Source organism: Sphaerodactylus townsendi, linkage group LG06 (genome assembly GCF_021028975.2).
Source record: "Sphaerodactylus townsendi isolate TG3544 linkage group LG06, MPM_Stown_v2.3, whole genome shotgun sequence".
Classification (NCBI taxonomy): domain Eukaryota; kingdom Metazoa; phylum Chordata; class Lepidosauria; order Squamata; family Sphaerodactylidae; genus Sphaerodactylus; species Sphaerodactylus townsendi.
In genome coordinates, this window is record NC_059430.1 from 37,161,630 (window position 1) to 37,233,718 (window position 72,089).

A 72,089-nucleotide genomic window follows, 5' to 3' on the forward strand; every position below is an offset into this window, starting at 1 on the left:
CAAAAGCAAACAGGGGGAAATGGGTTGAAAAATAACAAGTTACTCATATTATTAGTGTGCTGTGCAGAAACCACCACAAATTCCTCAGAAGAGTGTTTTGCCATGACATGTTGACATCTGTGTTACATGGTAACATTTTGAGTACCAGAAAAATGAAGTTGAGGTGCAAAAGGGGAGAAGTGAAACTGAACAATTCATAAAACCACAGCACAAGTTGCAAACCCTGCCTCCCACCCAGATCTCTCTTAAGGAAGTGAGAAGAAAAACATATGGCTCTCCAAATCTGGGCTCTCCTGCTCAGTCTTGCAATCTCCACTGCCCTCAGTGTTCACAGCTCAGATTGGATTGATCAGGATTGTTGAACGGGTATTTGGGCTTCGGAATGCACATCTGGATGAATTCTGGGCGTGACCTGAATTTTAACAGACCCTCTTCAGAGAGATAGACAGAGCTGAGCTTCATTTTATGCCCCTTTTATGTACCTATCCCAAGGAGATCCGCTTAAGACCTCACACAGACTATGCAGTAAATTCTTCAAAAACAGCTGTAGCCATGGTCATCGCAACACTGCTTATAATGTGTGTTCCAGCAGGATAACTGTATTTGTTGCAACAAACATAAAAAGAAGGCTGCTGTAGCATCTTTAAGACAAACACATTTACTGATGTGACAACTGTTTCCTGAAATGATCCTGCAAGCACATGCAATTCACATTTAGTCCTCAGAATATCATCATTATCATTACAGTAATTAACTGTGTGTTAAACGTGAGATACAGTTGTCAGCCTATTGCCTCCCATTTCCAATTTATACATGCAGTAGTTACTAAAGGGAGACATGCACACAAGCCTTAGAAGAAGCCATATGCCAGTAATGTGGCAAACTATTTATATTCCAGGAGAACATCCCTTACCAATAATCACACTGGCAGTCCTTTGTGGATTTGATTAGTGTTCAGGACTTCTTACTGAATCTGTTGCAGGATGTATAGGTTTGTGAAAAATTGAGCGGCTGGGAAAAGGGCGATTACTAAAATGGGAGATGTAACGCATTCCCCTCTGCCGTTCTTAAGGGCCAACAGTTGAATATTCAACTTCTAGATAGAACATGTGCATGTTGTCAGGATGCTGTTGAGACCCTCGAGCATATTATGTTTTCTTGCCCAAAGTATGCGTTACCTAGACTCTCCCTACTTGTCCTGGCTCTAGGGAATAAAAAAAGTTGTTCGAAGCATACAAAGACTATTCACCTGCTGAATAATAATGACGCCAAGATAAATGGAAAAACCGCTGAATTTTTATTAGAAGTGCTCAAGTCAAAGACTTAATGGAAGCTTGATCACCTCTTCCTTACCAACCTTATGTGCTTTGTCCAGTTTTATGTCTTGTTTTAACACCCGCTCTGTCCTGTATTTTGTTTTATTTTTATTGATATGCCTAATAAAGGTCAGCTGACGTAAAATAGGAGATTCTTAATTTATGCCTATCTGCTAATCAGTTCCTCTAACAGGGAAATCCATCCTCTAGTGCCAGGTAGGTAGATATCTGTGGTTGTTGTTTAGTACAGGAGAATGTCTCTGCACATGAGCAAAGTCTTGGCATTCAGAGAATACACTTTTCTTGGCTCAGATTTATTTAATTGCCTACAATGATATTTTTCCTGCCATGAGAGGTGGTTGAATTTAAAATTGTCAACTTACTATACCTCCCTGGTAGCCAGAGTTTAAATGTGACTGTCATGCCTCTGTAGTCCTTTAGATCTAATTTCAGATTTGGAAAGAAGTGAGCTAGAAACTTAACACTGGTTGGTTGTGGTGGGTTTTCTGGGCTGTGTCGCCATGGTCTGGTAGATCTTGTTCCTAACGTTTTGTCTGCATCTGTGGCTGGCATCTTCAGAGGTGTATCACTGAGAAAAGTCTGTTACACATTGTGTCTAGTGAGAAGGGAAAGTTTAGTGGTGCATATTGTCCATGTCACAGGGTAGGGAACCAATCAGTAAGTGTTTGGGTGGAACTTCTTATGCAAAGGTGTGGTTGATAGTGTAGTATTGCAGGTGGAGTTATCAGTCCATTTTTAAAGTACTGGTAGCCAAGCTTTGTTAATTCTCAGAGTCTCTTCTTTTTTGTTAAAGCTGTCTTGGTGTTTGTGAATTTCAATGGCCTTCCTGTGAAGTCTGACATAGTAATCTTCCGAATTGTCCACTGTTCTCAAATAAAATGTTACGTCCAGTTTTGTTTAACACATGTTCTGCAACTGCAGATTTTTCAGGAGAACAGACTTTTCTCCATGATACACCTCTGAAGATGCCAGCCACAGATGCAGGTGAAACGTTAGAAACAAGATCTACCAGACCACGGCCACACAGCCCGGAAAACCCACCACAGCCAGTTGAATCCGGCCATGAAAGCCTTCGACAATACGGTTCTATTAAACCTTGAGCTTACTGGACAGTGCTGCCTTAACTATGCATGAGACGAGATGTACTACTAATTGGTTTCATGAGACTAGAACTGCTGTTCTCCTGTTGATTCTGTGCTGCCATTAGCCCTGTAGCTTGAAAAGTAAAGCAGCAAATGGCAAGGATGGTAAATGCCATGGAGCTCTTTCTAGCAGGGTCACATTCCTGTTCTCTCAATGAAACAAAGTTAAACTAAAATTTGTGACTTGCTGCAGGAGGGCATAAATATAGGTCCTTCAAAAGAAGACACATCACACCCGCATGCACGCTACATACAAGTTGTTTGTAGGCCAGAGAAGTATTTTGGCCCGTGTGCTTTATAAAAGACCCATGAACAATCACTTAGCCATTTAAAGTCCTTTTAAAAATTAAAAAGCACACCACTCTCACGCTTGCCTCTTTAAAACCCAGCATGAACATTGCAAAAGATGGTGAGATGGAGGTCGTGACTCTACTAGCTGGTGATGTTACAGGCACTGTCCAGAAGGTATCTGTAAAATATGCAGCTACTGCAATTTCAGTAGCAATGGAAACATTAGCTGGGAAGGAAAAGGGTGTTTGTTTCCTCTCCCTGGCCCATTTTGTGCAACATAAATAAAACATTTTGAGGCTTAAATATAAAATGTTTTGTGTCGGAATTCCACACAGTTTTTTCCTCAAAATGTTTGGAAGATGTTTTATTTTATTTTTCCTCAAAATGTTTTATTTTAAAAATGCTAAGTAGTGTTTCTTTTTCCCTCAAACATTTTCAAAACAGGAAACAGGAAACATTTTATTTTTCTGACTGACTTATCAGCTTCCACTTTCATGTTCTCCACAGCTTGCGCTCGCCATTTTGTGCTGTCTCAGAGATTCTCCATGCCACCCACCATTTGCAGAAGGTTCCCACAAGGATTTCCTCTGCTTGTAGCTTTTCACTGAAAAAAGAAGGAAAAACTTTATGTCTGCAGGACTGCCAGTCCAAACTAACTTAATTCATGTACTTTTCACACGAACATTGTGGGCGGATAAGCTGAAAACAAAGGAAACCTCTGTGGGACCCTTCTGCAAATGGTGGGTGGCATGGAGAATCTCTGCAGCAACACAAAATGGCTGGCGCGAGCTGCAGCAAAAAAGAAAGAAGGCCCCTTCAGCACATGAAGAATATTGCACTTTCAATCCACTTTCAATTCACTTTGCAACTAGATTTTACTGTGCGAAATAGATTTTATTGTGCGAAATAGAAAAATCCACTTGCAAACAGTTGTGAAAGTGTTCAATGTATTGTCGAAGGCTTTCACGGCCAGAATCACTGGGTGCTGTGTGGTTTCTGGGCTGTATGGCCGTGCTCTAGCAGCATTCTCTCCTGACGTTTCATCTGCATCTGTGGCTGGCATCTTCAGAGGATCTGATAGTAGCAATGGAAAGCAAGTGGAGTATATATACTGTGAGGTCAAAAGGTGAGGCCATCTGAATAGAGTAGCATGGCATATGAGTCACAAAGAAGTCTGTAGCATATTCAGATGCATTTCGCCTGCATCTGTGGGTGAAGATGCCAGCCACAGATGCAGGCAAAACGTCAGGAGAGAATGCTGCTAGAACATGGCCATACAGCCTGGAAACCACACAGCACCCCAGTTGTGAAAGTGGATTGAAAGTGCATTATTTTGCATGAGCAGAAGGGGCCTAAGAACTCCTAATGGTGGGGGCGGGGGCTGTTAAAGTACCATTTTGGCCTGAAACACTTAATTTTCCTGCACTGTGCAGGAGAACAAAGCCAAAGCGGTTCTTTTTAAAATATCTGCAAGATGATTGTTTGTGTTGTGAGCTATGGGCCTCTCTCTTTTTAAAAAAATGCATTTCAGTAAAATTATCAACTTCGTTTCCATATCAGATTCTCTGCTGCAAATATACATGTTGGAAGGAAGCAACCTGTAAAAATTGCTTTCATTCCCTCCCTGCAATAGGGCAGTTTCAGAAAATCCCATGTATGGCTGCATGAGTGATCACATGGAAACCTGTGGAACATGTCAGCTATAAAAGGACTAAATGAACAAAGGGTTTTGCTGAATGAAGCACTACGGGCACTTTCTCCGCAAGGACTTTATTTATTTTTTCCACAGTGCCATCAATTGTGCTATGGAGGGAGGGAGCTCAGGTGCAAGAGAAGTCTTTGTCCCCCTAGGAAGAGGAAAGAAAGTTTCTTGTTTCTTGAATAACCTTTGGCTGGCACTATTGCCAGTAGAAGTGTGCTGAATGCCTCATGCTCCTAACTGCAAAACCACTGCCCCTTATAATCCATACGAATTTAATTCCACAATGAATTAGTATGCCTTTCATGGTGTTTTCTGTTTTCCACTAACTCATTTATGGTGAAGACAGATCACGATGGGTAGCTGTGTTAATTTGTCTAGAGTAGTAGAAAAGATTGAGATGCCAGTAGCACCTTAAAGACTAACAAAGACTAGCCTCCCTCTGAAATCCCTTTGTAAGTAACAGTTCTCCTACAAAGGGATTTCAAAGGGGGATGAGAAAGAGAGACTGCTGAATTACAATTAATAATGAAGCTCAAGAGAGTGCATTCTCCAGGACTGTACAGAGACCCAGGATTCCTGTCTCATTACCTTTGCTGACTTCTTCATTCCTACTATCCCTTTGCATATCCCACCTAATCCAATCATGCCTGCTATTATCATTTACCAGCTATTGAAATTTACAAGCTGTTGCCACTGGGTGTCTGAATTCATTCTTCTTTACTTAAGGACCAATGGACTCACATTCTAGCTGCTGCCATCACTTCTCGGTACTCTCCAGAAATATCTTTCTCATGTGGATGATGCCAGTAAATTTTAATTTAATTTTTTTAATTATTTTTTTTTCTCCTGCCACAATTCCAAATGAGCTTGGAGACGTATTAGTCACAGATAAGAAAATTATTTTTAGAAGAAGAAGAGTTTGGATTTATATCCCCCCCTTCTCTCCTGCAGGAGACTCAAAGGGGCTTACAATCTCCTTGCCCTTCCCCCCTCACAACAAACACCCTGTGAGGTGCGTGGGGCCGAGAGAGCTCCGAGAAGCTGTGACTAGCCCAAGGTCACCCAGCTGGCGTGTGTGGGAGTGTACAGGCTAATCCCCAGATAAGCCTCCACAGTTCAGGCTGCAGAGCTGGGAATCAAACACGGTTCCTCCAGATTAGATACACGAGCTCTTAACCTCCTACGCCACTGCGTAGTGATTGATTCAACTGTTCATCAACTAGTTCTTGGCTGTTTGAAGGCTGCTCCACTGTATTCCTTCCTAATAGTGGAAATACAGCACAATTGACTTTTCCTACAGCCATGATCATCATTTTTCCTGTCAGGCCACCAGAAGGCAGAGTATTTCCCTTTATAACTCTGCAATGAGAAGAGCTAGACGCTAACTTATCTTTCAAAAAGTAAAAGTTAACACTTCAGTGATTGTGATAATGCATATTTAGAAATTAGATCACAATAGCATGATGGCAATTATAAAAGATCCATGAAGAATCACTTAGCCTTTAAAGTCTTTTTAAAAATTAAAAAGCACACCACTCTCACGCTTGCCTCTTTAAAACCCAGCATGAATATTGCAAAGGGATGGTGAGATGGAGACCGTGACTACTAGCTGGTGATATTACAGGCACTGTCCAGAAGGTATCTGTAAAAAACAAAAACCAACCTCCAAAAGCATTGCAGAGAAAATTGCAGGAAAAATTGTGACTCATTATGTTGATGTAGCCATAAGTAGTAAAAGCAGTTCTAGATAAATGCTGTGGTTAAAAAACCCCTATCGTCCAGTGTTTATCTCAGTCAGGGGTGTCAAACATGTAGCCTGAGGCATTGGTTGGCCTGATCAGGAAGCAGGGCTGCGGGATGGGGGGCTGCCTCAGCTGTCTCATGGCACTCCATCCCTCTGCAGACTCGCCAATCCAGGCACCCCCTCCCAATACTGTTCTGGGGCCAACCGAAGTGACCACCCCTTGCCAGGCCTGGCCTGACCAAGTCACATTTATATCATATCCAGCCCTTATAACAAATGATCTAAATAGTCCTTAGTGAAAGGCTGATAATCTGCTTGAATTAGCAGCATTTTGCGCGCAATTCAGTGCTAACTGTGCAGACCAGCTGATCGACTCATATCTAATCATTGCATTAAAATAGCAGTAAGTTGGATGTCAAACCCATTCCACAGAATTTGCAGACTTCCTATTTGGAAGGCAGAGCTGAGAAAATGTGTAAGCTAAGACCCTATTTGTTTGCTTGTTTGTTTGTTTATTCCATTCACACCCCGCCCTACACCGAAGTCCCAAAGCAGCTTACATAATAGGGTTTAAAGCCCCATTAAAACATTACAATCCTAAAAATATAAAACATTAAAAGCCACCATAAAAGCATCCTTAAAAACAATTTTAAAGCATCCACTAAAAATCCCCACCCCTCCCTCCCCCTACTCTTCAGCTGGCATCAATACAGGAGACCCTGGGGGTCACACATTTAAGGCCTGGGTAAAGAGGAAGGTTTTAACCAGGCGCGGAAATCCATACATCATCAGCGCCTGGCGAATTTCTGCAGGGAGGCTGTTCCACAGAAAAAGCCCTCCTGCATGCCCCCCCCTCCCGCCACACCTCGGCAGTAGAAGGGATCACCAGGAGGGCATTCCCACTTGACCTCAGTGAATGGACCGGCTCATATGGGCAAAGGCGCTCCTTTAAGTAGGTGGGACCCAAGCCATTTAGAGCTTTAAATATCATTGTCAATACCTTAAATTGCCCAATACCTTAAATTGCCCAATTTAAGGGAGTCAGCACAGTTCTTTCAAGTCCAGCCTCATATGCAACTGGCCAGATTGACTGCATTTTGCACCAGCTCCAGCTTTCGGACTGTCTTCAAGGGAAACCCAAGCGTACTGCAGTAATCCAGACAGGAGGTTGCCAAGGCATGCAGCACTGTGGGCAGGTCCCTTCTGTTCAGATAAAGGGAACCTTGCAAACCAGCCGGAGTTGCTGATAGGCACTCCTGGCCATTGCTGCCACCTATAATTCCAGGGGCAGGGCAGAATCCAAGAACACTCCAGATCTTGCACCTGGCAGTGGTGTATCAACACAAAATGAAAACTAATTTCTTGCCCTGAGCTCGATTGGGGGGGATTCCCTTTGCCTGGCTCCTTGCCATGCTGGCTGGGCTCCCCTGGGCCACATGACTTTCCGGCTTAGGCCAGGGGCCCTGTGAGGAGTCCGCCCACTCCCGCAGTACTGCCATGTCGAGCTGCAACATTCCTGGCCTCTCCTTCCTCTTGCCCGGGCCCTCTGTTCTCACCAGTGCTGTCTCGGGCCTTGCCACAACTGCCGCGCTGGTCTCTGGGGTGGGCTGGGTCGCTCCTCTTGGAAGCACTTGATGCTGACTCCTCTCTTCATCCAGCGGAGGTTCCCCTGGCCTCGGGTAAGTCCTGTGCGGCCTTGCAGGGGCCCCAGGTGAGGGCTGGAGTGGCTGCTCCCAGCCCCGGACACCAGGGAAGGAAGAGGTGTGTGGGGGCGATTTTCTACTCTCTCATGACCAAATGGTCGCCGCCCAGGGACATTTGTCCAAACATGTCCCCATGGGTGGTATGCCCCTGGCACTTGGTCCTTCAGGGGCAACACCACTCTATCTAGCATCAGGTGCCCTCTGATCTCCTGGACTTGGGGACTTGCGATCCATAGCACCTCCTTGACTCTTGATGTATACGCCACAACCCATCAGCAATCTGATGTGGGAATAAGGTACTGTCTGTGCACAGGTCCTAAAAAGTTAGTAGTTGCAAAGACAGCATCCCTGTGCAGATGACTAATACTTGGATGGAGGAGAAGGATCAGCACCCCCCCCCACCCCACACACCTGACCTGCTGCCCAACATCCGTGCACTGATCTGATCATCTTCACTGAGCCTACATGGTCTACAAGCTATGTATGCCTAGTATCTGTATGCTGCACACACTGCAACAATGCAGGAGAGAGCTGATGCATGTACCGTTTGCACACTTGTAGGTTCTAGGCAGAAGAGTCAATCAATGTATGGAAAGTTGGAATGGGTGGGGTCACAGCCACAATTGCAATGTCAATACAGTTGTCTGCCCAAACCAATTTCCCACTGCTTACCTTGGTAGGTATGTCATGGCTAGTAATCTCATAGAGTTCTTCATGTTATAGTGACTCAAGTGCAATGTCAATACAGTCTGTATTGACATGCACTTGAGTCACTACAACATGAAGAACTCTATGAGATTACTAGCCATGACACACCTACCAAGGTAAGCAGTGGGGAATTGGTTTGGGCCAACGGGAGGTATAGACTCTTTGCTCCCTCCCATCAATGTATCCTACATCTCATACTTAGCTGCAGTACCACTTCCTTCTGTACACCAAAGGGACAGAGATTGGCTGAAAATAGAGTGAGTCTTTTGGAAACCAGCACGCTTGAGAGATAAAGCTGACAATCAGCCTTGAGGGGGGGAAAACCATCATGTCCCCTTAATAGTGGCTTAATGGGATGTTATTTACCTCCACACCACGGAAAACCTCAGCTGCCACATTTTTACTTTCTCTTTGCCTTGAAAGTACTTAGGGCCTGACACTCTGGCTGAATTCCCACTGAAAATTTAATCTAGAAACAACCAAGTTTCAAAAGAATCGACACCTTTTCATCCAGGTTCCAACATCCTCACTGCAGCAAGTTTTTAGTGAAGACATCTAGGCCTGCCCCTTGTGGAGGGGTGTGTGTGTGTGTGCGCCTGCTGTCAGAGGTGCAATTGTTAAGCTAGCAACACCAAAATTTCAGAGTGTCTTTAGGAGACCCTCCTAATGATACTACCCAGGTTTGATGAAGTTTGGTTCATGGGGGCCAAAGTTATGGACCCTCAAATGTGTAGTCCCTACTATTAGCTCCCATTGGAGTGTTTTTTCAAAAAGGTGCATATACCAGCAGGTCCAGGAAAATCCCGTGATAAGGGCCGGGGGGGGGGGGGGGGGGGAGGGCCAGAAACGGGACTGATCTGTGTTCCGCAGTTCAGCTGTGAGGAGATCTCGAGGGAACCTGGATATTTTGGGTGACTATGAGGATTAATCGCCAATGAGGATATCACCTCTCTTGGAATGTGAACAGATACCACAGGGGCTCTGTTGTCAATGTATTTTTTTAAAAAAAACATTCTTATTCCAGAGAATGGTGCAAACAATAAAGCAGCTTCCTTCCTCTCCGAGAAGTGGTGATGTACATATTCACCAGAAGAGGAAATGAAAGACAAATGAAATTCAGAAGTGGAGACAGAGACAGAATAACCCATGATTTGTACACAACGTCACATTTTCACTCAGGAAAAGGGAGATTTGGAGACTGGGGAATTTGCAGGCTCCTAAGGTCTGTGAAGAGGTCCAGCAGGCAGTGAACAAAGACTAAGATACTTTCCAATGTCTCTAAAATCTCGGATTTCAGCTACGAAAAGTATGACAATAGCAAGGTCAGTGGACTTTTTGTTGTTGTTTTTTGCTCATGTGTTTTCCCTTAGCTGTTTGGTGAACTGCATATTTTTATGCACGCACTTATCCAAGAAGATGGTGACCCCCTAAGCAACCTAATTACAGGCCAGTCAGTTTGACATCTGTTCCTGGTAAATTAGTAGAATCTATCATTAAAGATAAAATTATAAAACATGTAGAAAAGCAAGACCTGCTGAGAAAGAGTCAGCATGGCTTTTGCAGAGGCAAATCCTGTCTTACAAACTTACTAGAGTTCTTTGAGGGTGTAAACAGGCATGTGGACAGGGGTGAACCGGTGGACATTGTCTACTTGGATTTCCAAAAGGCTTTTGACAAAGTTCCTCACCAGAGACTGTTGAGAAAACTCAGCAATGAAGGAATAAGAGGGGAAGTCCTCCTATGGATTAAAAACTGGTTGAGAAACAGGAAGCAAAGAGTGGGTGTAAATGGGAAATTCTCACAATGGAGAGATGTAGGGAGTGGTGTCCCCCAAGGATCCGTTTTGGGACCAGTGCTCTTTAACCTATTCATAAATGACCTGGAAGTAGGGGTGGGTAGCGTGGTGGCCAAGTTTGCAGATGATACCAAATTATGTAGAGTGGTGAGAACCACAAAGGATTGCGAAGAGCTCCAAGCGGACCTTGATAAATTAGGTGAGTGGGCTCCGAACTGGCACATGCAGTTCAATGTAGCAAAATGTAAAGTGATGCACATAGGGGAAAAAAATCCAAACTTCACATACACGCTACAGGGGTCAGTGCTATCAGTCACAGACCAGGAAAGGGATTTAGGCGTCTTAGTTGATAGTTCCATGGGAATGTCAACTCAATGCATGGCAGCTGTGAAAAAGGCAAACTCTATGCTGGGAATCATTAGAAAAGGAATTGATAATAAAACTGCAAAGATTGTCATGCCCTTATATAAAGTAGTGGTGCGACCGCTTGGAGTACTGTGTCCAGTTCTGGTCGCCGCATCTCAAAAAGGATATTGAGGAGATAGAAAAAGTGCAGAGAAGGGCAACGAGGATGATTGAGGGACTGGAGCACCTTCCCTATGAGGAGAGGCTGCAGCGTTTGGGACTCTTTAGTTTGGAGAGGAGGCGGCTGAGGGGGGATATGATTGAAGTCTACAAAATTATGCATGGGGTAGAAAATGTTGACAGAGAGAAATTTTTCTCTCTTTCTCACAATACTAGAACCAGGGGGCATTCATTGAAAATGCTGGGGGGAAGAATTAGGACTAATAAAAGGAAACACTTCTTCACGCAACGTGTGATTGGTGTTTGGAATATGCTGCCACAGGAGGTGGTGATGGCCACTAACCTGGATAGCTTTAAAAGGGGCTTGGACAGATTTATGGAGGAGAAGTCCATTTATGGCTACCAATCTTGATCCTCTTTGATCTGAGATTGCAAATGCCTTAGCAGACCAGGTGATCGGGAGCAACAGCCGCAGAAGGCCATTGCATTCACATCCTGCATGTGAGCTCCCAAAGGCACCTGGTGGGCCACTGTGAGTAGCAGAGAGCTGGACTAGATGGACTTTGGTCTGATCCAGCTGGCTTGTTCTTATGTTCTTATGTTCTTATGTTCAAATACGTAGGCACAAGAAAAAGCAAGCTTTATGCTGCTTTTCTGGACTTGAAGGGTGCCTTTGACTCGGTAGATAGGGAACTTTTATGGCATAAATTAAAAACCCTAAACATGGAACAGAGACTTTTAGCTCTAATTAAAGCGTTCCACACGAATACAACTTGCCAAATAAGAACTTCAAGGGATGGCACGTTAACAGAATCAATTATGGTTAACAAAGGGGTTAAATAAAGTTGCCCACTGGCACCCAGTCTATTTTGCCTATTTCTCCATGACTTCCCTGCAACCTTAACTAAAATTGATGGCCATCCATACGTTTAGGGTTAAGCTACATATATCTACCCTGCTTTATGCAGACGACGCTGTTCTCTTGTCATATTCCCAAGTAGGCTTAAAACGGCTACTAAACTGCAGTGCAGAATACTGTCATGTAAATAAGCTGACGCTTAACTACGACAAGTCCAAAGTCATGATCTTTGCAAAATCTAGGTGTAAATGTAGCTGGAAAGTGAACAACCATGTCCTAGAGCAAGTAAGTCAGTTTAGATATCTAGGGCTCCTATTCAGTTACAACCTATCTTGGGTCCCTCACAGCAAACAAGCAGAGAACAAAGCTAAGGTGAATGCTGCAGCGATTCTCCGATTTTCTACTCTAAAGGACACCAATTTGTCCCCGCTGCACTGAAAATCTTCAATGCAGAGAGAATCCCTCAGCTATTATATGGAGCCCCAATATGGATCCCCCAAATTAAATCACCTTTTGAGTCAGTACAGGGATACTTTTTGCGAAGAATTTTAGGGTCACCAAGGTGTATCCCATATGACACCCTACGCAGAGAAACTGGACAAAATAGTATGGAACTGATGGCATGGACAAGAGTATTTAAGTACTGGACCCAAATTCATTTTGAGCCCAGACCCAATAGTTTTATACATCAACTCTTATCAGAATCTACATCTGTGAAATGGTTGGCTGACATAGATAAGAAACTTAACAACATGGGCTTAACAGCTGACCAGTTCCAAACTATGTCTGCCATCAGAATTCATAATGAAATTAAATCTGTTTTAGTTGAACGAGAGAAACTGAGAATGTTGCAGGAGGGGGGGGGAAGCTGCTCCCCACAGGCCTTGGGAATTGTCCGATCAGATTACTGTGCCAACTATCTGTACATTCTGTGCAATCCCAAACAACGCAGAGTGTACACTTTGACTCGTTTTAATGCTCTACCTAATGCTATGACTCTTGGCAGGTATAATAACACTCCATATGAGAACAGGTTATGTCAATGTAACATGGCCGTTGCTGAGACGGTTCAACATGTACTATTGGAATGTCCAATATACGAGTTGTTACGCTCCATGTACATCTGTCCATTGGTAGAGAGCTCAAACGCTGTCAGGTTACCATCTGTGATGAACTTTCTACTCAACGGGTCCTGTGATCTTGTATGTGAGAATGTTGCAAGTTTTTTGAGGCACTATTTGGTCAGGCGCAATCATTGCCTACATAGTAGTAATGGTTAAATTAATTTATATGTGCGGTTTACAAGGTGTGGTTGTGAATGTTCAACATTGTTTTAATGTATTTAATGTTTTAATGTATTTTAATGTTTTAATGTCTCAGTTAGTAGATAAATGCCCCTTTTCTACTAACTCTGTAATTTATAATGCCAATAAAGGCTTTGGAATTGGAAATAAGTGCGGGGGCACTTATTTCCTGCAGGGCTGCTTGTGTGAGTCCAGAGAAAGACCACTACCACAGTGCCTCCTGTGGAAACCTCTACCACAGAGCTGGGCATAACAGAAAGCTCCATTGAATATTTTTTCCCACCACTACCACAGTGCCTCCTGTGGAAACCTCTACCACAGAGCTGGGAATAACAGAAAGCTCCATTGAATATTTTTTCCCACACAGAACTTGCTGAAAAGCCTGGCAGATTCTGGGGAATTTCTGAGTGTGTAAGCAGTGACCACACATTTTTTAAGATAGAGGTGCCAGACTTTCAAGGTGGCTCCAAGAGGCCTTGAGTAATAGCATCCAAGCTTGGTGAGCTTTGCTTTTGTGGGTGGGTGGGAGCGCTGAGAAGTTCTGAGAGAACTCAACCAGCAGGCTTCATGTGCAGGAGCAGGGAAACAAAATAAGCCTTTTGGGGGCCCATAAAATTGGACCCTCAGAAGCAAAGGTCTCTAAGCCTGGATGCTATTACCAGGAGGGCTTCCTGGAGCCACCTTGAAAGTCTGGTGCCTCTATCTTCAAAAATGTGCAGCCTGCCTCAGAAATTCCTCATTAGCTACAATGGAGCAAAGTCACTGCAAAACAAAGAATCTTGGGCAAATTTCTTGGTGTGCCTGGAAGGGATGTATTTTTAAAGCTAGTGACACCAAAATTTCAGGGTATCATCTGTTAACTATTCTTATGATGCCACCCAAGTTTTGTGAAGTTAGGTTCAGGAGGACCAAAGTTATGGTCCCTCAAATGGGTAGCCCCCATCTCAGGTTAGCTCCCATTGAAAACAATGGGGATGGGGGCATTCCATTTGGGTGTCCATAACTTTGCTTCCCCTGAACCAAACATCGCCAAACTCGGGTGGTATCATCAGGGCAGTCTCTGGATGATGCCCTGAAATCATGGTGCCGCTAGCTTTAAAAATGCGCTCCCTGCAGGCCAAAAAAACACCAAAAAGACCCCCCCAAAGCCCAAATACCTTGCATTCACATTTGTTCATATTTGGGCAGGACATAATCAAACAATTTTTGTCCAAATGTGCCCAAATTTGCCCAGATTCCAGCAGAATCTGCTATTTGTTTCATCTGAATCTCCAACCCTCAAAAGTGATGCTGTTTCAGGGTGGGGGAGAATCTGCCCCCAACAGCATCACTTTCAATTTTGTTTTAACCGGAGACCCCAGATTCTCCCTTTAAGGTAGATTTAAAAGAAGAATCTGAGCTCCCTAGTGTAAACACCATTGAAAGTGATGCTGCTTGGGGGTGGATTCCACTGGAGGTGTTTTGTGAGAGATGATGCTGACATTTGTTTGGTAAATGTTTTGCTGGGGGTGATTTGTGAGAGATTTACATGCTTAATACCCACTTGCACTGGCTTGGAGTTGTTTCTCAGGCTAACAACCGACCTCATAGGCTTGTTGTGATTAGGAAATTAGGAAAAGAGTTGGTGGGGAGAGAGCCATGTATGTTTTGCTGGGAGTGAGAGGTGTTTTGTGAGCTGGTACAAAAAATCATTGTTTGGTCATGGTGAGGGAGGGCGGCCGCCGATACGCTGGGCCGGGGAGGGGAGGGGGGCGCCAAACTCAGGTTTTGTCCCCGGGCACCAGTTTGCCTAGGTACGCCCCTGCTACAAGGATATATATTTGGGAGTCTTTACCACCCATAACGAATGATAGAATTATTTTCTTTGAACTCAGTGTGAAAAAGAAATTCCCAAATGAACAGATCTGGTGAGAGGGAGTCCCTGTTTTGGCTCCATAGAATCACCCTATTTTTTCTTCTCACTTCTCCATCAGAGCAGAGGTGGAAATTTGGCCCTTCCTGTACTCTGCTAGAAACTATTTTAATAAGAAGCAAAAAATGTTAGTGGTTTTCAAACTGTGGTCTTTTCTGAATGGACAGCTTATCAGATTTTCCCAGTGGACAAACCTTGTGTCTTGGAAATGTTTTCTGTGAAATCATGCCACATATCTCCATTCCCCCCATTGTTTTCCCCCTTACCTCTTCAACTGCATTTATTCCACATGCTACTGCTAAAAATGTATTATTCCTAATGGTGGTAGAATGTTACCCATAATGCAGAAAAACAAACCTTCTCCTTTTTTTTCTTTTGTGCAGATGCTGTAGTGCTACTGCACAATTACATTGAAGTGGCAATGTAAAAAAATGTCTCAACCTCCATCTCTGTCATGGAGAACAACCCACACAAAATGGAAGCCAAAAGTACCTACTAGAACAGGCACCATTACCAGAAGGAACAGAAACATGTATCTGTGTCAGTATCAGTAGCTGAATGTTAGCACTACGGTGGTGGATTCTGCACAGCACAAATATAATGTCTTTAGGACATTATACATAGCGTTTTGGGGAAGAATTTTGCACAGGTCTCTTCCCCAAAATGAGCTCAGCACATTTTCTTTACCTCAACCAGGTCTTTTAAAAATCGCTAAACTAGCTATCTTTCCTCCCCCACAACACTGGTTGAGGATGATTCCTGCCTGCTGAACAAACACAATCTGGCAGGAAATGCTTTATTTCTCCCACCCAAACCTCTTATTATTATTTCTGCCACTTGCACCTGCCATTTTGTGTGTTGCAGCAGATTTTCTGTGGAGATTCCCCACTGAGGCTTCCTCTGCTTGCAGCTCATCCATTTGCTATTTTGCTGTCAAAAGTAGATGAATAAAGTTTGTTTAGTCTAGCAATCCCATGCACATGTTGTTTTTCCTTTTTTGTTTGTTTTGAGGGAGCAGTCTAAGAAACTGCAGCAGCACTAGAGAAGCTGCAATATGTGCACACTTGTGTTGCTGTAGCTTCACAGCAGCCCCCTCAAAACAAAAAAAAGAAAAAAACGACTTGTACGTGAGATTGCTAGGCTAACCAAACTTTATTCATCTACTTTTTACAGTGAAATAGCAAACAGATGAATTGCAAGCAGAGGAAACCTCTGTGGGGAATCTCCACAGAGAATCTCCTGCAGCACACAAAATGGTGGACACCATTGTGAAACTGACAAGAGCTTCATGAAGCAGGCAGGAAAAAAGGTCCATTTTGGCTGACAATACTTGTGTTCTCCCGTGCTGTGGAAACACAAAAACCCAAAACAGATCTTTTTATAATGTCCTAAAGATGTTATATTTATGCTATGTGGAATCCACCAAAGTCTAGGTAAAACTGACAAAGCTGATCCAATCACTTCTTATCTCTGCCTCAAGATCACAATGCTAATTTCATATGACAATGATTTTCTTAAAAAAATCCTTTCAAAAATGGAGGTTGAGGGGAGAAGAAAATAGCTGAAGGGGAGGCTAGGTGACTACGCGGACTGCGGATAAGGGCTAGCTGCTTGCTGGGGGTGGAGAAATAAAGACCTTTTCAACTTGATCTCTCACTCAGTAAAAGCTGGTTCTGAAATGAATAGGAAAAAATCACAATAAAATACTCAGGAAAACAATTGAGGAAAAATTTGGCAGCAAGATTTGCTGTAAACAGTTTGTGCAGATGTAAACAATTTGTGCTCTGAGGATGCTGGTGAGTGTTGGAACTTCAGCAGGTGCTTCTTAATGGGGAATTAAATTTCCTGTCAGACACCTTGTCCCCTCTCTCAGGCTCATTCCGCACATGCAGAATAATGCACTTTCAAACTGCTTTCAGTGCTCTTTAAAGCTGTGCGGAATAGCAAAATCCACTTGCAAACAGTTGTGAAAGTGGTTTGAAAACGCATTATTTTGCGTGTGCGGAAGGGGCCTCAGTCTTCTTTAGAAATGTTTAAGCACAATAGTGCTCTCATTGCACATATGGTGATGGTGAGGTCAAACAGGTCTCAAGAATACCCCCATGAACTGGCTGTGCACATATCCATGGATCTTCTACAACAAATGGTGGCTCCTGGATTTCCATAGCAGGAAGAAGTCGATGTGATAAGGGCTCTATCAGCTAGAATGTTTAAAAGCCACTACCTTGGAAGGTGAGACAGTTTTAGATTCACATTTTTCATGCTGAATACTTTGTTCCCATATTCATTAGGTGAACAACTGCCATTTCTCAATACAAAGAAAGCTCTTCTGGCTCATATATCCAGAGGAAAAGCAAAACGTGGACGAACATGACGTTCTGCAGTGCTCTCCTGACTTTAAGCCTTATCTTGCATATTAATGAAACGAAGCGTGAGTTTTGCATTAAATATCTTCCCTTTCCTCTCTTTTCCTACTTCTTCCTTCCATTCATTTACTCTTTAGCAATCTATCTAGTGTCCATTTCTTTGTTCTGTTAGGTATACAGTTATTGATAAGATGTGTAAACTAGCTCCTAGAATTCTGTCTAGTGTTGGTCTAAGAAATGGAAACTGGAGAGAGAACATGCATATGAAGAGGTGGGTTATACCAATAAAGGATGGCTTTGTTATCAACAGCTCCCACTAAGTTCTGTAGTATTTATTTATTACAATATTTCTAACTCACCATCAGCAGAGGGCTCACTGGATAAAAGTGGGGGCAACCTAAGACACAGCTGTGAGGGGAACAAGATCCCGCTTCCGTGTCAGACACTGAACTCACCAAGGTAGGTTTAACCTTCACAGTAATTGAGTTCTGAGTACCTGAATACCTATCATTCATTCATTGAATGTCTCTAAAGGGAAGTAGAAAATATTGTGTTTAGGGACAACATTTGTGGAGAAGCTGTGGCTCAGGGAGAGAGCATCAACTTTTCATGCAGAAAATCCCAGGTTCAGTCCTTAACATTCCAGTTTAAATATACAGGTAATGTGAAAAATCTCTGCTTGAGACCCTGGGGAATTCTGCCAGTCTGGGTAGACATTACTATCCTTAATAAACCTAGGGCCTGACTAAGTATAAGCCATTCATATCTGTTCTTATTGTGTTCCAACATAACAATGGGTGTAAATCCCAATTACCAACCATAACCATGGATGACTAGACTTCCATCAGCAGGAACTTCATAGGAAGTGCAGTGGAGAAGCCACAGGGATGCCTTGCTCTATCTATGCTTGCAATGCACAGATCTACGCACACAAATGCACACACACAATCTGTCATTGTTACTGTGCAAGTACAAAATAGAAAGGTCTTGAAAGTTATGAAAAAAATAGATGTCCCAGGTACACCTGACTGGTTTCATGAATTGCAATAATAGGTTTGATGGGTGAGCTTGTTTATGGTTAACTGAGCAAACTAGTCAGATGCTTAGTCATGGGGTAGGGAGGAGAGGAAAGGAATGGTGGATGGATAAGTAGTTGATTGAGTGGCAAAGAAAAACAATGTCTGAGATTAACATTGCCATCCTAAACAGTTACACCATTTTAACATAATTGAAGTCAGTGGGTTTAGAATGAGGAATGGCCAAATACGTTATGCTTCTAGAAAGGAAATGATGCAAGGAGGAAGGTTGGGGCTTTTCCTCCCCTGAGCCACAGTCCAGATCTAAATCAGTGCTTTAAAATTGACTTCCTACAGGAAACTTGCAGCTGCCATATGGCTGCATGTCCCTGTGGGAATAACTGTTAAATTTAATGTGTAGTATGGACTTGAGATGGTGGTATAATTTTATTCCCTAAATTCACAAACAAGGGATTTGGGATTGTCGAAGGCTTTCACGGCCGGATTCAACTGGTTCTGGTGGGTTTTGTGGGCTGTGTGGCTGTGGTCTGGTGGATCTTGTAGATCCACAAAACCACGGCCACACAGCCCGGAAAACCCACCAGAATCAAGGGATTTGGGAGTTTATACATTAGCTGTTTGATGGAGCGGGCAGCTCCTTAGTCATCTGCAGCACAGGAGGCCACGGCAAGCTGGATGGGGTTGTCCTTCCATAACTCCACAAATTCACTTGCACATAGATCGTAGTCATCAACAATTCACCCACCATGTTATAAGGTATCTACACCTACCATTTGCCAGCCCCAGTCATGCCTAATGATGACTTTTAAGTCCTGGCCCAATATCCAGCTTTGTCCTTGGGCCCTCATTCGCATTCCCTGGTCAGCACAATCAGGCCTGTGTGTGCCCAATGGCACCCCTTCTCCAGCCAGAAATGCTGAGTCTATAATCAGCTCCCACCCCACATTATGCATATCAGGAGAAACATATCCCACTGGCCACCATTGCCCCAGATTCCTGCCAGCCTCCCAGGCTGACCTGTGTCACCCCTTTGGAACGACCTGCTCCACTGCCAATCACACTCCATCGGGGTCTGGCTTGTCACATTAGCCAATAATTCTCTACTACCCCCTTTGTTCCTATAAGACATCAGTTGGAATCTAATTTTTGAGGGAAATTGTTTTTGCCTTTCAGAGACTCAGCTCATGGAATCTCTCCAGTGCCTCAATGACTACGAATCATTTGTATCCTGCACCTGGTCTGAGCACAAAGATCTACAAAAGTTTATCAAGATGAGCCTTTTCTATAAGACTGAACACAGAGGGTGAGTGGCCCAAGTGTTGTAAAATAAGGTGGAGAAATGAGGCTGTTGTGTTCAGGGGGAGTTTTCAGAGAGAGTGCTACTTCTCATGATTATCCTCAAAGCTTCTGCTGACACCAAACTAACTACAGTGGTACCTCTAAAATCGGTGCCTTCGACAATCGTCAATTTCCACCCTCTAAAATCGTCGACCGCCTCGATTTTCCTCGGCTGCCGAGGGTATGGAAATGGTGTTGCGTGTGTGCGCAAACGGTGTTGCGCATGCACAAACGGCTTACCTCTAAATATGCCGTTTTCGCAAATCGCCGATAATCTTCAGACGGATTATCGGCGATTTATGAGGTTCCACTGTACATGAATAATATTCCTGTCCCTACATAAGGAAAGTGGATGAGATTTAGATCTAAGATTAAGTCTCTGTACTACATATCTGTTACAAACCAACGCACATCCATGTTATACCATTTTAACTGGCTTCTATCAAGGAATGTCATGGCTTCTATCAAGGAATGTCATGGCTTCTATCAAGGAATTCAAAGGACTGTAGTTTGATAAGAGCTGAGAAATCCTGTGTTCAAGATTCCTGACTTTCCTCACAGAACTATAATCCTTGAGTTCCCTGTGTACCAGGCATGAACTTCTGGCACAGGGATTCCATCAGCATTCCCCCCCATAATCTCATTGGGAAAAGAGTTCATATTAGTACAAGCTAGAAAAATCAGCAATAAGGAGGAAAGTGAAAGACAAACTTCACTAATGTATCTCGGTGCAGTCATGCTCAGAAAGAAAAAGGGGAAGAGTTTTCAAGAAAAAAAGAAGTACAGTGACAATTTACCCTTGTTGGTCTCTTCCAGGAATTGAAGCGCTGTGTCTTTTGTTTTCCTGCCTGTTTTTTTCCAAAGGGCAAGGTGTCATTTGTGAGAAGTAACCAAAAAAAAAAAAAGCAGTGGTGAGGAGGAACAGGAAGAAGTGGTAGCAGTAGGATTAGAAGGAGAATGATACATGATGTTGCCCTCCAACACTTGGCCAGGTTAAAAACAGGAATATTCTATTCTCACCTCAGGGCTGTAACTCTGTACAGGATGGCACTTCAAGTCAATCAACTGCTGGGGATTTACACTCACTCAAAGATCTTGGGGGGGGGGATCTCAGATGGATGCTCCCAGCCCTTCTCTTGGCCAGGAAAAGACCTGGACAGATCACCCCCAAAGAAGAAGAAGAATAGTTTGGATTTATATCTCCCCCCTTTCTCTCCTGTAAGGAGACTCAAAGGGGCTTACAATCTCATTTCCCTTCCCCCCTCACAACAAACTCCCTGTGAGGTGGGTGGGACTGAGCAGTGGTGTATCTGCCTAGGGACAAGGGGTACCCCTTGTCCCCGGGCGCCACTCTTCTGGTCACGTGGGGGGCGCAAAATCGGTCCCCCACGTGACCAGGAAGTCCTGCTGAGGGAGTCTGGGGGGAGGTGGGCACCCTAAACCTTGCCCATGTCCATAGTGACATGGGCGGGGTCAAGGGCAGTGGGGGCGGAGGCAGGGGCAGAGCCAAGGTGGGCGGGGCAGGGGCAGAGTCTGGGGGCGTCCTGGAGACAATTTGTCTCCGGGCGCCATTTACCCCTGGTACGCCTCTGGGACTGAGAGAGCTCCGAAAAGCTGTGACAAGCTCAAGGTCACCCAGCTGGCATGTGTGGGAGTGTACAGGCTAATCTGAATTCCCCAGATAAGCCTCCACAGCTCAGGCGGCAGAGCTGGGAATCAAACCCAGTTCCTCCAGATTAGATACCCGAGCTCTTAACCTCCTACGCCACTGCTGCTCCTCTGCTTGCCGCTTAGGTGGAGGAGCGGGGTGAATAAATGAGGCTTGAGTGCTTTGTAAGGTTCATATCCACAACATAGGAGCTTAATGTGCTGTAACTGAAAGCAGTGAGTGAAAAGGAAATCTTTGGGAAAAGCACTAGTTACCCAATGGAGATGCTCTGAGATTAGTAACGACAATTAGCTCTTCTGGTGTTTACAGGGGCTTCGAAAATATGACCAACTGTAGCATCCCAAATATAGACATTCAAAGTAGAATTTGGAACTGCTACAGAAGCCAGACCTTTTTTTATGCTTCAGAGAAGCAGTACTACACTTTCAAACCCAATCGGAAGCTGGAAGTCCAACTGAATGTCAGCCTCTTTGACAATGGTATGTATTCAAGTTTTCCAGGAACATCACAGAGTGAATTCACAGACAATTGACTTTCCCACCACAAGATTTGTTTTTGTACATACCTTATGTACACTCACCTTGCAGATATATATGTGCTGGTACTAATGGTGGGCCAGTATCAGTTTAGCAAGTTACTGGCATGGAACTGAATGCATCAGCCATGCACAAGGCTGAGGCTCATGTAGGTTTCTCTGATAAGATGTTCAGTGCAGCGTAGAGTTCTATAAATTCCTCTAACCCTATTCTTTCCCACACTCAATCTAACTTTCATGAGCTTCATCAGGATAGACCAAAAACTGAATTCTGACCCATTTGATAGCTGATTACCCTGAGCACAGGTGTGTGATACAGCTCTAAATCTAGGAATCTAGGTTTTCACTGTGGTAAAGTGTGTGAACATATATATAATTTGAAAAGGAGAATAAATGTCTGTGCACTGAAAGCAATTGGGAGAAACAAATCACAAGGAGTATATGAGATATCAATAGAGCTTAGGGATATGCGCGCACACACAATATTTTTCAGATTGGAGTACATTAGACCCCAAAACTTTTTGGGATTTCTGACAAATCTTAAATTCTCACACTGGTATAGGATTTTTTTTTAGTTTTTCTCAGTAATCCCCCCCCCCCCAAAAAAAATTCCAGCTCCATTATATTCTATGGAGAATCTTTCCAAGGTTCTGGAGGAGGGCTGTTTTTAAAAGTAGAGGCACCAAATTTGCAGCATAGTTGATGGAGACTTCTTAGAAGAACACCTGAGTTTGGTGAAGATTGCATCAGGGGACCAATTGTACTGGAACTATTCATCTTCCTTTTGACAGCCAATAAAATTGGACCCCTGATCCAGTTTTTACCAAACTCAAGGACTCTTTTAAGGAGATTCCCCAAATTTGATACCTCTATCTTAAAAACAGCCCCCCTCAGAGCATCAGAAAGATTTCCCATAGCATTTAAAGGAGATAAAAGGAGATAAAATTTAAATCTCTGTGAAATCTGGTACAAACCAAAGTGAGGGGTTTTTTTTAAACAGGGAATTCCTTCTCTGTGCTACAGTTGGGAATTCCAAAATGATCGAGATTCTTGGCTACAGTTAAAAGGCACATTTTTCTGTTTAGATTTTACAAATGCATACCTCTAGTAGAGCTTTTTAAGCCACAGAAATGGAGTCCATCAAAATCTTAACAATTATATGCCAACAATAACGTGAAATTAAGCAATAACCAACAGACTGGATATGCTCAATTTGAATTCCAATTCCAAAAAAGGAGATGCCAAAGAAAACAGTAACTATTTGACCATCAGATTAATTTCTTATGCAAGTAAAGTGATGCTCAACATTTTACAACAAACACTGCTATCACATATGGAATGAGAAATGCCAGATATTCAAGCTGGATTCAGAAAGGGAAGAGGTACTAGAGATTGTATTGCAAATTTACATTGGTTAGTGGATCACTTGAGGTAATTTCAGAAGAAAATCAGTTTCTGTTTTTCTTGAGCTGCCCACAACCAAACGTTGACTTTAAGTTGTTTTGGCAATAATCTCCAGCCACGGTTTTCAGAAAACTATAGGGGGTCAAAGGTGCCCTCGCACACAGAATTCAAGGATTTGAGCATCCATCAAACATCTACTCTTTAATATATATATATGAATAAAAGATTGATCTGTGTACCTCTTTTTCACCCTCTCAGTCCAGCCTCCTCCACCAAAGGAATTAGACATCAGCCTCACAAAAGAAGATGACTTTCTGTTGACATGGAAATCGGGTGGTGGAACAAATGAAAGCCATTGGCTAGATGATACCCTGGAATATGAAGTTGCATACAAAAGAGACTGGGAATCCTGGGAGGTATTTGTGACCATTTAGTTTAATGGCAGCATTCCAGTTGCCATTTTTGCCATATGGATAACAACTGTTTTGTATTGTATTCAACAAAAGACCTGACAAAGCATTTGTACTGACTTCAGAATACAACCGGAAGTTTTGTTTGGATTCCAAAAGAACAGTCGTATTGGTTGTGTAGGGGAAATGACAGTGACTCCTATAGCACCTATGAAATCAAGAAATTATTGCGGTATAGACACAATCTGTTGCATCATAATTGAATACTTTTTAATGCCACCCTCCAGTCTATACAGGAAATGACAGCTAAGAAATGTCATATTTGATTTTGCTAGCCTTAGCAACAGTGTAACAGTGTAAACTGCATGCCTCCCACTCTTAACTCTCTGTCTTTCTTCTGAATACAATATTATCTTAGGTACAGGAGGTACCGGTACCATTGGTACTACTGTTACTGTGAGAGTGGAATAGATGATAGTGTAGGGAAAGATGGGGCCTGGGCACTGAGTACAGTGGGACTGCCAATCTCCAGATGGGGAACTATAACTGATCTCAAGTAAGAGGTCAGTTCACCTGTAGTAAATGGCTTCTTTGGATTATGGATTGCAAGGCATTATAACCTGGCTAAGTTCTCTCTCCTTCCCGACCCCCACCCTCCCAAAAGCTCCACCCCCAAAATCTCTGAGACAGGGGTTTGCAACCTGCGGCTCTCCAGATATTCATGCACTACAATTACCATCAGCCCCTGCCAATTGGCCATGCTGGCAGGGGCTGATGGGATTTGTAGTCCATGAACATTTGGAGAGCTGCAGGTTGTAGACCCCTGCTCTAGGAAATCTTCAGCTGGCAACCCTAGAGTGCAGTGAGAGATATATGGAGGAAATAGAAGAGAATGGAGTGAAAGAAAAGGAGTATCTTAACTGGCATCCTTATATTTCTCCTTTCCTCCCCTTTATCCTCATAATAGCCCTGTGAGCCAGGGCTATTTGCCTAAGAGGAGATGAACTGTCCATGGGCATCCAACAAGCTTCATGGCACAGGAGGCTTTTGAACTTAGGTCTGCCAAGTTGAAGGTCAACTATCTAACCACTGACTCCTCATTTATTGGGTCCCTCACACCTTGGGCTTGGATCCTAAACAGTGTGAGTGGAGTCTTGTTAGAGGAAAGTAATTTTCTTGTCTCCTCCTCCCCTCACTGCAGCTTTCTTTACTCCCTGAAATCGTGCTTCTTGGGGTTGGTGGCTCCAAAGGAACAGTGTGAATGTGGAGAGGATTTGGGAGTCTGAGCAAAAGGGAGGAAACTGGGAGAAATTGCCACCCCCTCCTCCACAAATGGGAAAGCTGTTCTGTCAGAAGAGCAGCTCCTGTATAGAATGGCGTGGCACCTCAGGGTCCTATCCCTGGTCAGTTATCTGCTTCCAACTTGTGTTGGCTGCTTTGCCATCCATTTTCATCAGCTTAAGAGTATTTTTTAAAGAGAAGAGGCAGAATGGACAGAAGATATTGGAATCAGGCTCCACAGCCATCTGTTGCCACAAAAATAATGAAGACTCCTATGGTACCTTAAAGATTAACCGATTTGTTGGGCCAAAGCTTTTATTCTGTCCTATGTTTATTTCATTTTACTTCATTTATACCCTGCCTTTCTCCACAATGGGACTCCAAGTGGCTTATAGCATTCTTCCTTTCTTCATTGCGTCCTCCCAACAGCAATTATATGAGGCAGGTTAGGTGGAGAATGTGTGATTGGCCCACGGTCCCTTAGCACACTTCCACTACAGAGTGTACTTTTTATGAAGCAGAATCTAGCCACGATGAAACGGTTATTCTTTCTTGGTTTTGCAACTCACCTAAGATAGGTAAAGTCCTCTGGATAAGAAATGTTTGTGTTCTTCCAGTTTGGATGAGGCCTACTAATTTCACAGCTAATCTGGAAAGAACAAGCCTTCGATGGTTTAAAAACAAGTAAACAAACAGCTGTTACCCAAATCAGTCCTTATATTGTAAGATGGGAAGGAAAACAGAGTGCTTAACTAAAAAATAACTAACAAGATGTGTGTGTTATCTGCTGTCAAGTCATTTTTGAGTTATGGTGACCCTATGAATTAATAACCTCCAAAATGTCATATAATGGACAGCCTTCCTTAGATCTTGTGAACTGAAGGCCACAACTTTTTTTATTTCCTGTTAGGCCTTCTTCTTAACCTAGCAAGATAAATGCTAGAGAATCAGCAAGGAAACCCGAGAGAGTAGGTAGTTATACTGTAGAAACCAAATAAAATCAATCAGTTTATCCAGCCCAGTTTCAGGTAACCGACTCAAGGACTTGGCCTTCCATCCTTCCAATGCTGGTAAAATGAGTACCCAGCTTGCTGGGAGTAAAGTGTAGATGGCTGGGGAAGGTAATGGCAAACCAACATGTAAACATAGCCTGCCTAGTAACCATCATGATGTGTTGTCACCCCACGGGTCAGTAATGAGTTCAGCTAAAGGAAGGCACATGCCAATTTGATCAGGGCAGCAGTTAGGGAAAGATTTCAAACCCTTTCCCCAGAGGCTTATGGCCTATAGGGACATGGGGTTACCCATGTCCTCGGGAGCATGCCTTTTGGTCACATGGAGGGGGGGCACTGGACATGGGGGGCACTCCACATGACGAAACAGCATGGACCCAGCCATACACCACTGAGCCCCACCCCCAGCCTCTGTGTAGGCCAGCTTTTGCCCTCCCCAGGCCCTGGGGACGGGAGGAGCTGGCCTTCACAGAGGCGGGGGCAGAACTTGGTCCAAGCCCCCCACCCCTGAGCCCTGCCCCCGCCCTCCATGCAGTCTGGCTTTTGCCCTCCCCAGGCCCTGGGGGGGGCACCCGGAGGAGGTGTTGTCCCCAGACGCCATTTCCCCTCAATACGCTTCTGCCATTCCCTGTGCCATTTTCCCAATCAAAATTCCCTTCTCCCTGCTGCTGCTTACCCCATGTGGATAAAGTGCAGGTGATGTCACCACAGGATCTATCAGGACTTGCACATCAAATGCTAAATAAAACAAAAGTCCATTGGCACATTAAAAACTAACAACATTTATTTCATGATGTGACCTTTCAGGGGTCCCAGCTCCTTTTTTAATTGAGCAAAAACTGAGACTGAAATAAATGCAGTTCTTTGAGGTGCCAACAGGACTTGTTTTGTTTCACTACAAAATACTAACATGGCTATCTCTTTGCAAAGATCAGTGCTAAGCTGGCTTCATAGGTTCATGATAAACTTACTGCTACTTTCAGAACCTGAGAAAGACAATAAAGAGTTTGTTCTTGAGAGAGATACACTCCCCACAAATAGATATTTAATTTCCCCTCTGTTCAACAGGATTCCTGTTCCACCAATTTCTGCAGTTTCCTGAAATGTTCGACACTGAAAGAATAGAATGCTCTTTTATTACAGATTGAAACAAAAATTATTGTAAGAACAGGCTATACCAAGCTGAGCCCAACTGAGTTCATGCACTTATTGTTAGTAGCAACAGCTTTCTCCATGCTCTCAAGCAGAGCTAGGTTGTTTCCCAACACCTGTTAACCGATATCCTTTAAAGGGGTTGTTTGCAGGAATAGCTGGTGTCTTTCCCCCATGAAAGAGAGTCTTCCTATGCTCCCTATGCTTCCTATTCCCCTTTCCATGATAATCTCTCTCTCTCATTTGTCAGAGATCGACCTCTGTTTTTGTCTCAAATGTCTCACGCTGCCTTCTCCATCACACTGATCTTGTAACTGGGAGTGCTTACGTTGCTCGTGTTCGGAGCAAACCACGCCAAAACGGTCATCTTTCAGGTCGTTACAGTGAATGGAGTTCTACTGTAAAGTGGACAAAACAGGAAGGTAAAAACCATGGACAAAAGGTTCTCATGAATTCTTGTGAGGGCATGCTGACAGCAGACTCTGGTTGTGAACTGTATCTGAGTTAGTGAAAGAGTTCAGTATGCAAATTAGCATATTAAGATTCAGACTAAATTTCAAGGAGGTGTGTTGTAGTGCTGAAAGTGTTAGACCAACATCTGGGAGACCTACGTTTGAATCCCCGCAGAGCTATGGAAGCTCTCCAGGCGTCCTTCAGCCAATCACGCACTCTCAGTTTAGCCTCCTTCATGGGAATATTGTCAGGATAAAATGGAGGAGGAGAGAATAATATTACAAGCTGCTTTGGATTCCCATTGGGGAGAAACAAGGGATATAAGGATCTTAATAAAGAGAGAAATAACAATTGATACAAGATGCATAATGTGCTGTTATCCTTCTTTGCCTGCCTCCAAAAGGAGAAACCAAGTGCAGTGTGGGTGGGAAAAATGACCTTGTGATGGTGTCGTATCACCCATTCTGCATCACTAAGCATTATGGGAAAAAAGACTGGAAGAATATGAAATGTGGGGTGTGGTTTTCTGTGGCAAACTCATTTCAGCTTTAGGTTATGTTCACACTAGCCAGTTTTCTTGTGAACAGTGATAAACAGGCTGCATCATGGTAAACAGAGGGCTAAAATAGGCAGTATGAGCAGTGGTGTAGTGCCAAGGGAGTGTGCGCTGGTGCGGGATGGACAGGGGCGTGGCAGGGGCACAGGGTGCACATGTGCCCTGGGTGCAGTTCCCCCTCGCTCTGGCCCTGAGTATGAGTGACAGGAGTTGGGTTGGAGGTCCCCTGATCTGACTTGCTGTCACAGGAAACATTGGGGAACCAACCTCCTGAAATGATTTGGCTCAAGAGCATGGGACTGAGGAGGAGGGGCTTCAGACTCCCTGCTATGCTGTTTTCCTGAGCCTTTAAGAGGGCCCTGTGTGTCCCATTGTGAGGTTCCATGTGCTGAAATCAGTACACATAGAGCCCTCAGAATGGCAGACAGAGCTCCCTGTGGTCATTTTTGCTTGGAGAAATGTCACAGAAGGGGAAAACTGAAGCTCCTTCTACCATGCGTTGCATTTTCTATGATGTCATATGTGACTATCCCCATCCTGACTCATGTAAATGGAGCTTCTTTATCCCACCCATTCCCTCAGATTGTGTTATATCACACATGCCTGCAGACTAGATTTAGGTGTGAGCAGATTAATATGGTGCTATACCTAAAATCTCAAATTGATGGCAGACTCTACAAAGATGATTTAGGTTCAAGATTCTGAGGTGTTTGCACAGTCCAGAGTTTCCAAATGATGCAATTTTCTGGGGAAGTGGAAGGTTGTGGGCTGCCAGGAGTCACAGAATAGGAAACTATGTCAGTTCACTTTGGAGGAAACACTGGCATCAGACTTGCCACATGCAATGAGTTTCAACAGAGAGATAACAGAGCAGTCTTTCATAAATATATTTACCTCATTTATAGCCTGACTTCTTTCATGGTTCTCTTCTTCTCCATTTTATCCTAACAGCAACCTCATGCAATCGGTTGCTGTGACTGGTCTTTTTTTGTGGCATTTTTTTCTAATGCATAAAAGCACATGTGTGCATTTGTAAGGCGCAGGACAAAAAGAATGAGGCAAACATACGAACAAACGTAAGGGGAGTGGTTCAGGTGATGGTACCAGAAAGCTTTCTGAGACATTATGGCTCAAAAACATCAAAAAGGAGAGATGAGTGCTACAAATGGTAAAACAGTTTAGAGATAACAGGCATGGCTTAGATGTAGAGTTTGGGAACATGCACAGAGGTAGAACTACTAGAGTCTCACATGCTGTTGGGCTTTCAGTTTGCTTTGGAAAGACCATTGGTGTCTACCTGATCTGCCTGCTAGGTGGGGCCAGCCCTGTTTTCATATGCACCAACCCCAGAAATTGCACCACATAATTTGGCGGTGAATCTAATGCTGAATGGTGGTACGTGCAGTAAACTGGGCAGTAAAAGGGTACTGTCATACAGTACCTATTGATTATACGTTCCACCATGTGAAAGAAAGAGGGGGCATGGGCGGTTCTTTCCCTTGTAACTTAACCAAGAGAACAGGGTTCTTCAAAGCCAGATACTCTGACACTGCTGGTTTTTCGAAGATTTTATTTAAAAGGAAAGGACATAAAGGAAAAGTGAAAAATAACAGACAAATGACTCAAGTTCCAAGATAAAGCTTTAGCATGTTCCTTTCTAGTCTGAAGGCTGAATCAGAATGAACCTGAATTTCCCTCCAATCCCTGTGATCTGAGTTATATGGCCTTTTGTCTCCTTTTGGATGTCAGATCCATCTTCCTGGTCTGACAGGTTGGGTTTTTAGAATGTGGTCCTGGAAAACCTAATTTCCTTTGCGGAAACATAAACAGAGTTTTATAGCTTTTCTAAGGGGCAAGGGGTCTCTTGTTTATGACCTAGCAGGCCATGTCAGCAGACCAAATGGTATGTCATGCTGGTGAGTTATCTCCCAGTAAGTTTAAAGGCAAAACTTATACTCTCTTCACACGCCACAATAAGGATTATTCTTGCAGTGTTTTGTCAGTGTTCATTGGTAATATAGGGGTGGGGAAATGCAAATACATTGAGCTACACATGATTCAGGAATTAATTTTAGCCATTCCTCTCAAACCAGAACTGATGAGGTATAAATTGCAGCACAGAAGCAGCAATATAAAAACAGAAAGGGAGAAATCCAATCAGCCCCCATTTCCTAAGTTCCAGTTGTCCCACATCTGAGCTCCAGATATGATAACACGCTCCATCTCTGTTTATCTGAGTCAATGTTCTTGTCAGTACCCACAGAGCAGCAAGCTTGTCCAACATCTACGCATTCAAGAGCTTTCTGTGTGAACCTATGGAATGGGTTTACTGCAAGGGTGAAGAAGCCCTTTAGGAAGGCATGCAAATCAGGAACGTAGGTATAGATTTTTATGGGGGGGGGGGTTGGGGGTGTGGCCACCCCCCCACCCACCCCCAGGGCATGACCACACCTCCCCAAGCCCCACCCCTGGCCTAGCACTTATACAAGCAGCTCTCCGAGGTGGGGGATGGCAGACTCCCCTGCCCTGCCCTGCCCTGCCCCTCCCCTCTGGGCAGAGGCATAGAGGAAAAATGGAGCCTGGTGCAAAATCTGAGTTTCCTTTACTGGCAGTCAGCTGTGATGCTGGAATCCACCGCCAAACAGCATCACTTTCAATGGTGTTTAAACTAGAGAGCCCAAATTCTCCTTTTAAATCCACCTTAAAGGGAGAATCTGGGGTCCCCAGTTAAAACAACATTGAAAGTGATGCTGTTTTGGGGTGCATTATCCCCCACCCTGAAACAGCATCACTTTCAATGTTTAAACTAGGGACCTCCGATTCTCCCTTTAAATCCATGCCGAAGGGGGTGGATTTAAAAGGAGAATCTGGGGAATCTGGGGAAATTTGGGGGTTGCCTGCTGTCAGGGGTGCAATTGTTAAGCTAGCAGCACCAAACTTTCAGGGTATATTTAGGAGACTCTCCTAATGATATTACCCAGGTTTTGTGAAGTTTGGTTTAGGGGTCCAAAGTTATGGACTCTCAAAGGTGTAGGCCCCATCTTCTACTAGCTCCCATTGGAAACAATGGGGGATGGGGCACCTGTTTTGATAGTCCATAACTTTGGAACCCCTGGACCAAACTTCACTAAACCTGGGTGGTATCAGTAAGAGACTGCCCTGATGATACCTCCCAGATTTGGTGAAGTTTGATTCATGGGGTCCAAAGTTATGGACCCTCAAACGTGTAGCCCCATCTTCTATTAGCTCCCATTGGAAACAATGGGGGATAGGGGCACTGCCTTTGGGAGTCCATAACTTTGGACCCCCTGAACCAAACCTCACCAGGCCTGAGTGGAATCATCAGGAGAGTCTCCCAAACAACTCCTGAAATTTTGGTGCTGCTAGCCTAAAAACTGCGCCCCCTACAGGCCAAAAGCCAAAAAGCACTAAAAATACCAAAAATCCACAAACGGGGGGGGGGGTGTGTGGAGCTTCAGACATGTAAGGGGGGGGGGTTGAACCCGAGAACCCCCCCTTACCTACATCCTTGATGGCATTCATGGTTTATTGACAGACTGATTCTTCTTATGTCCTCCCCCATGGGATTAGATGGTTTTATTTTGTTGCATAAAGCTGGTTTAAGCTCTTTGTAAGCCACCCTGAGTGATGGGAAGGATGGGGTACAAATATTTTTAAATAAATTAATATTTCTGGTTTCCCTGCCAGGTGACGAAGCCCAACCCAAGAACCTTCGCTGCCTGTTTAATGGCCTAGATTGTCTAACCTGCAGCTGGGAGTTGAGGCGAGAGCTCACTGGTTCTCTCTCTTTTGCGCTCTTCTACAAGATCAGCCCAGAATCCGTGTGAGTAAGTTTTCTCTGAGCAAAGCTGCCTTGGAGCTGACTTGCATCCCCCCTGCTTGTTATATATATACATTGGCCTCTGGATTCTACACAGCACAGTGTCTGATGAAGTCATCTTTCTCTCTCAAAAGCTTATGGCTAGAGTCCATTTTGGCCTCTTGGTTTATTCTGCTTGCCTCTTTTTTGTTCCTCAGAGAGACCCCGTGCTTTCCAGTTGAGGAAAAGGAATTGCCAGACCCCCTTCATGTATTGCAAAGCTGCAAGATCAATGTCACCAACCCGGAGAGACTAAGCCAATATCTCATAACTGTGCGACCCAAGCAAGAAGAGAAAATTATTGAGCCTGTTCGGAACAGTGAGTCCCCCCACCGTTTTTTGGAAAATACTTGTATTAATTCAGAGAGGATTATACAGGTGCCTATATGCCCCTATAAGTAGCATGGAGATATTTAGTTTCCAGGTTGCCAAACTGCTAGAGTGAGATGTAGTGAGATGTAGCAGTTAAGTAGTATTGGGGAGAGGAAGGTTCAAATCGTCATTTGCCATGAAACTTGCTAGACTAGTTATTCTCTCTCCGTTCAACCTCCCTCATAGAATTGCAGTAAGGGTAAGATGAAGGATAGACAAACTATGTGCACTACCCTGATCTTAGCAGGATAAAATAATAGCACAAAATAAATAAATATACCACAGGGCAAGGAACCTTGAGATGTGTAGTTTCCACCCGCCTGAGATCTCTGCTGAGCATTCAGGTACCTGGAAAGCTACATACTCCGGTTTATTCACTAACTTATGCTAGCTCAAAAGCACAGTTTATGTCCTCAGGGACATGGCACAGTATGTGATACATCCCACTGCAAGCTGGAAACATTCATATACTGGATCAGATGGTAACAAACATTAGTGACATCACTAGCTTTCAGGTGTGTTTTTACTATGTATGAGTTTTTCTTGCCCTAACCCTAAATTGGCAATAACTCTTATGCCTGTGATGATCCCCACTGAAAAAGAACTGGTTCTTTTCCTGCTAAACATGTCCCTTGCATGCACTGAAGAATGCTTTGAACCAGCAGCCCCTGAGAAAGTGCCAGAGAAGTGAAGGCAGGAAATTAATTGAATGGATGAATCAACAGCCTGATACAGTTTCTGTTTTCTAGTCAAGGCAGATCCTCCTTTCGGGCTCTCTGTGAAAAGGGCAAACAACCAGTTGTACGAACTGCAATGGAAAGACATAAAACATGAGGATTTGAGGCTATATCAAGTCTCATATTGGGAGGCTGACAAGAAGTATGAGAAGGTAAGCAGTAGTTGATAGCATCACGGTAGGTGAACAAAATCAGGAATTAAAAAAGTAATAACCCCCCCCCCCTTTCTCTTCCCGGCCACAACTTCAGAACATCAGTGAAAACCTCTCTCAGTTCACCTTCAGCTTTCCATTGCTGAAACCAGGAACCCGTTACAAGACACAGATACGGGCAAAAGTACATCATGGTTCCATTTATGGCCCTTGGAGTACATGGAGTGAAGAACATGAATGGGTTACCGGAAGTGGTAAGTAACAGGGATTTCAGAATGGGGGCGCTCAGGCCACCTTTAGTGGGAGGGAAGGAATGAACCTCATGCATGTAGAGGGAAAGAACAGCACAGGCAGGTATTACGTTTGAAATTATCTGATTATCTTGTCTGATCCTAGCACAGTAACAATGTCAATGCAAATATAGCCCTGAGACGAGGAGCATATTCCACACTTGGTGTCTGCCCCACATTTCACTTACCAGACTTCAATGGATGGCTGTGCTCCTACAGTATTGTTTCATCTGTGGATTTAATCAACCATTAAAAACTTTTCCTTTGCCCCACGACTCTAGGCAGGCCAATAGCTAGACTGATAACCTGGTTGGGGACTAGTAATATGTCCAAGCCTACTAAACAATGGGAGGAATCCATCTGTAGTAGCTGCATTGGCAGTTGCCAATGAATCCAGTAGTATTTTTGGTCTTTCAGATGAAGATGTACATTTAGTATTCATGTAAGATGTAAATTTAGTTTTCTTGAACTCAGATATCAAATATAGATTCTTTTTTTTTTTAAGAATTGTGTTCATAATGGTTTTGTGATAGTGAAAGGGTGCAGTGAGAAGAAAGAGGTGAGGGACCAGGCGAGCCCTTTTTTGGTCTCTTAGAAAAAATTATCATGGGGATGTTTTCCGAAGGAGGAATGTGGAGAAACAGAAAGCCCTTTGAGTTCATTCTTCTCGTTTCTGTTAGCTCTTGGTGGCCAGAGAAAAGGAGAGAGAACATTCAGTGAAAGACATTTTCACTGTCTGAGTATTAATGGATTTATCAACCAAACCTATGTATATATTTGCATATGGGTAAAATATCCTAAAGGTGTTTTTTTAGATGATGCATATATAAGCTGCCTCTGGCATCATCATAGGAATGGTATTCTACTCCGACATGTTAGTGATGGGGAGTGTCTCTTCTCAGGTGGCAGGGTTAGGGTTAGTAGTTTTATAAGTACTTGTAATTAAATTTTAAATTTAATTTTTATGGAATCTTTTAGATGATCAAAATGTTTTATCAGTTGTGAGACTAAGCAACTGTTTGTCTACCTACCTACATGGAGCAGCAGTGGCGTAGGAGGTTAAGAGCTCGTGTATCTAATCTGGAGGAACTGGGTTTGATAGGTTCTCTCCGCTATGCCGCCTGAGCTGTGGAGGCTTATCTGGGGAATTCAGATTAGCCTGTACACTCCCCCACACGCCAGCTGGGTGACCTTGGGCTAGTCACAGCTTTTCTGAGCTCTCTCAGCCCCACCCACCTCACAGGGTGTTTGTTGTGAGGGGGGAAGGGCTAGGAGATTGTAAGCCCCTTTGAGTCTCCTACAGGAGAGAAAGGGGAAATATAAATCCAAACTCTTCAAACTCTTCTCTTCATCCCTGGTTGTGAAATAAAGTTAGCTTTGGATAATCTTAGTGTGCAGAGAGATTAATGAAATGTCGTTTTAAAGACAAAATGTATGGATCTGCAGAGTACAGCTGTTTTTCTAAACAAAATATGGTGTCAGTAGATTTGTGTGAGTCAGCACAGTTGCTGAGGTGTTACAGAATGTTTGTAAACAGTTTACTGCCCCAGAGTTCAAACAGCTGTACACTGTTTTGCACTCCATAATTCCTTAGCATTTTACACTTTCATATCCCATTCTCTTTTTGATTGAGAATGGTTTTGACTTTCATTTTGGTTTCTCATCATTTTCCTTTGTGATTTTTCTGTGTTAGAATTGCCTTCCTGGAGTTTTACCCTTGCTGTGCCAGTCTTTATCATTCTGGGAATGGTGGGACTCTGCTGTAGCAAAAGATATCTACTCAGGTATGCCTGTATTGTGAATAGGATGGACTCCTGGATACACTGGCACAATGGTGGACAGATGGATAGCGGGCGTGGGGTTCCACTCTTGATTCTGATCCTGAATGTAGACATATTGTAGCTACTACTGAACTTCTCTTGGAGATGTACAACAAGGTCTTTCTTTTGTTTATTTCTTTAAGTTTTCATGCACACTTGGCAAGATTGTTACTGTTTCCTCCATTTTCTTTGGCAAATTTCTGGTTTTCTTCCATTTGTTTTGCAGATTTTTTACACAGTTTGATTCTATTTTAATTCCATTTGATGCCAGCTATATATTATGTTTATCAGCAACTGATGGAAAAGCAGGCACCCCTTTTAATGGAAATGTTTCTTTTATGGTGGGGACAGTTTTGTCCCAAGTGTGGGGAAACTGTTAAGAGGACCCAAAGGTTTGAACCAAACAATTTATTAGGAAATTCAGTGCCATATCTAATGGCTTCAAAAATTCTTTTGGCAGCAGAAATATACCCTATATCGCCCTTCTAGGCCCCTCCGTTCATCAGAGGCGGACCTACTGGTGATCCCTGGCCCCAAGGCGATCCGGCTGGCCTCTGCCCTACCTGGTGGAACAGACTTCCAGGTGAGATCAGGGCCCTGCGGGACTTACAAAGTTTCTGCAGGGCCTGTAAAACGGACCTGTTCCGCCAGGCGTTTGGCCAGCCAGGATGATGTCAACTCCGCCATAAGAACATCTGGCCTCCCGTGGGTATATAAAGCGGGGAGGGAGGGGTTGAAGCCATCTATAGTCTTGGTTTTATGTATTATTTTATGTAATTTATATATTATGTTTTAAAATTGTTTTATTATTGATGGACACCGCCCTGAGCCTTTGGGGAGGGCGGTATGTAAATAAATAAATAAACAAACAAATAAACAAATCAATCAATCAATCAATCAATCAATCAATCAATCCTCACAATGAACTGTTCATGTGCAACATCCCACCATGTAGACCAGATGATTTTCACCATGATCCAGAAAAAATATTTCCAATGTTGAGTTATTGAATCTGAACAGCTCAAGCAGAAACAACCATCAAGTACAACAACCTTCCCAATGTGGCCATAATATGGGGAACTGTCTCCTACTACACTTAGAAAGATGCAAGCAAATACAGGTGAAAGGCAAAATGGCATGGTAGTGATGGGGCTTAATTTGGGACTGAGTAATCTCAAGACCTCAGACTGAACAGTGAATACCTGGCTGACCTAGCCACAGTTATCAATGCAAGGGTCATCTCCAAACTGGATTACTGCAATTCGCTCTATGCTGGGCTTCCATTAAGACTGCTCCAGAAACGACAACTGGTCCAGATTGCAGCAGCAAGTGTTCTTACAAGGATCACACATTACATCTGTTCTTCGCCAGCTGCACTGGTTGCCAGTTGAATTCCGGGTCAGGTTCAAGGTTCTGGTATTAAAGCCCTGAACTATCAGGGACCTTCATATCTACAGGACTGTGTCTCCCAATACCACCCCCAGAGGACACCATGCTTCTCCAGAACAAATCTCCCGGAGGTCCCCGGCCTAAAAGAGATTTGGCAGACCTCAACCAGGCTTTTTCAACCCTAGCTCATGCCTGGTGGAATTCTCTGCTACCTGAAACCAGGCACCTGCGGGATGTAGTCTGGTTCTTCAGGCCTGCAAGACAGAGATGTTCTACCAAGCTTATGGTTGAGGCAGTCAACTCTACCAATCTCCTGGCCTCCCCTCCCCCTTTCCCCCCTTTCTTCCCTTTCCCTCTCCCCCTCTCTCTTCTCTTGCCCCAGTCCTTCCCTTCTCTCCTTTTTGGTTCTGTCCTTCCCTCTTGACCTTGATGAAATTGGAATTACTGGAATATGTCTTCATGTGGGAACAGAACAGAGTATGAAGAAGTGTTAAATATCTGCGTATTTATATTAACTGTTTATTGATCAATTGGAGTCATTTTAATTGTCTAATGTACTATATTAACTATGCTTGGACTGGTTTAAGTGCATTGTAAGTGATCCTGAGCCTGGCCTTTGGCTGGGGTAAGGCGGGATAAAAATTAAATAACAGTATAAAGTGTATGTTGGTCCTCAATAGCTACAGAGTTCCGAGGAAGGTGAAACTCTGCTTGGTCTGACATATTAAAATAATTGTTGCGTTTCTACCACAGAAAGAAAAGAGAATGGGATAAAAACATTCCAAGACCTCCTAGTATGTTTCTACACCCAGATTATTTTACGGTAAGTGACCTCATCGTGGATTTTCCCTCGAACACCCCACCAGGACTCTTTACTTGAAGACAGTGGCCCATTATGCATGGAACACTTTCCTCAGAGCTCTTTGCTACACAGTGGGATTGTAGTGGGGGCTCCTTGCATTTTTCTGTATACATGCAAGGAGGCACCCCACTGCCTGCTGTGTGGCTTGCCTGCTGAACTCTCCCAGGTCTGGTTTCCTGGTTCTCTTAACTCTGCCCATCAACTCACTCTTAAAGGCACAGATCTCATCACACCTGTCAGCCACAAGATTACTATATTAAAGCTCTTTACATTACTGTTATATTGATATTGCTGTTATTGCAGTTATATCGATATTGTAGCCCCTTTCCAACACAATTCCCCCCAAATGGAAGAGGCAAAGCAATTCTCTGAACCACATTCTGCTGAAGAAGGGGACCATGTCTTGGAACTGATATTCTCTCCCCCCCCAACCCCCCCCCCCAACTCCCCCCCCAACTCCCCCCCCCCACACACTTCCTGCTGTGGCTGCTGATGTGGGAGGAGAGAGGTTTTTTAATTTCAATATTCTGTTAGATATGTTTTCCCATAATATTTCTGCACCGTGAATGTATCAGAGGGCTGGTTACTTCCTTGCATCTCAAAAGATATGGATTTCTCAAAACATGAGGCTCCATACACAAAAATGCCCTACAATTCTCTTTTTACAGTTCAATCCTAAGTAGAACTACTGCCCATTGAAATAGGGGAGGAACCCTCTCTGTTGTCTTACTATACCACCCCTGCACTCCCAGAAGGATAACTTGCAGCCTTCTGAAGCACAGCTGTCCTGTAGCAGCCATGAGAATGAGGCATTAAGATGGCTATACTGAGGGCAAATGCTACCCCAGGATAGGGCTTCGGCTTTTGTACCTATGTGAGAAGAAATTTTGCTCCCTCTGCCAGTGTTATAACTCTTTATCCTGGGTCAGATGAGCTATTTTTAACCCTACAAATAGAGTTAGAATAATAGAATGACAGAATAGTTCTGCGTCTCTAACCTTGGAAGTATTTTTTTGCAAGAGAGCTAATCAAGAGATTCTTTTTTAATAAAAGCATAAATCAACAAAGTGAACCTGGCAAGCTAGACTCATGCACCTAAAGTTGCATCACCCTGTCCTCCCCTATCTGCAGTGCCCTGTGACCTTCCTGAGCAAAATTACCAACCCAGGCAAACATTCCACATTAGTAGCAAGAGAGACCTTTAGTCCTGCTAACCAAATCAGGTCTTCTCCACCTTTAATCAACAGCTCCTTGCAGCCCTCCATGATGCCTGTTTTCAGAGTTCTTCTGACTTGGCCTTAGAATCATTCCGGATTATTAGGGATCAACTATGACTAGAGGATCCCAGTTCTCCAGGAGCTCCTCAAGAATTGTGTTATCAGGCTAGCATCTGACCTTCCTTGCCTATCATGCCATCATATTGTTTGTATTCCACCACCCCTCCCCCGCCCCACATGCATTTCCAGCATGCAAATACAGAAATTCAACATCCCATGGAAAGTGCAGGTGGGGGAGATCAAAGTAACATCAGAAAGCAGGTGAAAGCATATACATGCCTACTTAGCCTGAAATAGAACCACTTGTTCAGGCACCTTGGGCCATTCTTTTGAAATCAAGGTGCTGCTGCCATTTACATTCAGTGTAACAGCCTCTAAATTCATTACATTCAAGTCCCAAACAAGTGACTTCAGTTGTAAAAGGCAGAATCTTATTGTGTCTGTTCAGTCACACATAGGTGCAGAGCAGAAAAATACCCACTTGCTGTAAAAACACAGAAGTGCGCTGAACCATTACCAAAAATACAACTTATCTGGGAAGAACAGAGACCAGTTAGAGTTTTACCATACATACTGGCACAGGTATAGCTTATCCCCTGCATATTAGGTGGGTTCCTTACATGCAACTAACATTTATTATTTTTTCTTTCCAGAAAATACAGCTGCCAGAAAGTTTAGAGGAAAGCAGTAGACAGAGCTCTTTAGAAGAGTTCACCAGCAACAATGCATTGGAAAGGTAAATATGTTAGGCTGAGCACTGGCAGATTTTTCTGAGGGATGCAGTACTTCTTGAGTGCAAGCCAATCCTAAAGTTCAGTTCCACTTGCCAGTGAGTGAAGACAAGGAGTGACTGAGCAGCACAAAAGTGTTCTAGTGTGGACCCAAAAAAAATCCATGTAACACCTTTTATTAAAGGGCGTTTCCCCACTCAGCATGATCCCCACTATGCCGCGCGCCCGGGCATCCCCACGACCCCTCTGCATGGGGTCATAAAAAGGCGCCCTTTGCAAGAGCGCCAGGGATGCCACGCGCTGAGGGGCGTCGGGGCGGCTGCGCGGAGTGGCTGCGCGGGGCTTAAGGTAAGTGGGGAAAGGCCCAAAGATAAAGGAAGTCCCCTTTGCAAGCACCAGGTCTTTACTGACTCATGGGGTGATGTCACATCTCGACGTTTAGTAGGCAGACTATATAGGATCAAACAAATTAATAGAAAATGTTATGCAAACTTTCAAGTTCACAAGAACTCTTTTAGGCTGGATATTCCAAAATTTCAAAAGATAGAAGGTAGACTATTCCGGCTGTGGCATTATGGTCTGATCTTGCACACTTCTCTGTGAGATGCAAACAGAAAACTAGCCTATGTTTATTGCTGAGGTGCTGAGTTACAGCATCGTTTTTGAGAAGTTGTATCTCCTTAATGGAAACTGTTAGGGCATCAACACTATATATATATTGTCAAAGGCTTTCACTGTCAGAATCACTGGGGTGCTGTGTGGTTTCCAGGCTGTATGGCCGTGTTCTAGCAACATTCTCTCCTGACGTTTCGCCTGCATCTGTGGCTGGCATCTTCAGAGGATCTGATAGTTGGAAAGGAAAGCAAGTGGAGTATATATACCTGTGAGTGAAGGTCAATAGGTGAGGGCATCTGAATAGGAGTGGCCTGGCAAGTAAGTAACAATGAAGTGTAGCATGTGAGTAACAATGGAGATAGCAAGGTCAGTAGGTGAGGCATCTGAATATATATATATATTACTGAATTTTTTAAAACTTATTTTCCCTTCCGCAGGTCAATGCTGGTTAGATGTCCAAATGCTCTTGCAGCTGAGTCATGGAAAATAAGATCACTTTCAGCTGTCTTTCAGAATACAGAAACTACAGAATTTTCTGAAGCCAAACTTGACCAGTGTGTGAGTCATGCTGAACTATCTCCCAGGCTTGCTCATAGTCACAAAGCTGAGATGGGTCTAGCTCATCAGGTGTTTGATTTTAATGGCCCATACTTAATGTCCCTTCAAGAGTCACCTGTGCCTGATGCTCCAGAAGATGTTGCCCCTTCAGAAATGAGGGGGATTCCAGTGTCTATGCAATATGTGGAATTGCCTCATGGATCCTGTTCTCAGATTTTGCCAGTGGGAAAAGAGAAAGGTACAATTCCACCAATCTGCACTGTCCATTCTGAGGAAAAGGAGAAACTACCGCTTTCTGGAAGAAGGCAAGAAGTATCTGAAAGCCAATTGACAAGTGACACATTGGAAAAAAGTGGAAACAAAGATCAGGGGCTACAAAGTCCTACCAGCACCAACAACCACTCAAAAAATGGGATTTTGGATTATTTTACCACTGCAGAGCTATCAAAGGAGCGAGGCTCTTTGTTTCTGTTACCCAAGGTTGCCTTGAAGGAGGGGATGGTCACTTGTGCTATGAAAACATCTGCCTCACAGCTGTCCCAAGCATCAGATGATCCCTCCAGCTCAGAACGGTACCAGAAGGAAACAGACACCGTGCTCCCACCAAAGGACCAATCATCAAGTATTCCTTCAGTAACATCCCAGGATGTGTTTGGTGACTATTTTATTACCATTCCTTAGGATCTATGCCAATGGAAATATTTTCTGTATCTCCAAAAGATCCTGGACACAGCAAGAACTTTCTTGTGTTCAACCCCAATGGCAAAAGCCTCATTTTAAAAAGTCAAGTGGGTGAATATTGCTTCTTCCCCAGCACTAAGCCTATCACAAAAGGCCAAGAAGGATATATGGGATGCCTTGCCTTGCCACCCCTCACTCTCTCCCCTCCCTCAGTTCTCTTCCCTTGCATGCCTCCCCCTCCATCCCTTCTCTCTCTCTCCCTCTCTTCCCTTGCATGCCACCCCTCCCCATCCCTCCCTTCCCTCTCCCTCAGCTAGGGTGGGTGGGTCATATCCAGATGCTGGTCCCCCTCCCTCCCCTCCCTCCCCTCCCTTGCATGCCACCCCTCACTCTCTCCACTCTCTCACTTCTCTTCCCTTGCATGCCTCCCCCTCCCTCCCTCCCTCCCTCCCTTCCCTCTCCCTCCTTCCAGCTGTCTTTTACATTCAAGCTTGTTCAATATGGGTGTGGAATATGGGTGAGGAAGTAGTTAAGTGGTGGTTGGATGTGAGGGAGGGTAGAGGGAGGAGTGTGAGGATGAGCTGAATGTGTATGAGAGTATGTGTGTTGTGTGGTAGTAGTGGATGAGGCACAGAGAGTGAAAGCTTGCAGAAAAGTCAGCCCCTCACAAGACAACCCTGTGAAAACAAATTCGTTGAAAGTGAGCTACAGACCACATCTCACATCTTCCACGTATGATTAGGAATGCACCTCAGTGAAAGCAGTTACTGTATGAGTATAATCTAATTTTTGCACTGTCCTTCCTTGGTGCTCCATCTGCTGCTAGTGAAAATCCTCTTTGACTATCATACTTCAGAAAAATGCTTCATGTGGCAAAAATTCATGTGGGCCACGGCCACTGAAATATTTAAAAGTTACTTAACTGTGCAATCCTTAGCAGAGGTAACCCTTCTAAGTCCTCTGATATAAATGGGTTTAGGAGGCTGTAAATGTTCAGGATTTCATTGTTAGTCTACCTTTAGCCCAAATTAATGCATCATTTTCATGCTACAGCTCAGAGTGTTGGCATTACTTTGCCAGTATTGTATACATTTGGACTACTTAAAAGAGAATTTTAATGTTACATTTGTGTTGCTTAAAGTTCCTTCAGTATTATTGATAATTAATGCAGATCCACATCTTATTTATTCTCTTTTCTGTGTTCCTTTTTTCTATTTTCTGTTGTCATGTAAAAATAATTATGCTAAAAAACACACAAAGACATTTGTGTTGCCATAATCTGCAAACATTCACAGTTGGCCTTCACAAGAGAGCTTATTTTGACTAGCTAAGCAGCAAACAAAATAGTTGTACAGGACTTACAACAGTGTGTCTTTGTTAGAACTATACTTTTAAACTCGCATTGTTCCTTATATTATGAATGTGATGAGGTGTTCCAGAAGGATCTAGGGGAAAGTAATTTATTCCCTGTAGTAATCCTAGACTTGAATGACATCAGAATTGTTGGGCCTGGTCTGAAATAGCTTTTCACCTCCAATCAGTGGTGGGATTCAGCAGGTTCGCACCACTTCAACAGAACCGGTTGTTAAAATGGTGCGTGTAAATAACCAGTTGTTAAATTATTTGAATCCCACCACCAGAATCGGTTGTTAAATTATTTGAGTCCCACCACTGCCTGCAATCCCATTGTTAAGGCCTAAATAAGTATCTCAAAAGATTCTGAAATAAATATTTAATGCTGATGTGGGGAAATGAGAGTTACATGCCTTCACTTTTGCTCCTGTGGAAGTGAGGAAGTTACTTAATCGTCTTGGGTCACCTGCCTAGCTTGGCCCCTCTCTCTCCACCCCTGGTATCTCATTGTCTCTCTGGGTAATGTTCTTGTTACTACTAGCTAGTTGGTTATTAGGTACTGCCCTCCTGAGGACCACCAGCCCTCAGTGGCCCTCAGTGGCTGCCTTGCTGCAGAGAGGCTTTGCTCTGTAGTCAACTCTCCCCACTTTCCTCTCTGGCTATTTGGGGACCAATAGCCAGGCTGGATGATCTCAGGAAGGATTACCTCTACCCTCTCTCATCCCTTTTGGTAGACATGTGTCCATCAGAGATTAGTGGGGCTCCCAGGCTGACCACATTCCAAATGAAAGGAAATGTATTAAGAAAATAAAAGTGCAAACCACATATGTGGACCCAACAGGTTGAGTAAGGACAAAAGAAATGATGATAAAATGGCAGTCTTCTCACCTTTTCTATAGTCTAAAAGATGAAATATTAGGATAGGCTGTCTGTTGTGGCTGTTGTGGGCTATGCAGCTGTGGTCTGGTAGTTTCTGCTCTTCATGTTTCACCCGCATCAGTGGCTGGCAGCTTCAGATTACCATTACATGCCTCTGAATATGCCAGCTATGGATGTGGGCAAAACTTTATGAACAAAAACTACCAGACCACAGCCACCTGGCCAGGAAAACAACGAACAGTCAATTGATTCCCAGCCATGAAAGTTTTTGACAATACATTAGGACTGGCTATTGTTTCTTAAAATTGCAAGTATTTAGAAATCCTCCATTACATTATTCCACTGTTTAGGGCTCTCTTTCTGTGGTCTCAGCCATGTGTGCTGAAGAGGGAGTTCAGACATAGAAGGAGAATGGCGTTCACCCTCATGGCAAATGGTTGACAGCTTTTTCCTTGTATCCAGGGATTTCATAATCTCCCCCTTCTGCCCACTCCCTAGATCTTCTTTCTGTTCTTGTCCCAAAAGGAAGGTTTATCCTTTTGTTTTGGTCTTCCAAGCTCTGCTTTAGGTGTAATTAAGAGTGAGGCATGATGATGTCGATTGTTCTTCTCCTGGTTAGAGTCATTTGCTGTTCAATGGCAGTGGATGACTTCGTGCTTAAGATCTGAGTCATATCTGCTCGTTTCTCCTTCACTCTCATTTGCTAGTAAAAGGCAACTTATAAACTATATATGTAGGGTGAATATCCAGTTATAATAGACCTCGATACATTTGGGGAGTGCAAATTCTATGGTGTAAGACGTTTAACCACAAATGATGTGGTTATACCTTTCAACATCTATCCAGCTCTGCAAAGGCAGTCGTTGACATTTGTAACTCCATTTAAAAGCAGAAGAGTTTTGTATAGCTTTTTAAAGAAATGCTCAATAATATATTTCTGTATATCTGTTGAAGGGGATCACTTTCAACTCAGCATCAGGGATCATTTTGTTGTTGTGAATCCTGGTGAGCTGGCATAATTATTAGATTACTAGCTACAAAGCCCATTGTGCAAACAAATACTATGGGCTCTAGAAAACTATTGGGGAAAGTGCTCATTTGCTGGCCTGGCCGGCTCAGACCACTGGCAGAGTGGCAAGAGCCTCACTGCCGGCAGTGTCCTTCCTTCATTCTTCCCTTGTCCTCTCTAGTAGTGGAGAGGACTGGCTGTTCACCCCTGTTCCTCCCCTCCCCCCATTTGCTGTGGGCAGTGCCCAGCCCTCCTCAGGGCAGTCCCCCCTTCTCTATGGCAAAACCAGCACTGCTCTGGGTGGCAGAGAGCGGAGAGGCCTGGTGGATGTTGTAGGGTGCCAGAGCAGTGACTTTGAATGGCCACTGTGAGCAGGCTTGGGCTCAGGCCCTTTTCCTGGCTGAGGAGACTGGCGAGGGGCTTTTGGAAGAGCATGTGAGTGAAGTCAAGGCTTCACATGTGTGAGAGAGTTCAGTTGCATTTCATGGGGGTTGGGGAGGGAAGGCATATCAGTGACAACTGTGTTGTTAAAGCAAAGAATTGTGAGAGGTGTAGTCCAGTCAGTCCTGTTTTGCTCGGGAAATGGTGCTCTCTGGACTACATCTCCCAGAGTCCTTCGCCTTAAGGTGAGAGTCATTGAGAACATGGCTTGACTTTTATATAGTAGGATTTGGAGATTCTGTAGATTTGCTTTTAAAATATATGTTTAGTTCATTCTCCAGAATATTGATATACACCACACATCTAGAATCTAGATTGTTTTGTCAATGATAAATTCAACCTATTTCATTTGTACTGAATGCATAATCATAAAAATTAAAAATATGTCATCCAAAAATATGTCATCCAAAAAAAGTATAAGAAGTACTGTTCTCTTCTGGTCTACCATCTTCTTTGCAGAAACTCTGAGTGGCTAAAAGCAAAGTTTCTACAAGATCCTGAAAACCAGTAAAAGCTACTTTCCTGAATTTCCACAGACAATGCTTGTCTCTTTCCAAAGTAGTAATTTGCTGACCACTGCTTTTGTCAACTTAGGTCAGAGTTTTCAAACAGTGTTCTGCAGAATTTAGTTTATCGGAAGAGCCACCATAAGAGTATCAGTAATAGTAGACAGGGTGCCCAGAAGCTACAAAGGAACAATCAAAATGTTCTCAAATAAATTGTTCAGATTCTTATAAGAATATGGTGTCCAAGAGACCTCATCAATGCTTTATGCAAACAGAAAGTTGACCACAGAATGGTGCCCCAGACTGTAGAGGGATTCTGTGGGAGAAACACAAAAGATGTGTAATCTATGTGTAAAAGTTCTATAACTACTGGAAGTTTAATGGGTAAAAGAATTCTACTGATTAGGATTTTTTCACAAATGACTTTTAATTTTCTAGAAAGTGTCCTGCTCCTGACCTTTGTCAAATGAAAACAGAAAATGGAAGAAAGCCATTTGTTGATCAGATTACAGCCTAGCTAATACAGTTTACTTTGAATAATAAAACCAGGAAATACAAAAACAAATGAGCAAACATAAGCTAAAGTTACCAGGCTTTTCAGATGCTTTAGCCTCATTTCACAGTTGGTTGCTATTCTTTATAAAAAGGAACTGCTACCAGTAAGGCCATCCTAATTTCCTGGTACAGGGGAGAGCCTGAGAAATGAACCAACACCTTCCCTGCTATTTCTGGAGGTAAAGTACTAAGTAGAAGGTGGTCATCAGATCACTTAAACCATTTAAGATTTTTAGGGGGGTAGAAATACAGATTTCCTTAAGAAAATGCATTGGTAAAGAGGTTTTTTTTTAATGAGAATGGTGCAAGGGAAATATAACCTCTTGTGTAGGATTGTCTTGGAGTATTAAAGTGATGGGAGACCTGATGGGAACCATCCCAAGTTGCTCTCTCAATATGTTTCTAAAAGTGGTGGATGTAGTGTGAAGTTGGGGAGATCCCACATATGTAATTTTGCAGGAAATGACCCTGAAAGTTTCCAGTGGAAGAGGATACGGTGGGAGGGAAGAAATTAGTATCCTCCATTAGGGTTGTCGGTTGGGCTGCCAAACTCCAGGTAATTCCACCATAGTCAGAAATGTATGGGGGCACCAGAAGGTAACTAGTACTTATAGACGGTGGTGCAAAGAGGCATTGGAATGATAATCTCCAGGTGGTGGTTGGAGCTCTCCTGCTTATATTGGAGCAGGAGCTGTTGTCCCATACATCTGTTTCTCTAGTAATCCACCCATCCTTGTTTCCATCTGGCCAGAGAAAAATATCTTGTCACATTAATAGAGGCTTATTGCGTGGAAACTGGCAGTCAAAGCTTTTCACAGAATGAAAGTAATTAACATCACCTACTAATTACTGAAGGTCAAGTACATTAAATGAATAGCTAGAGGGGCCAATTAAAAAGTTGGCAACCCCCCCAGTTCCACTTGTCTCCAACACTGCATTTTCCCAGTTTCTATTGCTGTCCTAAGTTTAATGTTACCTGTGTTTTTTTTTCATTGGCTCCTTTGGGCCTTTGACAGCCATTTGATCAAAGGAAAGTAGCAATGGGATGCCTTGATTTTTGCATTTGAGATGACTGTCAAAAGCACAACAGCAGGCCAGACTGTTATTTTTCCTGGCCAGTTGGCAACTTTACTTGCCCGTCCATCAATACGTAGCACATACAACATCAGAGGCTGCATGGAGGTTTATTCCATTGCTAGGGAGAGGCAGATAACTTTCCCAAAAGGCTCTCATCCCTCTTTTATTCGCTCTTAGGATTTGCTGCCTTTGTTCTTCTCCCCATATTTTTCCTCCAAAGCTTTTTGCAGATTAAGGTTTAGGGCATTTTTCTGGAACCATCTCCCTGTTGAGAAGAAAAATACAGTCCATATTTTTAATTGACCCTTTGGTGACGATTGACATTAAAGGAACATTATTTGGAAGAAAATGGATGACTGGCTATTAAAGGCAAAGAACCAAAAAGGAAAGAAGAAAACCAAGGTTTGTAAGCAGCAGAGAAGGACCAAGTTGAATGTGAAGTTATTTGCTAACACATTGCTGACAGTACCCATTAAAGCACACAGATATGAAAGTTCTTTTAACATTTGCAGTAATATAAACACAGCAGAACATGTTCCGAATTTAAATGGTCAGTCATGTGACATGAGTTTTGCAGGCTATAAATCTAGTGAAATCAAAATGTTTAGATTATAACAATACTTAGTAATTATATAGCTAGCTCAGCTGTCATGTATAAGCGATTCAATCTTCACAATCCATATAACAGTACAGAGAAAGGCTAATGCACTTTCAATCTACTTTCACAATTGTTTGCAAGCGGATTTTGCCATTCCGCACTGTAAAATCCAGCTGCAAAGTGCATTGAAAGTGAATTGAAAGTGCATTATTCTGCCTGTGCAGAAGGGGCCATTATCGCTGCATTACAGATGGAGTTACCATCTTCCTGGACAAAAATATGTCCTGTCCCTTTAATAGGGCAGTTACATCAGGGTCCCCTCATATTGAGGGGTCCTGCCATCCCCCCCCATGGGGGTAGGTTTTAAATTGGGGTCGGACGCCTTTTATTATGTATTATGGTTTTTTGCTGTTTTATGAGTTTTAAGCTATTTTATGGGATGGAGCCTATGTGTTTATATTTGTACGACCGCTCCTGTTGATGTTGTAGTGAATGTTGTTCACCGCCCGGAGCCCTTCGGGGATCGGGCGGTATACAAATTAAATAAATAAATAATAATAATAATAATAATAATGTGATGGTATTTACTAGGTGAAGTTATTTAGCTACTTGCTGTTCATTTCTATGCATTAGACCTCTATTAAAGGGGCAAGACATTTTTCAACAAGCCTGTTAAAGGAAGAGGACTGATTGATACAGCACTTAAGATCTCCCAGAGAACAGTACTAAGCAAATATATACAGAATCCAACATTGCATTGTTGGTTCTCCAGTGGTGGGATTCAGATAATTTAACAATCAATTCTGGTGGTGGGATTCAAATAATTTAACAACTGGTTGTTTATAAGCACCATTTTAACCACCAGTTCTGCTGAAGTGGTGCGAACCTGCTGAATCCCACCACTGGTTACGTCCTATGTTTCTTCTGTGCTCTTAAAATCTAGAAACCCTTACCTAGATCGTCCGTTTTCCTTCCATGCCAGTGTTTGGGGTCTCGGACTGCCCTCTTTATCACATCTGCAGTATAGGAATCCTTCATCAAGCTCCTGCTTTCTAGTGGGCCTCCTGCAAGAAAGAACATTTGGAGAACGCTTACAGTACTTGGCTATTGTGCATTTTCTGGGCTGTGTGACTGTGGTCTGGTTGTTTGTGCTCCTAACGTCTTGACCACCTCTCTGGCTGGCATCTTCAAAGGCACATCACAATAAGATGTATTTCCCTTCCTGGCACACTGTGGAGTGATTGTGTGGTGCGGTATATGTTTTGTTCACCTCACAGAGGGGCGAGACATATTTGCATGTGTCAAAAGAACATAAGAACGAGCCTGCTGGATCAGAGCAGAGTCCATCTAGTCCAGCACTCTGCTTCTCGCAGTGGCCCACCAGGTGCCTTTGGGAGCTCACATGCAGGATGTGAAAGCAATGGCCTGCTGCTGCTGCTGCTCCCGAGCACCTGGTCTGCTAAGGCATTTGCAATCTGAGATCAAGGAGGATCAAGATTAGTAGCCATAGATCGACTTCTCCTCCATAAATCTGTCCATGCCCTTTTTAAAGCTGTCCAGGTTAGTGGCCATCACCACCTCCTGTGGCAGCATATTCCAAACACCAATCACATGTTGTGTGAAGAAGTGTTTCCTTTTATTAGTCCTAATTCTTCCCCCTAGCATTTTCAATGTATGCCCCCTGGTGTCCAGGTGGAGTTCATTTACAGTTGCTAAACAAGCTAAAAGGTGGTCACATGATCTGAGTATTGTAATGTATTAGATAAGGGCAGTGATCCCCAGTTAGTGTCCCTGGATACCAGGTGTTCACTTCCTTCTTCACCAAAGCCGATCTTTGCTTTTCTTTATCACATTACAGCAGGAAGTGCTTCAGGAGCACCTTTCAAAAGGCCGTTTTGTTCAAGTGAACTGGTCTCTGTTGGCTGGAGATCATTTGTAATTCCAGGAGATTTCCAGCCACAACCTGGAGGTTGGTGCCCTTAATTTCCACCCTATTTAAAGTCCTATATATATGTGAATATCTTTGTATTTTCAAAATACAAAGAAATAACACATTCACACATAAATGGGAATTTAGTTATTGGATCATTTAATATTGCATTTGCATGTATTAATATCCTGCTTTTCTTCCCTGCTGGAATTAAAGGTGGCTTTTTAATGTTATTCGTTTTCACTTTTTTTTCACTTCATGTTACACTTTTTCACAACAACAACCCTGTGAGTTAGGCTAGGCTGAGAATTTCTGGCGGGCCCAAGGTCGCCCAGCTCGCTTTCAAGGTAGAAGTGGGCATTTGTACCCAGGTCATCAGGGGTTCTAAGTCCACCACTCTATCCACTATGCTACACTGTCGGCCAGTGTGGTCTGATATCAAAATGTACATCCCTAAATGGGATCACTTGCTAATCCTTACAGATAAAATTATTGTTAACAAACAGTTAAAAGAACCGGTTGAAAAAGGTGGCAACATTATAGCTAATGGAATCTACCCATAAATCTGATTTTAAAAAATAGGGTTGTCAGCTCTGGGTTGGGAAATAGCTGCAGATTTTTTTTTTGGGGGGGGGGGGGACTTCCATGAGTATAATACCATAGAGTCCACCTTCCAAAGCAGAATTTTGTCCAGGTGAGCTGATGTCTGACACTTCGAGATCAGTTGTAATAGCGGGAGATCTCCAGCAAACACCTGGGGGTTGGTAACCCTGATAAAAGGGGCAGTTGGCTACATCAGTTGTTTTCCTGAAAGCCTGGTAAGTCTCAGCATGGTGGAAAGCAAATCTGAATAAAGAAAGTATGATTTTATCCTATTACGAGGAACTCTCTCTTGCCATGAGGAACTCTGACTATATGTTTGTAACTACTATGAACATCTGAAGCCACCTTATATCATCAGCTTATCCAGATCAGTATTGTCTGCTCCAATAAGCTGCAATTCTCCAGGGTCTTGGGCAGAGGCCTTTCACATCACCTACTATCTGGTCCTTACAATTTGAAGATGAACGTGGGCCCTTCTGTGCGCAAAGTGGATAGCTACCTGCTGAGTCACGGCCAAAACTATTAGAGAGACATAAGACTCTCCTTGACAGGGAACTGAACATGTGAAAGGGTGCAAAATATTTTTTACTTCTTAAGAAAGAGTGTGAAAAAATGGCATAACTGGTAGGATTTCCAAAAACTCAGAACTACTAGATCGATTTAAACCATAATTAGAGGAAATATGAAGATAGCTTTAAGAAGGTTCTTTACCTTGGAAAACATTGGACCTCATGTTGTAGCCTAGTTCATAATAATCGGCATATGGTGAAGCTGCTATTGGATTCTCTAGTGGCTTAAATGTCCAGTCACTGAGGCGCTTCTGCCCTTGAATCAGTCCAGCTTCACAGAGAGTCCGGCGAGCCTAGAAATCACAAATGCAATAAGCTCAAAGTCCATCCCAGATCCTTATGAGCTTGAAGCCTTCCAGCAGCACCTGTAACTTTTAGGATACTTCTTCAAATCACGTGTAACCATGGTAGGATCAGGCTAGCCCAGACTCATCAGATCTCAGAAGATAAGCAGGGTGGGCCTGGGTAGTACTTGGATGAAAGACCGCAAAGGAATTTGAAGGTTGCTGCGCATTCCCTTCGGGGATGGGCGGGGTAAAAGTCTAAAAATAAATAATAGGTAAGCAAAGGCAAAATCCCTCTGTTTATCTCATGTCTTGAAAACCCTATGGGGTTGCCATAAGTCAGCTATCGCTTGATCGTACTTTCTCCCATCATGGTGGGATCAAAAGTTGCCACCCTTTCAAAAATGTTATAGATTATTCATATTTTGGGACCCCTTTCCCTAAAGATAATGAAAGACATTTGTCTGCTAGTTTGCACTGTTAATTTATTATATTCTTTCTTTGTTTCAAAAGAGAAACACAGGGCATCTATCTAAAAAAGCAGACCCACTGACGGGGGTCTTGTGTATCTCACTCCAGGAGAGCAAGTAGGTAGCCTCTCTGCATGTCTGCTGGTCAGCATACCAGGTGACCTTTGTCCACATCATGTCAGGTCCTTTGCTCCACCCAAAGCAGGGCGGCAGTTCAGCTGGCCATGCTCAAGTCACAGCTGGGAGCTGAACGGGCAGCCTAGAAGCCAGTAAGATTCAGAAGTTGGGTCCGCAGAGCAGCCAGCAATGATTTAACATCAGAATCTGGAGAGTGGTCATTCTGAGGTAAAAATTTAGAATATGAAGGCTCCTCTTGAAGCCCTCTTGTCCAACCAGAACTCTGCTCATGAAACTTCATTCAAGCCCAGATATGAAACAGGCACTGTTTTCACCCATTGCAGTCTTATTTCTAAACATATGCATCAAAAGCTTAATCAAAGATGTTTCATACTGAGAATTCTCAAGCAATCTCACTATAACCTTTTATTCCCATCTATATCCAACATATGCAGGGGGTTGGCCAAGTACAACCTATGACACTCCCTGCAGTTTTTTTGTGTTGGTACACTACCATCTTGACAGGTTGATGTTTCAATTGGGGGTGCAGGGGACTTAAGCCAAGAAGATTCCCTATCCCTGGACTAGCTGCTAATGGAGGGATGAATAGCAGTATCTCTCCTTTTGGTTAAGCTGCACAATGGCTGGACACTGGTGGAGTCATGTATTACTCCTGAAATGAAACCTCAATGCACAACTACAAATCTTACCTACACGATAGATCTCAGATGAGGTTTCTATTGCTTTGATGCATTCTCTGTGTGTTAGTACATAGCAATCAACAGTGAGAAGCTCATATCTCATTAATAACAGTAGAAATGCAAAATGTGGAAATGTTTCTAGGCTATGATGATGAAGTTGCTATTTTGCAACTCTTTAGTTAATTTTATAAAATAAATGTGATTATAATGTGGTTACAAAAAGCACCTTAATGGCCTGTCTGTTTTGTCCCATGGATGCATTTTGAAGCAAGGTTTACCATCTTTTAACCTGGCCAATGCCAGGTAGCTGAGACTAAGGTTATTAATACTTTTGGAAAACAATCATAATTTTCTTCACCTGCTCCTCAGAGACCAGTTTTTCTACCATAGATGTTCCATATTTGGCCTTGATATTGTTGGGTATTAGGCTGCTTTTCTTCTCCTGAAGGGGCTTTCCTTCTGCTTTCACATCATGGCCACTTGATGCGAGGGACTCTTTGGCACTCGAAACTTCCTGGGCATCTTTCATGTCTTCACGGCTACCCTTCATGGCCTTCCAAGGTGATCCATGCAATCGGCTCCCCATCCGATGATACTGCCTGTTCATTAGTTCATTGCCGTTACTATAGTTTTCTTCCATCTCTTCTTGGCGAGACTTGGCAGACTGTTGGGAATTCCCAGACCTCCCTTTTTGGTGATTCCCAATTCCCTTGGAAGTAGCATTAGTTAGACTTTCCTTTCTGCTCACAGATTCTTTGGGTGATCCAGTACGAATGCACAAGGCAGATGGAGTTTTGGACTTGAGGGTCTGTTTGCTGTGGTTTCTGGTTTGGAAATGCTGCATGGAAGGTGATGGTTGTGGCATGGCAAGAGGAGCACCCACAGTTTGTCTGCTCTCTGTTGGGCTTGTAGGGTCCTTGCATGAGTTCCTGGAAGGGGGTCTTTTGTTCTTGGCCCATTCCCCGGCCATGCCATATGTGACCTGCTCCTTGTTTCCATATGCAGGCACTACTAGAAGACAAAATAGAATACACAATCACATACTGCCTACATTTGTATTTTATTGGAAATAGTATAAGATTTTTAAAAATTATTTACATTATTTATATTTTGCCTTTCTCGCTGAGACTCAAGGCGGATTACACAGAGTAAGTCAATGAAGTTAAAAGGATTGGATATCCAATAAGCAATGTAGTAAGATTAGGATGCTGAAATTAAAACCAACTAAAAATCTGGCCTGGATGGCCCAGATCTCACAAGCTAAGCAGGGCCAGCTCTTGTTAGTACTTGGATGGTAGATCACCAAAGAATACCAGGGTCATTATGCAGAGGAAGGCAATGTCAAACTACCTCCATTAGTATCTTGCCTTGAAAACCCTAAGGGGTTGCCATAAGTTGGTTGCAACCTGACAGCACTTTACACACACACAAATCTGAATCAAAGCTAAAACAAAATAGGGCATATTAGAGATACAGAAATTACTTAACAGAATAAAACAAGCAACTGATAGTGCATACTATACACAGTAATTAGATGTATACAACATCTAATTGATGTTGCTCATTAGAAGAGGAATGAGGAGGAGGAAGAGGAGGAGGTTTGGATTTATATCCCACCATTCTCTCATGTAAGGAGACTCAAGGTGGCTTACAAGTTCCTTTCCCTTTCTCTCCCCACAACAGACACCGTGTGAGGTAGGTGCAGCTGAGAGAGTTCCGAAGAACTATGAGTAGCCCAGCAGGAATGTAGGAGTGAGGAAACACATCTGGTTCACCAGATAAGCCTCTGCCACTCAGGTGGAGGAGTAGGGAATCAAACCCAGTTCTCCAGATTAGAATCTATCTGCTCTTAACCACTACATCACACTGACTCTTAATTTGCAGAGTGGTACTTGCAGAGAGTACGGATCAGATGAGCAAAACTACCATGGTAGAGCAGAGGTGGAAAGGCAGTTCGGCAGACATGAGGGTCCAAGGCCGTGAAGGACTTTGTATGTGATAGTCAAGATGTCAGATGGAACCCAGTAACTGATGGGTACTCAATGGGGTGACTGCAGAATATGGCTAACATGCATGTACTTCCTAGCTCCTAATAACTGAGCTGCAACATTCAGCGCCAACTGGAGTCTATGAGTTGACTTTAAGGGCAGTGTTGAGATTCAAATGTTTTAACAACCAGTTCCAGTGGTGGGATTCAAATAATTTAACAACTGGTTGTTTGCAAGCACTATTTTAACAACCGGTTCTGCCGAAATGGTGTGGACCTGCTGAATCCCACCACTGCCTATATACAACAGTCTAGAACAGTGGTGGTGAACCTTTGGCACTCCAGATGTTATGGACTACAATTCCCATCAGCCCCTGCCAATTGGCCATGCTGGCAGGGGCTGATGGGAATTGTAGTCCATAACATCTGGAGTGCCAAAGGTTCGCCACCACGGGTCTAGAACTACATTACAGATACCTAGTTTCAATTTTACCATGGCAGGGTTAAGTTGTTCAGATTGACCAAATCAGGGTAGCACACCACCTTCCAAGCTAAATTAAAATTGGCAGAAAACTTTTTTTTTGCAGCTGCATTAACTTGCTTCTCCAGCAGTAATGTTCAATCCAACATAATCTCTTAGCTCTTGATTGCATCAGCGAGGATCAGTGCAACTGCATTCAAAAGTTGGAGCACCACATGCATCAAGATCTCAGCCAACTCTCCCTCTATCTTGACAGGATTTTCGTTTCAATCTGTCCATTCTTAGCCATTCAGTTGCAGCGGACAGGCAGCAATTCAGGATCTCTACTGCATCATCAGGAGATTTGGAAAAAGAGATATTGACCTGGGTGTCATCACCATATTGAAGACAGCCAACCTTAAAACTGTGAATGATTTGTCCTTTGCATAGAGGTTGAATAAAATGGGGAATAGAAATGTCCCATGTGGGACTACAGGACAGGTTCCACACTAATGGCAACCGGCCTTTGATGGCAATGCTTTGACTCCTGTCTGAGGAATGATTTGAACCAGTCCATAGCGCATTCCCTAATGAATTCTGCTTCCAAATGCCTCAACAAGATGTCATGGCCAACTGGATCACAGTCTGCAGATAATCCAGTAGGGGCAGAAAAGAAGCTTTTCTACATTCAGATCAGAGAGTACAGCAGCAAACTCTCCCAATCCGAAAGCATTTTCTTTATATTTCCCTATGCTACACATATACATAGTCACCATGGTCACCTACTGAATTATTATTTCAGGGTCAGAGAATGAACTTCCACCTGATCAAGCAATAAAGATTATGGAAAGGGAAGAGTTGAAAGAAGAAAAATAGGAGTTTGGATTTATAGCCCACTTTTCTTTTCTGTAAGGAGTCTCAACGCTACTTATGAACGTTGCCTTTTCTTCTCCCAACTGCAGATGCCTTGCAAGGTAAGGGGGGGCTGAGAGAGTTCTTAAAGAACTGTGATTAGCCCAAAGTCATTCAGCAGGCTTCACTTGTAGGAGTAGGGAAACACCAGATAAGAGTCTGCCACTTATGTGGAGGAGTGGGGAATCTAGTCTGGTTCTCCAGATTAGAGTCTACTGCTCTTAGCCACTATATAATGCTGGCTATACCAAGTGGCGCAACACCCTGGGCATGCGCCAGGGCAGGGGCATGCCAAGGGTATGGTGGGAGTGGGGCCACAGCAGGGGTGCAGGGCGCAGGCATGCCCTGGGCACAGTTCCCCCTTGCTCCTCCCCTGGCTGTACCCAGAACTAGACTACAGAAGGAGACAACAGAAGTTGTTTCAACTTATTTTCCCTCTCTGTCACAATGTAGGCCTACACTGTGACAAAATGTGTGTGAGGTATGCTAGTTTCCAGGCGGGACCTGGGAATCCCTTGGAATTATAGCACATCTTTAGATTAGGAATCTGTTCTCCTGGAAAAATTGATACATTGGAGGGTGGTCTCTATGGCATTGTGCCCCATTGAGGTCCCTGACCTTCCTAGGCTCCATCTGCAAATTTCCAGGAGTTTCCCAACCTGGATCTGGCAACCCGACCGCATCCCCTGCAAATGGCTGACTGGGAGGGTGGGCTGGCAACCCGTGTGTGTGTATAGGGGGTGCTACATAAGCCTTCACAAGAAGAAGATGTTTGGAGGAGACAGATGCATCCTCCCATTCTCCCCGTCAATATTTCTAACCTGTTGCTTCGTCGGCTGTCCTGGCCTGATGATGTGTGGTGGCAGGAAATGGAAAAGCCGAATCCATGGGCACCTGCTGTGCAGAGAAACAAAGTTTGGATTAATCTTAAACTTTTTGGGGTGGAATCCCTTTCTAAATTTACTTTTTGGGGACCACTTGCAAAGTAACTCTGTCCCACTTTCTCCTGCATAAAATGCAGGAATTTCACATCAGTTAACACTAAGCACATTTTTTATCATTCTTATCTTTGGCATTTATAAATATGTAACATTTTGGAGCAACGGGCTATATTCTGTGATTTCACACACTCAGAGGATACCCCATGTTTGCCACTGATCCTCGCAGACTCTTTTGTTCTAGATCACTCTGCCCCACACTTGGTTCCTTCTGGACTCACAGCACACCTGTATGTGCTGCCCCACAGCGTGAGTACCACTGGATTCTGTCAGCACTTACAACACATATGGAAAGCTTAGAGTTAAAATAGTCTGGCACCCCAAGGGAGTTCAAGTCATGCCTGAACTTTTGAACCAGCATCACCAAATTCGCTACTCATACCAGATATCCTATACACATCTCTAGTTTTGGACCTTATTTTAAATAAAATTGTGAGAGTTATATCCAATAGAGTGTGCATAAATTATTGCAGGACATAAATATATTGCCTCTGGTTATAAAGTTATGTTACAAAACCTCTTGTTTCTATTCTGAAAATGGATGGGGTGGGCAGCTTTACAAGCAGGCTTGTTGTACTTTTACCAACAACTTGCTAATTCAAATTCAGCTGCAGAAACTGGTGAACAACAGGCTTGAAGAATGAAATTGTTGTTGTGGTTGCCTAGCAACAGTCTGATGCCCACTGATGGGGCATTCACTTCTTACTTCCTTTCCATCCTGGTAGACTATGTACGACAGCAGTGACCTATTGTGTCTCTGTTGTTGCTAATCCAGAAACATCGGCCTTGCTAGGTAAAAACACAGAGAAGCCCTTTACAAGCTTTTTTTTTGCTCCATGTGCAACAGATCAGAAGCTATTAAAAATACTAGTTTTATAAAATTATGAAGATTTTTTTTGGAGTTGTTTTTTAAAGTGCCTATATTTTATGAGTTCAGTAATATGGTGATATTGACTCTGTGCTGTCAGTATGTCTGAGACATGGTTGAGCATCTCAAGGGACTAACTGAGAACCAGTCTGTATGTCTGGATTGTACAGCAGCTGAAGGAAGAACACTGGCAACATCCACTGACTTTCACAACCCTGCGGAAGAGACACTATGTATGGAAAGGCTTGTGATCCCTTCCTTTCCAGGGTCTCAAGAGGGGTAAGGACAGAGAGCTATTCCATTGTGCATGCCAGTCTCTCACTTCAGCCCTTTTCAGACTTTTGTACATGTGTAAAGGAGAACAAGTGAGAGCTGAGAGTAGATTATAAGGACAGTTCCCTTCCTTTGTGTATATGCAGCCTGTGAGTAGGACAAGGCCTAGGAGTATAGGCTTATGCATGTACAGCTCTTTGACTCTGGTCATGTTGAAAGAGTCCTGTATGTGTACACCTGTGTGTGTATAGCCTCTCATCCACTGAACACCCAGAAGTCAGAACTGATCCTATATCCTTTCTGCAGCTACATTCCTGCTTAGGGTTTACCATCCTCAAGGTGGAGGTCCCTGACTTTCTCCTGGAATTACAAGTGATCTCCAGATCGGTTGCTTTGGGGAAAATGGCAGGCTCAGAGGGTATCCCTTGCCATGTTATCATGGTAGAATATGTATGACAGCAGTGACCAATTGTGTCTATAGGTTTCATAATCATGATATGGCATCACATCCCTGCTAAGCTTCCTTCCATTCCCAGATTCTGCCTTCCCTCGGCAACGTTGCCAAATCTTCAGTATTTCCCAAGCTAGAGTTGCCAACCCGACTAATCTAAGCTAAGAAATCTTTAGCTTCCTGTCCTTCTCTAGCCCCCTAGTTAAGGGTGAACAGCAACAGCTTTCTGTCATGCAATTCCTATGACAAATCTCATATTCTCTCAGTCTTGCTCACTTATCATGGTGAAGAAGAAACTGAGGGAGGGGCGCTCTGCCATTAGGCATGTGTCTGCTGGAGGGAAAGAATCTCGAGGTCTGTTTAACTAAGAAGCTGGAGATTGGTTTGCTGCAGGCCTGCGCGGGCGCAGTCCCAGTGTGTGGAATGCACAGAAGACTGAAGTAAAACATAAAAACCCTTGATAGACCATCTCTTGCTGATGGCACCCTATCAGAAGAGAAGCTTAAAGTGACCTTTTTATCTGTGCCTCATCTCACATTAGAACAAGTGGTATCATAACAAGCCTCTTGGGGAAAGCCCCTCTGCTACAGAAGAACCCTAAGGCCAGATAAAGCCCATGGGGTCACTTATTGCTACTTTATTAGGAATGGATTCTAACTTTGGCAGATTAAACACTGGTGCTCTCCCCTGCAGTGAGAGTACATCTCTGTCAGGGCAGAGTTTTGATTGCAGACGTGCTCAGACCTATCGTGTGGCAGATTCTAGAAGCCCCGTGGTTCCTGAGAGAGGGCAGATCCCAATGTTTTCCCTGGCTGCGTGGCAGCTAATTTCCTTTTACTTTTAGATGGATGATGTATCTTTTGTTTGTTTTATGTATCTTGAATTTCTTATGCATTTTATCTGTACTTTATCTGTATTTTTGTAATTTTAAACCTTTTGTATTTTACTGGTCAATGACCATAAATAAACACGCACTGCCCAATGTTTTCCCTGGCTTTGGGGTTTCCGCTCCTTCAGGCAGGCATTTCTGGGGAACACCCCCTCCCTGCAATCTTGTGACTGACCTCCTGGAAGAGGGGGCAGGCAAGCCATGCAGCAAGCAGTGGGGCACTTCCTTGCTTGTAAATAGAGAAACGTGAGGAGACCCTACTGCGACCCCATGGTGAAGCAAAAAGCCTTGAGGAAAGTGCTCCATGCATAGTGGGCCTTTGTATTATTACCCTGACAGTCTCTGCTTTTCCTCATTGGTACCCTGTATGCTAAGCCTGAATTTAGGAGCTTAAGAACAATCCACACATTAAAGCTAAAAGATCATTCCATGGAGTTTGAACCAGATGTTTCAGGAGATGGAGTGTTAATTAATTTAAACCATGGCTTTACATTCTTTCAGCAGCATTCCATGTAACGGTGACATTTCCCCTAACTGTAGATATAAAAGTCACAACATGCACCTCCGTGTGTCTCTGAGAGAGATTCTTGCTGCTCACTTCAATTGAATCAGGTTAAACTTATTGCTAATATATGGTATTTTCAGTGATAATTATCAATGTTCATTCATTTTCTTGGGAATGTTTAGTAGAAGTGGAGCTTTAACTTTATGAAACTTCATATTTCTGACATCATATTCCTTTTCTCACATTTTTACCCACCCTTTCTCCAAGGACCTCAGAACATCATATATAATTTCCCCCTATCCTCTTTTGTCTTCACAGCAACCCTATAATGTAGGATAGTCCTAGCCTAACCACTACACTCCAATTACTTTCCCCCACTTTGTCCTCACAAAGCCTCTGTGAAGTAGTTTTAAGTTGAGAGATGGTCACTGGCTCAAAATCACCCAAGTGCTTCATAGCAGAGCGGGGATTATAACCGAGGGATTCAAATTTATTAGAGACTCAATGAAGTCAAATGTAGCCTTCACGGTTCCTTAGAAATTTTACCACATAATCTAGAAATGATCTTACAACTCTGAGGGGAAAAAAAGATACTTCCCTCCACACATACCAAATGTTTCAATTTAAAGTCAGTTTGGGGATTCTCATTCTAAATTTTGAATATAGGGGGATATTAATATGATGGTCCTTGGTCACAGTAGCTGTCCGAGAAATGGTGACTGACAGATTCTCACAATACACAACACTTTTTTTCTTTACAACTATGACAGTAAGATTAGCAAATCAGTTATGACCCACTAGCTCATGGTTTTTCTTTAGTGCTGACAAATTCCCCCGTCCCTCTGCTCCCCACATGCCATTAAAAATCATCTAGATTTTTCTTCCAGAGGACTCCTAAAATTTTGCCTCCTATTCTGTAATCTCTTTCAGATTTCAAAGGCCTCCAAGACTCATTGCTGGAAGAACAGCTGGTCCATAGTATTAAGACAGCCTTCGGGACCTGGGTTGAAATCCTCTAGCCTCCTGTCAGTTTCAGTGCCTTGTTTGGTATAGTACCACTATTTGTTGGAATTGCCAAGACACTGCCAAATCCCAGCTATTACCAGAATTTGGTGGTATCTATAGGTGATCAGGTACAGCTTAAAAGAGTCCCTCTGTCCATCATTAATTTAATATTTTAGTGTTCCCTTGAAAATCCTGAAATAGGCCCAGATATTTTCACCTGTGTCAAATTCTCCACTTTGTTGGCATTTCCCTGGCAAGGAGACAAGAGGTAGTTGTCCCTTTGGAGGAGGTTATTGCCATTCTTCTCCTGCTGCTGTAGATACTGGAGCACAGGACTGATTTCCTCAAATTGCTGAACTGAGGTATCATCCTCTTCCTCTGGCTGTGGTAGTTGTTGATAGAAGGCAGTAAATTCTTCAGGGTGCTGCAGATATCGAAGCACGGGACTAACCTCCTCAACTTCTTGTATGTATTGAGGTAAAGACTGAACCACCTTCTGTTCTGGTTGGCATTGGAGCGAGGAACTCACCTCCTCAAGCTCCTGCTGACACTGAAACAAGTTTCTTCTCTCCTTATGCTTGAACAGATATTGCCTGGCCATTGTCAGAAAACCTATGGCTACAAACAGCACAATGACTAGGTATGATCGGTATACGTGCCATGTGTTTCCGAGGATTGCCAACCAGCTGTGGCTCCAGTTCAGTTGCCAGAGGTGGCCAAGGAGAGCCCAACATACCTGCCACATGTGGCCTGGAGTAGCATCAAGACAGCAGCAAAGTCCCACAGCACTGATCTGTGCTTAAAAATCAAGCCACCCTTTGTGTAGGTCATACTACCTCAACCTCTTTGTTTGTCAGCATGGGAGGATTATTTTTACCTCACAAGTCAAGCCTGCAGTGCTACATATATGTTTACCTCACCTCTTCCATGGTCTCAACTTAGGTGCCAAAGTAGTTCTTGGTGGATCAAGCAGGTCCTTGTCCAGAAGTGGAGACAAAGAGTTGGAACTATGAGGACAGCCACCAAGGACAGTTGCTTAGTAACAAGCATCCTCATCTGTGAGCTGTAGTTGTTATAGGAACTCCAGTAAACATAGGTATCAGTTGACAGTTATCCTCTTCTGTAGTGTTACAAAAATTCACAGGGTACAAGTCTTGGTTTCCTGGCCCTCATCATTCAATAACAGTTATTTAGAACTTATTTAGCCACTTCTATTCAAGGACATCAAACTATGTTACTTGCTCTTAAGTCCCAACAACACTACATGGGAGTCAAATACTTTTAAATCCAGAGGCCAATCTACTGGAAGTCCCTGGCCCCTCGATGATGCGACTGGCCTCCACTCGGGCCAGGGCCTTTACGTCTCTGGCCCCGGCCTGGTGGAACACTCTCCCTCCAGCTGTCCGGGCCTTGGAGAGACCAGTGGCTGAATTGTGCCCCCCTCTGTTCTCCTGTGAGGGCCCCTTTACATTTCTGGGACACACCGTGCCCCCCTCTTCCCTTGCTAGGAGGATTTTTTAAGTAAGGTTTTTGTGGGATGCCAATTTAATGTAGCAATCACTGTTTTAAATTAAATTAATATTTTAGATTTTATGGGGCTGAGTTTTTCATGTTCAGTATTATTTATTGGTTGTTATTTACTTGCCCCTCTTGTTATTGTATTTTATGTTGATGTTGTACACCGCCCAGAGCCCTCCGGGGATGGGGCAGTATACCAAATTGAATAATAATAATAATAATAATAATAATAATAATAATAATAATAATAATAATAATAATAATAATAATAATAATAATTATTATTATTATTATTATTATTATTATTATTATTATTTCCACAAACCATCACAGCGTTAAGCATGTTGAAGTCAATTGGGAAACAATGGACTTAAGATCATCTGCCTCTGTTTTGGATTCTCAGCACTGTATTCACAGGTGGAGTATCTTCAGTTTCAGTTTTCCGGAGGCCTAAGCCAGATTTTTTACCTCATGGTTGACACATGAGAAAGGTGAGTAGGAACTGGACCAATGCATACTTGATTTTATACATTACATATGAGCTGTCTGGGTCTCATGGAAAGAATGTGACATTGGTTGCAGCAATTTCAGTCTATATGCATGTTTTGGTGCTGAAACTCAGCTCTTTCAAGGCCCACACAGAGTTTTGTGAGCAGAATGCTCATTGAAGAGCAAAAAGAGAAGATAATATAATGCATAATTCACATGAATGTACACCTGATAAAAAATGATGGATATGGCTCAGTGGGACAGCATCTGCTTTGCATGAAGAAGGTCCCAGAAGATGCAATCCCCTGCATCTCCAGCTGAAAAGATCTGGTAGTAGACCTCCATGTGAGTCACTGGAGGTCTGTTGCCCACCTGAACAGACAATGCTGACCTTGATGGATCAATGATCTAATTCACTATAAGGCAGCATCAATGGATATAACGTATATATAGGAGATCACTGGAAGCTCTCGTGTAAGTCACTCTGAATTTGCCAATGGATAAAAAAAAAGAAAACTATCACCGAATATAGTGGACTGCTTTATATGTCACAGAAGAGTACTATATAACATCATGAGCTGAAGGGTTACATGTATTTGTTTCATTACACGCACATCTGCAGGAGAGCAGCAGGCGATCACAATGGTGTGCACATAGATGAAAGTTGGGTGCAGCTACTTTAAATATGACCATGTATGCCCTTTGCACAATTATTTGGAAGTAAATCTGATTAAGTTCAATGGCATTAACTTCTCCATAAATGTGCCTAAGATACTGGTGTTAAACTGTAACAAGAGGGAGATTTGAAAAGACTTGTGCAAGACAGAAAATAGGATTCCCTCCACTCCTACTCTTCCCAGTATAGCTCAACCTCTACTTCCTTATGGATCTGTCCCTGCTTGTCATTATCTCCCTGAGCTGGTGATGATGACCACCACAAAGCTGAGTGCCATTCTGATTGTGATGACAACCCAGTATATGCCACCTGAACTCTGGGGGGGGGGGGGGGGGGGGGGGCAGAACTGCAACTCTTAACCTTTAAAAACTGCTAGGGAGCTCATGGGTTAACAGTCTTGAATTAAAACAATGCAGGATTGAAGGGTAGGAGATAGAAAACTTGAAGGAGGGAAGCAAAACCAGTAAAAACCAGAGCAAACAGTTCATAGCAGGTGAAGAAGTCAAGTTTTAAAGCTTCAAGGCCAAGTGTGATGCAAAATGACAAGACTCTGGAAAAATGAACAAACAATGCAAACTGCACCCTCACTGTATATTATGGGATAGCACATAACTGATAGGCGTGCATGGAATAAACAGATGATGCTAACCAATTAACCATTTTCAGGAGAAAGGGGAGAGGGAGTATGAAACTTTACGCCTATCTTTGTGGTTTTGCTTCTGCTTTCTGATATCTAGAAGCCTATTTGTGATCACAAATAAAAGTTTTTGTTTGTTTCACTCTTGATGTCACACCTCATTGGCTAAATAGTGGGATCAAGTAAATGGATCTGGCACCTGAATTCAAGAGGGTAACAGCATGGACAGATTATCACTCTTAACATTTTTTAGGTTTAATCATAAATCAGGCATTTAAAAACAAACCAGATGTTTCTGCAAACCTTTGATTGGAGAATAAATTTGAAGAACCCTAACCTGGATAGCCCAGGCCAGCCTGATCTCGCCCAATTTCTGAAGCTAAGGAAGGTCAGCCTTGGAAAGTATTTAGATAGGAGACCTCTAAGGAATACCAGGATTGTGACACAGAGGCAGACAATGGCAAATCACCTCTGAATGATTGCCTTGAAAACCCCACTGGGTTCACCATAATGTGACTTAAAAGAAAAAAAGGGAAGAACCCCAAATTCTAGTTGTGGCTGGCCTCATCGTGGATTTTTAAAAATCTTCATGTGGGCCAGCTCCTCACTGGTCCCCATACTTGGCTCATAAGCTGTCTAGTGCAGTATAGCAGAAAGGTCAGTGTTCTAACAGCTGCAGTATGAAGCAACAAAAAACAAAAGACCACTTGACTTGAAATTCCAGTTTATTCAATTACCCGATTAAGGAAAGGAGACAGAGATAAAAACACGCACCAAGTGGATTAGAAAACTAAAAAAATTATAAAGGACTAGGTTTCACATATTTCCCCTTCCTTTGCTTAGTTAAACATGATTTAAGAAACCCAACTTCAGAGCATGAAGTAGCACTGCAGATGCACCTCTTTTATTATACTTTGTTGCTATTCCACTTGGAAACTCTGTATTCTGGAGAAGCGCGACGAAACCATTCTGACCAGGATCCATCATAGACAGCCACATCCGGTTTGCCACACAGGTATGCTGCCAGGGCAATGTGGCAGGCTGTGACCCCCTTGCGGCAGGTGGCAATCAGTGGTTTTGAGAGGTCTACCTTCTTCGCCTGGAACATGCGATGGAGCTCTTCGGTGTCCTTTTCAAATCCTTCCTCGGTTAAGAAATCGAAAAAAGGCATGTTCGAGCAGCCTGGAATATGGCCTGGTTCAAGCCCTAGAAGAGAGGAGAGAAGGTGGCTTCTAGTGAGAACCCCATACAACCAAGCTTGTAAAATAGTGAGTACACTTCTAGGCTGAAGACTTATTAAATGAGGTCTGGAAATATGTAAACATCTGTGAGGCTACCTCATACTGAACCAGACCATTGGTCCATCAAAGCCAGTATCATCTACTTAGACCTGAGTCCAGGGTCTCAGGCAGAGGTCTCTTGTATCACTTGGCCCTTTGAAACAGAGATGCCAGAGACTGAACTTGGGACCTTCTAAATGCCACGCCAAGCAGAGGCCTCTTCTAGTGAGCCACAACCCCCTTACTTCAGTGTGGCAGCCAACAATTCTAAACCTGGAAGACTAACGGATTCATAAACTTTTGTGGACTAATGTTGCCAGAGCAACCTATGGTGAGCTAAGGGGAGGACAGTGGTGTCTCTACCCTTCTCAGTCAATCCTGGGGGTGCCTAGTAATGCAGTGCCAAAATGGGGAGCCTATTCCTTGCATTGATGCTCAGTGTACCCACAAGGAGAAACAACTATGTCTGGACTTATCTCCCTCCAAATCAGCCTTGCATAATGTCTCTCTCACACCCTTTCTAACAGGATTAAGTGCACACAAAGCTCTTGCCCTGGAAAGCATTCCCATCTCTAGCTCTAGACCATACACCCCTGTGAAAATAAATGTATTGATGTACTTGCCTGCCCAGTGTTATGCTAACCCAATGCTTCTTCCCCCAATACCTTTAACAACCCCCTCATTTGCATTGTTCTTTAGCTGTAATTTCATCAACTAAATTTCCCTTGGAGGCACTTCCTAGCTTGGAACATCAAGCTGATATTTCAACCCATTAGATCACCAACCCAACCATTAAGGTTGATGTCTGTTTCTTGTCTTTCCCCAGAAAGGCAGGACTTCTCTTTGTCCTGGGAGAGTAAGGGTCCCATAAGAAGTCCACTTGTCCAGTAAACAGTGTTCAATATCTCTGCACAGTCTCTGTCTGTGATATTGCTCCAAAACGTGTTGTTCTTCCAGAACTAAATGAAGGTTGCTCAGTTCTGCTCATCGGACCATTCTGCTCCAAGATCAGGTGACTATAACTCTTACTTCCCCAATTCACTGATTATTCCAGATCTATTTCCGCACAACTGCTTATATCTTAGGTGTATGTTCTGCTGCTTTGATTATTGTGTGTTTATGTATCCCCATTATCCCTTAAATAAAATTGTTAAACTTTATTCATTCTCTTATGAGTTTCTTGCAAAAGCTTTCTTCTGTTTCTTGTCTTTCCCCGGAAAGGCAGGACTTCTCTTTGTCCTGGGAGAGTAAGATCAAGAGTCTGTTCTCACTAATTCCCCTCTCTAAAAGGGAGAGACTCCCACCAGGTAACACTAGGGCATCACCTGATAAAGTGGCCTCTAGCCTCTCCAATTTATGCCACAATAGGTCTACTATTCTTTGAAGCCAACTCTTCCTTAATTTTTTAAGATGCTAATTAATTTCTGTCTAAAAAACTACATACTCAGAGAATTTCATGAAAATATTGACAGAAACTCTACACTAGCTCTTGGGGGCATGATCATCATAGCTGCCTTGACCACTCACCACCCTCCCTTTTTCATGCTTGTGCAACAGTACTACAACAGTTCTATTAATTCCTGGAATAAAGAAGTGACAATAGATTGTTACAGCACTGCGGTAATTACCAGTGCCCTCTAGAGGTACAGTAGCATAGGATCAAGAAAATGTCCACCATTCCTTTGAGATTGCAGCCTACTTTGCTAGGATTGTGTTTTCTTCCAAAAAGATGCAGGTAAAGAAGACACTTGAAGAGTTTTGATTTATACCCCCCCCCCCCTACCTTTCTGTCCTGTAAGGAGACTTCGTGGCTCACAAACTCCTTGCTCTTCCTCTCCCCAAAGCAGACAACTTATGAAGTAGGTAGGGATGAGAGTTCTGAGAGAACTGTAACTGGCTCCAAGGTCACCCAGTAGACTTCAAGTGTAGAAGGAAACAAATCTAGTTCACCAGATAACAGTCTGTCATGTGAAGGTATGGGGAATCAAACCAGTTCTCCAGATTAGAGTCCACCTGGTCTAAACTGCTATACCATGCTGGTGCTCTCCAAAGCTGGTTTGGAAAGAGAACCTGAAGGCATGGCTCTTATAAAACTGAAATATTTAAGGTATATCAGTAGGATGCTAGAACTAACATGTGTGAAGGAATGGCAAGCAGAGAATGTTATAGGACTCAAGGGCTTCTTAGAGATGCTTTATAGAAAGGGAAATTATAGAGGTGAACAACTGCCAATAATCTGAATACAAACCATGCACAGATTTATGCTAGTGCACTAAAAATATTATGTCTATATTTATTACTTATTGTGAGTCCATGTGTAGGTGTGTATGCCATTCTCTAATAAAGAACTCAAAACTTCCAGTGTTTGGGCTGCAGAAATGTTATGGCTTATTCATCAGTATGTCAATTACCAGTAATGTTAACTTGCATAGTTTCAGTTCTGCATTTTTTTTTCCTTTTTATACGTTGACTGTTGATCTCTTGCTTTGAATGTTGATGTGGTAATTATAATTTTTGATGTAGTATTTATAACAGGTGCCTGATTCCTGCCCTATGACATCTCACAACTTTCAGACTAATGTATCAAAGCCTTCTCCTTGCTGTGGCTGAATTCAGGTTTTCTTTGTTCACCGAAATATTCAACATTCTCTGGCCAGGGCTTCTCACTGTGACTTCAGTCATGTCTCCCATGAGTTATGCAAAGGCACTGGCTGTATCCTTTTTTATTGGGCAGCATCATAATAAAAAGCTACAAAGAACAATGATGTCTTTGGCTTCCACACACTGGAATGCTGACGCTGCAGCAATCCCTGTTGAAAACTGGACCACAATCAAGGCACAGTTGCTCTCTCAGTATTCCAGATGGACATTTTTCATTTCATTTGATTGCTGATCTGTCTCCTCTGTGCTCCTCAGGACCTTCCCTGCTTCCTCTGGACACTATTTCAGCTGCACAGGGCTCAGATTACTGAACTGACAACATTTATTTCATCTTTTTGACTAACTTGGATTTCCCCAACCCCTCCCCCCCCCTGCCCAAGTTAAACAAGACACATTATATTATAGTGCTCAAAAGGGGCAACCAGGAAATTTACTTTAAGTTAAACAGGTAATCCACCCTTGATTGTTCCATATGCAAATTAACAATGCATAATCCTTTGCAGAATTGCATCGTTCCAAATCTCTTGAAGTCAATAGATTTAGTCCAATAGCACCTTAGAGACCAACATGATTTTCAGGGTATACGTTTTTGAGAGTTAAATCTCCCTTCACCAGACATGAGTAGGAATGGAGACCTCTGAGTCTTTATAGCCCAGTCAGAAGGTGGGAGGGCTGTTTAGAAGGGCTTAGAATGGCATTATAAGAGCTGCTAAAGGCCAGATTATATCAATAAATGTTACACTCATTTTGGGGGCTTTTTAAATTATTTATTTATTTATTTATTATTTCACATTTATAGCCCACCCTCCCCTGAAGGGCTCAAGGTGGCTCACAACCAACAAATAACTAAAATCACAACACTGAATAAACAATTTTCAGCCGAGATGTTTCCACCCTTCTTGACCAGGCATGGCTTCCTAATTCTTAGGGAGCACTTTAAAAATTAAATTAAAATTGAAATTAAAAAAATCTCTGATTTTTTTTGTAGTCAATGAGATGCTATTGACACCACCAAAGAGAACCTGCCAGTTGTTGCTACCGACTTTGTTTCTGGCTGTGGGAAGCATAGAGCAAGGCTTGAGAAGAAGATCTTAAGGGATGGGGTGAATAGTTTGGGAGCAGATGGTCCTTGTTCAAGGGTCTTAAAGCAGACCTTTGAATTGTGCCTGGAAACAGACAGGTAACTAGTGCAAATCTTTTAGCACTGAAGTGATATGACCTGTGTGACCAACCCATGACAGTAGCCTGGTTGCCGCCTTTTAAACCAACTGAAGTTTCTGAACCATTTCTGAAGGCAGCTCCTCATAAAGCACTTTACAATAATCTATGGGATCAGAGCGTGGATCACTGTGGCCAGATCACGTTTTTTGAAGAACCATCACAGCTGCCGAACCGGCTGAAGCTGATAAAAGGCACTATATGGCAGAGGAAATCTAATGTATTGTCGAAGCTAGCTTCCAACTGTAAAACAGGATGCAGTAGGATCCCCAACCCATGAGCCTGCTCCCTCAGGAGGAAAGAAACTCCCTCTCAGTCCAGTTAATTCCACAGTTCCCATACAGCTTCTCCACTGACCAACAGTAATTCCATCTTGTCTGAATGAAGCTTCTGTTTATTGGCCCTCATCCATCTCATTGCTGCCTCCAGGCACCTGTTCAGGACTTCCACACACTCAACTGACTCAACTGTTAAAGAGCTGCTAGAACTGAGTGCCATCCCCATGCAACCATCCACATCCTTTGCAGCATTGCTGGGAACTCTGAGAATCTTCTGAAATTCCAGTTTTAGTACGTGCTACCAAACCTTCTCATTTTGCACAAGGAGGGTTCTTCAGTGTGAATGAGAACGTTCCTAGTCAATCAGAGTAGGACAGGGGTAGGGAACCTGCGGCTCTCCAGATGTTCAGGAACTACAATTCCCATCAGCCTCTGTCAGCATGGCCAATTGGCCATGCTGGTAGGGGCTGATGGGAATTGTAGTTCCTGAACATCTGGAGAGCCGCAGGTTCCCTACCCCTGGAGTAGGAGAACAGTGGTATCAACATAATTGGAGGATTCTGTGTGCCCCCCACCCCAAGCAGCAGAATACACCTAAGTCAATTGTGATAGTGGAAAGGTGTGATTCTGATTAGGAAAGCACTCTCAGGCCCCTTCCACACGGACCAATAAACATGGCTGTATGATGCTAAAAAACCTGTGGGGGTGGGGGCAAGGGTGGGGGCAGGGCTTCACACATATCTGGTTCCCTAAACGAGTCTGACTTGTGTTATTTTCCCAAAACCATTTTTTTAAAATCGCTAAACTAGCAAGTCTTTTCAAAAATCCCAGGTTGCAGTTGCTCACGAACAAACGGCCGGGCAGGAGGCGTTTTATTCACTTCCCTTTTCCTTTTAATTTTTTTTTGCAGTTTACACCTATGTAACTATGCAGGTGTAGATGGTTATATTGTGAGACATCAGCATGGCTGTGGGGATTCATTTGTGCATGCCTGCATAGGTGGGAAGTAATTAAAAAAAATAGACGCATCTCCGTGCAAAGGCATGACAGCAACCCAGATGGTTTCCATGGGCTCCAATTGCTGCCTACACAGATGAATGTGAACGCAAAAATAGGAAAACGGGTTCCTTTATCCCAACCACAACCCATTATACATTTGTGGTGCAGGAGAGGGTCTTAGTTCTTATCTCAGTTCTGCCAAGTCAGACTGCAGTTCCTTCCTAAGACATGAATAATTTTTCTTTTCCCCTCTATCCTTGTGCACAGGTTGGCCCTGCAATTACCAAGGGAGGGGGAAGAATCAAGAATATGAGAATGGCGTTTTGGAGTAACTATCCAGGTTTTGAGTAACAGAGGTTAAAGAACCAGTCCATCTAGTTTTCTATCTTGTGCCAAAGGGAAAAAAAGATAGTTGCACTGTTTGAAAGAGAAGCATAATAATTGGGAAATCAGAAAACTGTTTAAACAATGCTTACATTTCTAGGACAGGGTTAATTGCATGTATGAAAGATCACAACACTCACATCTGCTAGCAGCAATTCTGTTAGATGAAAGTACCAGATATGGGGGCCTGGGGGGAAATTGTGGAACCTTTGCCCCTCTGACAGTAAATGTATACAATTTTATGCTACATAAGCAGGAGGAGAGCAGTGTGTAAAGGACTATAACTGTTTCCTGAACAGCACTTTTTAAAGCCACCTACACCCTTCTTACAACCTTGAAAATTACCCTAGGATTAAACATTTCTAGACTTCCAAGATAATCTGGCTCTGTCCCTACATCCCAGATCATCCAAAAGTGATAAAGTGCAATTCTATGATGAAACCTACTCAGGTCTATTCAGTGGAATTTACCCCCAAGAAAGGGTCCTCAAGTCTGCCCTGTAACAATGCAGTCCTAAACAGAGTCAGTCCACAGGGCCCCTTTAGACTTTAACTCTGCTTAGGATGGCACTATAAAGAAATTGGCAGAAGGTGATAAAGAGGCTGCCTCAGAAGATCAAAAGAGACTTGATCTGGGAGATTTGTAAATAAATCTTCCAACTTTTGATTTCTACTTAAAAGTTGCTGATTAGCTCAGAGCAGGTTTCTGTGTTTTTTTTTTAAAGGAGCAAACAGCAATCTCAGAGGCTGTGTGATTTAGACTGGAGGGGAAAGACACAGCAGAAAGGTTTGACTGCCCTTCCTCCAGTGCTTCTGCTTTGAGTTTGGAGCCCGCAGCACCTGCTTAAAATCTTGTTTAAAATTTCCAAGATCCAAAGTTGGATCTCCCACACAATGTCTGTTTTTGAGA

General features: G+C 43.2%; 3 protein-coding genes across 3 annotated transcripts in view; 1 reads left to right on the top strand and 2 right to left on the bottom strand.

The window, feature by feature from the left end:
- Positions 1-9,878: 9,878 nt before the first annotated feature.
- Positions 9,879-41,830, top strand: CSF2RB (colony stimulating factor 2 receptor subunit beta; the record flags this gene model as incomplete). Its single annotated transcript, XM_048501528.1, is given in 15 exon segments — positions 9,879-9,949; positions 17,314-17,453; positions 19,599-19,728; positions 21,742-21,911; positions 23,630-23,787; positions 27,478-27,649; positions 31,945-32,080; positions 32,275-32,435; positions 33,238-33,377; positions 33,475-33,631; positions 35,361-35,451; positions 37,630-37,699; positions 39,669-39,751; positions 40,799-41,595; positions 41,598-41,830. Coding segments are annotated over 14 exon segments (2,559 nt in total), but the record flags the coding sequence as incomplete, so codon positions are not given.
- A 4,555-nt stretch (positions 41,831-46,385) lies between these two features.
- On the bottom strand, positions 46,386-53,259 carry TEX33 (testis expressed 33). Its single transcript, XM_048502067.1, has 4 exons — positions 53,051-53,259; positions 51,263-51,413; positions 48,972-49,082; positions 46,386-47,685 (listed from the first exon to the last, which is right to left on the bottom strand). Exons 1-4 carry the CDS (start codon positions 53,240-53,242, stop codon positions 47,594-47,596), a joined length of 546 nt encoding a protein of 181 aa, XP_048358024.1. The 5' UTR covers positions 53,243-53,259; the 3' UTR covers positions 46,386-47,593.
- An 11,808-nt stretch (positions 53,260-65,067) lies between these two features.
- Positions 65,068-72,089, bottom strand: part of TST (thiosulfate sulfurtransferase) — a 7,876-nt gene continuing 854 nt past the window's right edge. The window contains exon 2 of the mRNA XM_048499680.1: positions 65,068-65,566. Within this exon, the coding sequence (XP_048355637.1) occupies positions 65,268-65,566 (299 nt within the window). The 3' untranslated portion in view covers positions 65,068-65,267. The remainder of the gene's footprint in view (positions 65,567-72,089) is intronic.

Excerpts from the sequence above, each read along its gene's own strand:
- TEX33 (XM_048502067.1), bottom strand. The coding sequence starts at position 53,242 with ATGAAGGGTAGCCGTGAAGACATGAAAGATGCCCAGGAAGTTTCGAGT. Across the intron at positions 51,414-53,050 it reads AACTGGTCTCTGAGGAGCAG|GCTCGCCGGACTCTCTGTGA; the intron begins GTGAAGAAAATT and ends TGTGATTTCTAG. Across the intron at positions 47,686-48,971 it reads AAGGAAAACGGACGATCTAG|GGAGATGGTTCCAGAAAAAT; the intron begins GTAAGGGTTTCT and ends TCTTCTCAACAG.